This window comes from Talpa occidentalis, unplaced genomic scaffold, assembly GCF_014898055.3.
Source record: "Talpa occidentalis isolate TD23 unplaced genomic scaffold, MPIMG_talOcc4v2.1 talOcc4.3, whole genome shotgun sequence".
Classification (NCBI taxonomy): Eukaryota; Metazoa; Chordata; class Mammalia; order Eulipotyphla; family Talpidae; genus Talpa; species Talpa occidentalis.
The window spans coordinates 125744975-125817063 of NW_023603184.1; the positions used below are offsets into that span (position 1 = coordinate 125744975).

General features: G+C 38.5%; 1 protein-coding gene and 1 pseudogene across 1 annotated transcript; both read left to right on the top strand.

Annotated features, from left to right (window-relative positions):
* The first annotated feature begins 4560 nt into the window (after positions 1–4560).
* CD28 (CD28 molecule) lies at positions 4561–31060 on the top strand. Its single transcript, XM_037523899.2, has 4 exons — positions 4561–4749; positions 24007–24363; positions 24610–24734; positions 30931–31060. The coding sequence occupies exons 1-4, from the start codon at positions 4596–4598 to the stop codon at positions 31057–31059; spliced, it is 765 nt and encodes a 254-aa protein (XP_037379796.1). The 5' UTR covers positions 4561–4595; the 3' UTR covers position 31060.
* A 3193-nt stretch (positions 31061–34253) lies between these two features.
* LOC119256130 (60S ribosomal protein L29-like) lies at positions 34254–34812 on the top strand (annotated as a pseudogene).
* The last annotated feature ends 37277 nt before the right edge of the window (positions 34813–72089 follow it).

The window sequence follows — 72089 nt, forward strand, 5'->3', positions numbered from 1 at the left end:
GGGGGAGCCCACAGGAGGAATACAGGGCTAAAGTTCCAACCAGCGGTAAGGTGCATTTTAAACTGGAATAGTCTTAGGAAACAAGGTACAGGAAGATTATCCTGGTCAGGGTCCCAGGGAGAGGAACCTGCAATTGCAGCCATATTGATTAGGGATCAGGAGGGCAATGGTGGAGTATTTCATTCTTACAGTATTCTACAGAGCATTCCCTTTATGCTAGACACGGGATACAGCAGTGAACTAGAGAGAAGTGGACTCTACCTTCGAAATATTTATAATCTAGTGGAGGACATAGCCTGCAAACAAAAAATGGTACAAACAAAGGTGCGGTCACTTTTCCTTCATGTCTTGTACCTCACTTTTTATTTTTTTTATTTTTTTAATTTTTTTTATTTTATTTATTTTTTTTTATAGAGGCATGTTTTATTTATTTATTTATTTGTTTGTTTGTTTGTTTATACATGCACTGGGTACAGTCAGAAGCGCAGGAGGGTGAGAGAATTCACCAGAGCCAGAGCAGGGAGCAGAGCAGGCAGAAGGACCGAAGTACACTGCTGAGGGGAGCAGCGGGTGGCAGGAGAGGTCTGCGCGCCATGCGGGACCCTCCTCCGGTGGCTGGGGAGCAGCCGGGGATTGAACCGGCGCCGCAGAGGCCGCAGGCAGCTTCGCAACCCAGCGCTCAACCACTGCGCCACCGGGGAGGCCCTGTACCTCACTTTTTAAAAAGCAGGATGGAGGTTATAGGGGGAGATTTGGTCTCATTGGGTTGAGCTAGGGAGTGTACATGTGTGGACGAGAGTGGCTGGAAAAGCACCTCTGAGGAGGTTCTATTCATTCTGAACCCGGGAGGATGGGCGCGATTTACTCAGATTGGAGAGAAACATCCTTGCCAGAGGGGAGTACATGGTGAACCTTTGAAAGGAAAAACTGCTTCTCCTCACTCACACAATACTTCCATGCACTAAATGTCTGGGTCCCTTCCTGAAACCTCTCCCCCACTGAACAATTCTTAGACACCAGCTGGGAGTCCTACAACTTGACTTAGTTCTGGTATTTTTTTACTTGGAGTATTAGGTCCCAAAAGTTAAGGGCTCCGTCCCACAGGACACCCCCCTTTCAGATGCCAATTACCAGGTTGTTACTTGTACTTCCATAAATTGGGGTTCTCATGAGCCTCTCTTCAGGTTTAATAATTTGCTAAAATGGCTCACAGAGCTCAGGAAAACACTTAAGCTTACCGGCTTATTTATAATAAAGGATACAAACGAACAGCCAGATGTAGAGAGACATAGGATGAGGTCTGGAAGGGTCCCAAGTACGGAGCTCCTGTGTAATTGGGGTGCATCACTCTCCTAGCTTGTAATATGCTTACAACTCAGTTCTCTGACTTCTGTTGTTCAGGAATTTTTGTGACACCTTTATCATATAGACATAATTGCTAACTAACTCAAACTCCAGCCCTCTCCTCTCCCCTCAAAAGAGATTTCAAGTTCTAGTAATGGCTTGATCTTTCTGGTGACCAGCCCCATCCTGAAGCTATCCAGGAATCCACCCTGAGTCATCTCATTGGAACAAAAGGTGCTCCTATCTCCCAGGAAATTCCAAGGGTTGAAGAAGTTCTGAGTCAGGAACCAGGGCCAAAGATCAAATATTGGAACAAAAGATGCTTCTAACACCTTTATCACTTAGGAAATGGCAGAGGTTTTAGGAGCTCTTGCCAGGAGCCAAAAATGAAGACTGAAACAGATGTTTCTTATTCTACTTTCAAATGTGTTGCCGCCCTACTCCCTGGGTTCTTATCCCCAGGCTTACTCTCATTGTGTTTCAAACAGCCTGTAGAATGTGGTCACTTGTATTTTATTTTTCTCTGACAAGTCATGTAATCAGGATTTGTGTACTTGATGACTGATTAAGATAGTTTTATTCACTCATGATACATATGTCCTGAATTTCAAGAATATGTGTTGATTTAAGGAATTTGGAATTTTTTTCCAGAAAAATACAGGTGCATTTTTCTGAAACACAGTTTGATATGTCTCCCCAGAGCCATCTTTGGCTCCTACCCTTTTCCTCACCTCACTCTTGTCACACAGGCTCTATTAAGACATCCTTCCAGATGCCTTGCCACGGAGAGGTAAGCACACTCCTTATCCTATGTCCTGAGGGAATTCGCAATACCAGAAAGAATTGACAGTGAAGAATCAGTATAATACTATAATTAGGGCATAGCCAGCTAAAGTTAGAAAGATCTAGGTTCTAATTCTGGCTCCACTTCTTCCTGACACTTTTTGACCTTCTCTTGGGGTCAGTCTTTTCATCTGTAAAATGGGGTTAATAATCACCTTCCTTATAGGCTGTGTGCACATTAAATGAGCTGAACCATGAAAAGTGCTTGGTTCATAAACATTAATTATTATTATTATTGGAAATGTAACAACAGTAGAGTCTCACTGATGGATTTAAGGTCCTTTATTTCTTCTCTATCACTTCTGTTTCTTGGTATATTTAAATAACATTGCATTTCAAGAGCAAATGTGAAAGGAAGGCAAATGTCAAAGTTTGTGTTTATTTTTATTCTACTCAATGAAAACTAAATAGAGTTGGTCAAGCAATAGAAGGAAATGCACTTAATTATTAGTTTGTGAGTCTTGTAAGTCAACTATCTTTTCTGGGCTTTAACTTCTTCCTCTGCAAAGTAAAGGCATTAGACCAGGTAATTGCACTGTTTCTTTCCAGTTAAATTTGATTCCATTAAGCACTCACTACTACATCATATTAATCAGATGCTGTAGAGTTACACTTAACAATCTTGAGGATAGTTATTAACTTGCTTCTGTTGTTGTTAATTATAGGAAAGTTTCGTTCTCACAGTACATATTCTTAAATCTTGTGATGAGGTTCCGAACCTCTTGTTCTAGATTCAGATAGTCGCTTGGTTATAGAAAAGGGAGAATTTTTTAGAGAAGAGCACATTTCTTTCTTCAAATTGCCCCTGGGAAACATAAGTTCCCCCCAATAGATGGAGGATCAGAGCCAGAATGGTGGGTCAAGCTCTTTTCAAGGACTCACTACTTCACCATGAAGGGTAACTTTACCACTTAGCTTCAGTGTAGAAATGCAAGTGAATCATTTCCAAGGATAAATTGCTCCAAAGGCAGAAAGATGTATCCTTATGGGAGGCTTACCAAGACTGTGTGAAAAATTGAAAAGTGGACAATAAGGGTCTATCAGGAGAGAAAATACATTTGATTTGTCATTTTTCAGATCAGGAGGGAGGGACATGAAGTCTTCTGCTTATAACTATGTCATTAAAGATGTTCATTGTAGCATATTAAAATAGCAAAAAATCAGTAATACAACTAGGGGATTGTTAAGCAATTTTATATATAAGGATGAACATTATGTATCAATTTCAAATGTTTATAAAGAATACTTAAATGTCATGGGAAAATGTTCATGATAAAAAGGTAACAGTATAAATCAGCTGAAAATAATAAAACGATAAATAAAAAATAAAATGATAAATAAAACATGTTAACAGTGCCTGTCATTGAAAAAGAGAGTTTCACTGTAATGATTATTTTAAACAAATGTACCTTTTTAAAAATGAAATATATTTATTTTTATAATTAGAAGAAAAGACAATACAAGCTATTTTGAAAAAACCCCACATGCACAAAACCCAAAATTAGAATAATCATATAAAGTTTAGATGATCAGGAAAGAAGAAAAAATTATTGGAAAAATGTTGAGAAAACCTACAACAATTCTGACCTAGGTGCCAGAAGAGGAAAGGAGAATTGTCCCTGGCCATGAACTTCCCCTAAAACCCCTCCATGCAGAAGGCCAGCCATTGGTAGAGACCTGCAAGGGTGGCTAGCAGCCTTGGGGGCCCCACAGGGGACTCTCCTTTTATACTTCTTACTTAACTTTGAATAAATCCTTGAAGGACAGAAAGAACATAAGGTACCAAGGGGTTTCTGGTTTCCTTACGTACCCCTGAGGACCTGTGATGTCTTCTGACATCTCCTCTGTGTAGGGAACCTCCTCCAGATACTTAGTAGGTTGAATTTGTGCAAGTGGGATGTGTTTTACAAAGTTCCTAGAAATGAGTGTGGGACATGGGGAGGAGCTTGGCATAAACTAAGCAGTATTGTTAAATGCTCCATGGGGCAACCATGTACAACACCAAAGTTCAATTCCTAATATTTATAACAGTGACATGAAATTTTCTACATCCTCAGTATAATTCTGCTTTCTTCTCGACACATTTTATCCCCATTCGACAAAAATCTCCCCTCTTTAAGAGGTTTTCTTTCTCCCCTAGAACACCTGTCTGTCTACCCTTATACTCTTACTGGATCTCAAGCACCCATTTTCCATGGCTCTGATACTCCTCCATACAGCATAGTCTCAGGAGTTTATCACAGAGGGACCAACATTCTTTTTCAATGACAAGAAAAGGCTGGTCTTTAAGAGAAAAAGTCTGAAGTCATCAAAATAATGTAATATCCTGTGTGAAATGTTGCAGTCACGATGCTTTTGGTTTCAGGTCTTTGATCGTGTGCCCTAAGAAAGTCAGTTGGTGGCTGTGGATGACTGAGACACTCAGGCCTGGGCAGGTGTGTCTCCAGCTCACCTCACAGTTTTGGCTCCTCAGGGAGGAGCAGGAGCCCTGGCCCACTGCTAGCACCATGATCCTCAGGCTGCTCCTGGTTCTCAACTTCTTCCCCTCCATTCAAGTAACAGGTAAACAGTTTTGGTTTCTTTCCTCTTCCAAGCTTTTGAGCTCTTGGATTGACTTCCTTCACATTAAATTTCAAACACCTTGTGAAATTTAGACATCTGAAGAGTAGTTTTGCTCTAACATGGTGATCTATTGTTTGGAAAGTTGCCGATTTGTAGACTGCTGCATAATATTTTAATGAACATCCTTTGGAATCCAGTAAGATTTATTTAGCTATTAGTTGATAGTGTCCCAAGAATTTGTAGCTCATGTGTAGTTTATTTATTTATTTTTTTACTTTAAGAAAACTGCTATTAGCAGATGGGTTCTGAAACTCTAGATTTAGGCTTCCTGGGTTAATATCACAGATTCATTTCTTATTAGTGAGCTTAGGTGAGTATTTAAACTCTCTAAGCCTGAGTTTCCTTATCTGTAAAATGGTGATGACAATACTGTCATCTCAAGGTCATTGTGAAGATGCAAAGAATCCATGTGAAATACTTTGTGTAGTCAGTGCTTAGATAGCAAGATAAGTATTAGTTATAATTATATGTACCTAAATTGAATGAGTGCTAGAAAATGAATTCTGGAGTTGTCACAGAAGCAGGTACAATACAAAGATAAATTAGTTTTCTTTTATATTTGAAATTGGTTTTCTTAGATTACAATCTTTTGTTTCCAGTGATGATGAGGATAAGAATGATACAACTAACATAACTATAGTTAATGCCATTTAGATGAAGAGTCCGAGGGTAGTAATGCCAATTTACACAGGGATGTGTGCACAGTGGTTGTTGCAACCTAGTACTGAAGCACCCTATTCTGACCTTAAGCCTTGCTCTGACTCTAGAGCCTAAACTCTTGACCATTATGCTAATCTACTAACACAATGTGGCTTGTAACTTTGAAGTTACAAATGTATTCAGGGTGAAATCATCAGAAAATCATGATTGCAAACAAAAAGAGCTACTTTGGTGGGCACAAGGTGTTTGTTCAACTTGTTCTTGGAGTTAGAATAGGATCCCTCTTGTCTCCAATATTAGTCTAATGGGGTCAACCTGTAGGTTTAAATAAGGAGAGTATTTCCGCCCTTAAAGAAACATTGAAAAGCCAGTATCTTTCAATTTTCTTTCTCATTTATTTTGGGGGACTGCATTATTTGTTGTTCTCCTATAGCATATGCTCCCCCGGGTAAAATTTCTCAATTTCCACACATATAGTCATATATATATATATATATATATATATATATATACCCATCAATTTCATTGTATGAGTGCTAGTGAGCACACTTACAATTGTGCATATGTATAAAAGGTGTTGATATATAAAAAGACACATATTGGTGATGATATAGGTTAAATTCTAGTGTTTAATGCCAAAACATTTAGAGTATGAAATATATTCTAAAAAAAAAAATCTTTAAATTTTATTTTAAAAGGATCTTTAAAAAAAGAATATTTGAAATGTCATAATCTATTAGACAGTGTAAATAGGCAGAAAGGAAAGAGAAGCCTTACTTTGATTAACTATTTAAAATTGTAATTGTACACAAAATAATTTTCTGATGTGCATGGTAGACAACCATCTACTAACAATTCATTAATTATCTTTTGAAGGTTTATTTATAAGATCCAAAGCTTTATATTTTTCTTTTAGAACATTTATTAAATGGATTTATTAAATGGACTAGCTAAAACAGTGATTCAAACCCTTGTTATCCATTTTAAGTACATCTAATTTTCAAATGCCAACTCATCCTTGCAATAACTTTCAAGATCTGCTGCTGAGTGGTCATTTAATGAAGTCGGAAGGAATTAGCGTAGAGAGGGAACTTTTGAAATGACTTTTCCAGTAAGAAAAACTATGAGAAAAAAAATAATTACAGCAAACAAAAAAGTATCATCCATTCTAATCAGTGGTGCAAAACTGTCCATGTACTTTTAGTTTCTGTGTATTTATCTTCCATGAAGAAATTACAGATAAGGAACTTCTCTGATCAAAGTGTAATAGTCCTTCCTAGAATTGTCAGAGACTTATTCTGTGTTGAGATGTGTGTGTAAAGAACAATTTTTTTTTCTATTAATTAAACAATGATAACTTATTGGTTTATAGTATAGTTTAAAATGAAGGTTAAACTTAACCTGATTTTTCATGATTTTGATGATTCTGTAGATGGATTTTTATGGCTATATCAATATGTATGACTTAGGAAGGGCGAGGAAACCTTAATAGATAGTTCCTTTGCTAAAGCTATGTTTTCTACCGGGTTTGGATAGCTGTGCAGTTGCGATCCACAACAGAGCATTTTACTGGACTTTGGCATAAGTCAAGCCTAGCACTGCAAGCCCTTGAAAGGGAAATGACTTATGATTGAGAAGAGTGCGCATATAGTAGCACATGGCATTGTTCACAGATTTTTTTTCAGCCAGTATTGGCTATTTTTTTTATCAAATTAAGCATCCAGTATGAAGACTAGAATCAAGAACATATCACTTATTTTTCCAGGGCACATTTCTTTTTATTTCCCCCTAAACCTTAGCAAATAAACTGTCAAAATGGTCAGTTCAGACTACTATTGATTTCTCCAATGCTGCTGCATTTTTCTCACCACTTCTTTATCTGAAAGGCATTGAAAACAGGAAAATGATTGGAATTTGATAAAAAATCATCAGCAAAGCATAATATTTAAAAACTTCAATTTTAGTTCATCAAATTATCCTTCTGAGATAGTTGTACACAAAAAGTAGTGATGTATGCCTCACAGTTAATTGTTGCTTGAGACAGGGCTTAGAAAAATGAAGTAAAAAGATGGACACTGAAATATGCAATATACTAGAATACCATATCAACATGACATCTAATGCATTCTAGTTTTTTTTCTGAATGTTAAAAAATTGAGTGTTTTGTCATTTCAAGTAAATTTGATGGACATTTCAAGAGTATAGACATTGCTTAATAATTCTTTACTCAACTACCATACTCTAAAGATAGTACTTTTTAAAAAGGCAACCATCCAGAAAGGGCTTTTCTAGCAAGGGCTGTAAAATTAATATCAATTTATCAGTACCAGGAAATAGATTAGAAATAGAAATGAGTCTGTGACCATAAACCTGAAGCACTCACATTCGAACATTTGTTTTGGATGGAGAGGGGATCTCAATGCCTCTCCTTCCTTAGACTTAGGCTGCTTTCCCTTGTAATATCTTTATCCTTTTTTCATGAGTGGAAAATGCTATTGGGCTACTCTTCAACTTTTATCATGTGTGGATATCTGCCTCCAAGTATTTCCTGCATGCAGTGTGCTGACATTTACAAAATGAACATTTTTATGCCACCGACATTCCCTTCCAAAATTCATTTTATACTTTATCATCTCTAAAACAATAGCTCTTTAATAGTTATGATAGGCATTGACATGGCTACACAATTCATTGCAGACTCCTGCCTAAAAATTAGGGGACAGGGCACTCTTGAAAGCACAGTTATTTCACAGCAGCTCATTGAGAAGGATAAAATCTTTATTCCTTTTCATCTTGGTTAAATTTTGTTTTCCTTTCATTTCAAGTAATTTATTATTTATGAACTTCACAGTGGCTGGAATTTTGCTTTTCAGTAAATAATTTAGCTGAACATCAGTTAAAAAAAAAAAAAACAAAAACAACCCCAGTATCTTGGTGGCTTTGTAACTGACTAAAAAAAAATCTCTGGTTTTCTGAGCTATGTTAAAGAATCTCTTTCTTATGGTGATTTCTTTGACCCCTTTTGGTCAATGACCTGGTGGTATCCAAAAAATGCAACTAGAGCATTCACAATTTGAGAATCGTTGCATGAGAACTGGTTCCTGAAGCTGGAGTGAAGGAAACTCAGGTCCCACAAAAACCTGTTTGGAAAGTAGGTGTCTCTTGGAAGAGAGGTGTGCTGGACAGAATTAAGTGTGACTCAGTCTCTTGATAGAGGAGCTGAAAAAGAGCTTAGACTCCTCAGGCCTAATCATTTCAATGCTAATTTCATAGGCATCCGAATTTAGTCTGCGTATCACCATGCAGGTTGTGTGTGTTTATATCACTCTTGCTGCAAGGAAACTGCACCAGGGTGGAGAATTTCTTACTTAACTCTGAGCAGCTTTTTTTTTTTTATCTCAACATCATTGTTAGCATCATCTTTTCATTTGTCACCATCTCCGTCATGTTGGGGACTGCGGCTGCCAAGGTAACCAACTTAATGGTTCCTGCTGGTGTCATCAGTCACCCACTCATAGTTCACTTTGACCTCTGATCTATTTGTGAGGCTCTTTCAGCAGTATCTAAGTCACCCTGTTGGCTCACAATCCACCAGGTGAAACCATGTATTGACTATAGCAGCAACTCTTATTCATCACCCACTAATTCAAAAGGGATCGGGATTATTGACATGTCTTGCATTTTAACAGTGCTTTAACATAACGGGGGTGGGGGGAGTGTTTCATTTTTCTACTTTTTAATTGTTTTTCCTGACAAAGTAGAGAGTTGTGTTCCTCATTGATTAGGGATACTTGATACATGGTAAAGTGTCAGAACATCTCTGTGACTGTATTGGCAGCTTCTGTGTGACCTGATGGCTTTGATACTGAACACTAATAATAATTAAAAAGGGTACATAATTTAAGAATAGCTTTAGGAATGCTTTGTTCAGAGGGTTTCCTCTTTGATCCAAAGACTCTATCCTGCAGAATTGGGTGAGAATGGGTATATATGAGGAGACTATTTCCTTCCACCCTAGGTCTCTTGGGTGGGGTTAACAGTGCTAGTAGGTTACTGTTCTCTGAAGTACTGAGTTTCTGCGCTAGTAAAGTGCCTGCTTTTTCTTATGCTTTGGTAAGACAGGTCTTCATTCGTCTTCATGTGCTCATTCAACAGATATTCATAAATATCTACGTGTTATTTAGGTTTTGTGACAGATACAAAAGCCCATTTTGAGCTTCAAGAAAGTGAAAATAGGGGCCTCCCTGGTGGCGCAGTGGATGAGCACTGGATTGCGAAGCTGCCCACAGCCTCTGCAGCGCCAGTTCTATCCCCGGCTGCTCCCTGGCCACAGGAGGAGGGTCCCACATGGCACGCAGACCTCTCCTGCCGCCCGCTGCTCCCCTCAGCAGTGTACCTCGATCCTTCTGCCTGCTCTGCTCCCCGCTCTGGCTCTGGTGAATTCTCTCACCTTCCTGCGCTTCTGACTGTACCCAGTGCTTGTATAAATAAATAAATAAATAAATAAATAAATAAATAAATAAATAAATAAATAAATCTTTAAAAAAAAAAAAAAAGTGAAAATAAGAATTGTAAAATCTTCCTAGTTTTTTTTTTTTTTTTTCAATTTAGGACACCGGGAATGATACTCTATTCACATTTCTTTTATGGAAAAAGATTATAAATAGAAACACCCATAGAATTGTTGAATTTAACAACATAAATTTAGAGGTGGGAGGGAATGTAGACAACTCTCAATTTTAAGAAAAAAAGTTGTACTGATGTTTCTTAGAAGATGCTACTAGAAAGATAACATTGCAGGGACTCCTTGGTGGTGCAAGGGGTTAAGTTTCAGTACTAAAACTATCTGCAGCCACTGCAGCACAAGTTCGATCCCCAGCCAGGGAGCTAACCCACATGGTGCAGCAGACCTCGTCTGTCTTTCCTGCTGCTCCCCTCAGCAGTGTATTTCAGTCAGTCCACCCATTCTGCTCCCCACTCTGTCTCTGATGAATCCTCTCACCAGCTCCACGTTTCTGGCCGACACTCCAGCTCTTGCATGCATCAATAAACAAAAATATTAAAAAAGAGAAAGACAACATTGCAATGTTTCCTGGTATTCTAGGTATTTTGGGGCTGAACCCATTTTACTTATCTAATCTATTTGCTTTTATACCCTATTCTAAGATCCTTAACTTCAATCTTGCTGCATTCTTCACTATCCCATATACCTGTATTCTGTTTTATGAACTTTCTGATACTATTTCCATCTTGGCATTCCCTTTATCCCCCTCTCCACTCAACATATCCTACACATCTTTTGCTTGATGTCCTCACTGCTGGTCCAAATCTTTGAGGAAGCTTCCCCTGGATATTCAGCCATTTATCTTGTACTTATATAAAGAGTTTCTTTCTTTTTTTTCTTTTTTTTTTTTGTGTGCTGTCTTTGTTTGGTTTTGGTATTAGTATAATGTTGACTTCATAGAAAGTATTTGGTAGAATTATTTCTTTTTCAATTTTTTGAAAGAGTTTGTGTAAGATAGGCATTAATTCACTGCTGAATGTTTGGTAGAATTCATTTGTGAAGCCATCTGAACCTGGGCTGAAGAGTTTCAATGGGACTATAACTCAATCCAACAAATATTTACTAAACCTCTGTTATATTTTAATCTCTATTGGAGTCTGAGGCAATATAAAAAGAGGATTGACAAGTTCTTTCTTTTTTGTGGACTTTATGACCTAGTTGAGAAGACTATATATAATGGAATATAACAGCTGGAAATAAATAATACGTGGCAGCCCACTACCTCACCATGATGCCCAAATGACTGCATATGTTGTTGTTGTCATCTGGAATGTCTCCTCCATCTCTCACCCAAAACCCTAACAAAGTGAGAGGCTTCTTTCCTCCTCAGGGTTCCCAAAACTGTCATTATATTTTGGCACATCTAATTTTCTTACTTGATTGTGAACTCCTTGTGGGCAGGATCATGTCTTATTTATCTTGATATAATCTCAGTATCATGCACAGTACTGAAAGTATTGTGGGTGTTGAAAGAGTAAATGAATGAATTAGAACTAAAATGAGGAAGATTAAAATAAATACTCGACTAAGATTAATAAAGAATGGCAAGTCTTTATGGAGTGTTGGGAATTGAACTGAACTTTAAAGCTAGATATTACCTATAATGCCTACCATGACATTTTGCACATAGTAGGCATATAAATGTTTTTATTTTATTTATTTATTTTTTTTAAATTGAGGTAACATTAGGATCTACCCCCTTGTCCAAATAAGGTATCATCACCATTATAATAAATGTTTGAAAACTGACTTAATTTTGTTGACATGTGGAAGGAGCCAGGTGCTGGTTGTGTGTGTGTGTGTGTGTGTGTATGTGTGTGTAGTGTTGTAGAGGTGGAGGGGAGAGAGGGATATTAGGTGAGAAAGGAAGAAGAGGGAGCAGAATGAAAGGAAGATGGAGGTAGTTTTTGTGAGGAGATGGTGAGGGAGATGGGGCATAAGAGATGGGACTATTAGAGAGAGGACACATCTCTAAAGACGACTATGGAGGAAGAGAGGAGATTCATGGGGACAGATACATTAGGATGCACTTACAGTAGAGGAGTGATTCCCTGCTAACAAACCTGATAAATAATTCTCTCAGAAGAGGTCATAGTGTTAAACCTATATCAGCAAGGGCTACTACAACAATGTGGACCTTGACTTTGAAGACTTAGCCCATGTGCTTTAAATTTGCTTGAGCCTTCAAAAATGTGCTTGGGTTTGGCCTCAACTCATGACTGAGATAACAGGGTCACAAGGTTAAGACCCGTTTCCAGTTAGACAAGTTAATCTCAATATCTTCCACACCTCTCACCCTGCCTCCTGGCCCTGACGCAAAGATGTGACTGTTTGCCCTTGGTTTGGGGAAGGTAATGTTGATTGATTCTTTTAACATTTCTTTTTTCACACTTAAAATTTAAAGCTGTTGGGGGCCTCCCTGGTGGTATAAGGGGTTAAGTCTCAGCACTATGACGCTATCAACAGCCACTGCAGCACAAGTTCGATCCCTGAACAGGAAGCTAACCCACATGGTGCAGCAGATCTCTCCTGTCTCACCCGCTGCTCCCCACAGCAGTGTATTTCAGTCAATATGCCTGTTCTGCTCCCCACTCTGTCTCTGGTGAATCCCCGCACCGCTGGCCTACACCCCAGTTCTTGTATGCATAAATAAATAAAATAATCCTTTAAAAAAAGTTAAAGCCATTGATTTCTCCAGGTATGAGCATGCCATTAGAAGTTTTAGCCTGTCACAGTGTGATGTAACTTTTCTAGGCCTTCATTTCCTCATTTGATATATGAGGTAGCTGGATTTAAAGACATCTTAGGTCTGTTTCTGACTTAAAATGCTTCTTAAGTGGAATAAAAAAAACTCAGGCCCCAACAAAGCAGGTCAACCACTCTACCTCTTTGCGGATTTGTCTCTTTTACAATTGGAGAGATATTTATAATAAAATATTGTAAATCAGTCTCTTGGGGAGGCTAGGAATCAGGATCTTAGATACTAAAATGCTTAGAAGTAACTGCAGGACTTTGGGGGATAATAGTGCCTTTACTCCTTCTTATCTTCCTATGTGGTAGTAAAGTTCAGTACAATAATTATCTGCAAACTTCCAGATAATGACACTTACCTAGAAGATTCTGCATTGCTAAGGTGGACCTGAGCAGACTCTTTGGAAGTATAAGATTTAGGGAAAATGATAGACAGGAGAAATGGATGTTGTCTTCTTTACAGAGTTGTTTTGAATGATGGATTGAATGATGGTGATTCGGGAGGAAAATAAAAATTCCAAATTTGGTTACTAGATTAAAATATATAGTCAGAAAATAATATATTAATATAGGAAGTCCCTTGATGCCTATGGGATTTCTTCCCTTTTTTTCAAAGATTTATTTTTTATTTATACAAGAGCCGGGGTACAGGCCAGATGCACGGAAGGGTGAGAGGATTCACCAGAGATACAGCGGGGAACAGAACAGGCAGACTGACGAAATACACTGCTGAGGGGAGCAGTGGGCAAGACAGGAGAGGTCTGCTCTGCCATGCGGGTTGCTCCGAGGCTGGCAGGGATTGAACCAGCACTGCAGACAGCTTCACAGCGCTGCACTCAACCGTGCCACCAGGGAGGCCCCGGATTTCTTCCTTTTAACTGAATTACTGTCATAACATTTACAAAGAAAGTTGTAAGTCCCTGGTTATCCACTATTTGGACTACAGGCAACTTATAAGGTTAATGATATTTGAGTTTTGGGGGTTACCTTTGGTATAGATAAGAAGTTCTGCTGTGTTGTCTTCTTTGATTATCCTTCTAGCATCAGGAGCTGAGATGCCTCCTTTGGTAGGGATGGCTCACACCGTGCCCATGTTCACATTGCTTTGTGTTAGGAAAGTTTTAGTCCTAGAGTGCCCACACCTGCATTGTTGGGCATTGTCTCTGTGTGGTAGGGATGGATTATTGTGCAGACAATGGCTTTTAGTAGTTTTAATATTAGCTGTTATCCTAAAATGGATGACTTCCCAATGTTCATATCTGTCTCTGACTTTTTGGAGCTCTAATACATTTAGCTCCCAGACTTTTCTTCCAGGATGCTGTACCTGCCCATCAAGTCCAACATAGCTACAACTGAACCCAACAGCTTTTTTCCAAATAATTTTCCTCTCTTTACTTGCCTAATTTTGTCAACAGGCTCTTCCCTTTAACCTTCACCAGTCCATGAACTTCTTGCCATTTTTGACAACTATTCACTATAACTGAGCAAACCTGAACACACCCAAAACTGTCATTGTATTTTGGCACATCTAATTTTCTTACTTACCTTGCTCAACATCCCATCCCAGCTATTTCCTTCGTGCCTCAGGACTTAGGAGCTTGCATTGATGTTATAACAATAATGATCCTGGTTGGTCTCTACCTCAGCTTTTCCCTTGCTCCAAGCCAACTCACTTGGCATTGTTGTGCTAACCTTCCTGAAGTGTCACTTACCACCCCATTCTCAACTGACATGACTTTAGCATCTCCTGTAACCTTCGTAGTAAAATCCATGTGCCTTTCATGAGCTTTTGAGGCTCTCCATGTTTGGAAACAGCCAACTTACTTGCCAACTTGTAGGTGGATAGCTCTGCTAGTCCCCAGTAAACCCTTACACTAAAGCCATTTTCTCCATCTTAGCCTATCTGAATTTGCCCCAGGCTTCATGGTTCAGCTAAAGACATGTATGCACAAAAACTTCCAGAATCATCTCCTCTGGAAACAAGTCTCTTTCATGTGACTGTCAATGACCCTCTCTAGGACCCATGTGTCATATATGACTTCAGAGTGTAAACAATTGTACCTGCCTTCAAATTTCTAAGAGGCCACATATTTTATATCTTCCCATCTTCTAAGAACCTCGTTCTTTAGGTAACATTATTTGTAGAATGAATGCATGAGTTTGTCATGGCAGAAATAAGAATACCAACGAATAATTTTCTGAAACATCAAAATTTCTTTTTAAAAAGTACTCATTGATAATTTTGAAAATTTTTCTCCCTCGAGAATCAGCGTCTTAGGTCTAGGTGCTCATATGGGACTTTTTGTTACTGAACTATTTGAACTCTGATTTCCTTTCTGATGGTTGCATTAACATAATCAATTTTAGAAGGAGAAGAACATGTGTCCATTACACTATAGAGTCTGCCTATTTAGGAATGCAATTCAGGATTAAAGATGTAAAGGTGTACATTAAAGGAAATGTATGGGCTTGATACAACTTATAGTTGCACATACACAAATTTGTGCATGGCAGGTTACTTAGCTTGACTATTTCTCTCAAAAGAAGGCATTTCTTTGGTCATTTGGCCTCCTCTACATAATTGTCTTTCTTCTAGTTCTGGCAACCTCATCCTCTAATTCACCCCTTTAGTTCTGAGGGTGGCCATGAATCTGCTGATATGAGCACTGGGTTCTAGCACTCTTTTCGGGGGTTCACACCTTTGCCAACAGTCCTTTTATATATCAACTTTCCTTCTACGGTGCCATCTGTTTTCTGTTAATGAGACAACATTTTATCTACCTATACCAATAGAGCTATACCTAAATATCCATATCTAGTTCATGCTTATTTAAAGCCTTTTTAAGAGAGGCTTCCCTTAACTCTCTATTCCATAAGAAAATAGGGAAGGTTTCATGATGGTAATCAACAGAAATGTAGATGTAATCTGCATTAGTTTTATTTATTTTAACACAAACTACGAAGTCTGGAATCACTCAAAATCTGACAGTTGCTTTGTTCTTATCTTCAAAGAGGATGCGCAAGATGCTGTGCCCCATGAGGATGGGTACTCTTACCCATGTCTGTAGGAAGCCAAACCATCAGCAACAGTTTCCAGAGCCACAGGTGTTTGAGTCTCCCCTTCCTCCCAGAAAGCAAGGTGTCTTAAAGGTTTTTGAGCAAACACTGGGTTGCCTGCCTCTGGGGGAGCCTGAAAAGTTAGTGGTCAGAAGGCCACGTGTTGAAGGGCATCTTGGGCCTGAACAGGAAATGTATTCAGAGGAAAGTTATGGTAACTTAACCAACTCTGTGGTCAGGAGGAGGTGTCGTGTGCCAGGGAAAGCAGCATCACCTTCACAATATGTTCCCAAACATCACAGGGCAAAATGGCTGAGAATAGAAAGCTTTCATTTTCTTTGGTTTTTGCCTAACATGTTAGATTTCGTTCTGTCAAAATTTTAAAAAGGAAGCAACACGATTAGAATCTGACAAACTGATTTTTAAAGTGTAAAAGAAACTCCAACGTGCATAGATGGAACCCAATAACGTTCATAAAAAGTTCTGAAAGAGGGCCTCCCTGGTGGTGCAGGGGGTTAAGCACCGCACTATGAAGCGATCCACAGCCTCTGCAGCATGAGTTTGATCTGTGGCTGGCCAGGGAGAAATCCACATGGCACAGCAGACCTCTCCTGACTTGCCTGCTGCTCCCCTCAGCAGTGTACTTAGTCTATCTGTCTGTTCTGTTCCCCGGTCTGTCTCTGGTGAATCCTCTCACCGCCCCCCTGCATCTCTGGCCTGTGCCCCAGCTCTTGTATGCATAAATAAATCTTAAAAAAAAAAGTTCTGAGAGAATACCACATTGCTAATTAAATGTGTATTATATCTTTTTTACTGCTTCCTTAATGTCACAGTACAGATTTCTGTCTTGAGGGTGGCTTACTTCACTCTGTGCCATTTTCTCTATGGTGCTATGATAAAGGAAAGGAAAGGTGACATTCCATAAGTTAGACATGACAAGTATAATTCAGCAAGGTCCTGAAGTTAAGGTCTTTCTCAATCAGGTTAAACTGAAAGACACTTTATGTATTGACTAATGTTCACCTTCAAGTCCTCTTGTACGCTTGGGCAAATTGATACAGAAAAGTGCACTGACAAAATTAATGCTTGTGGATCTGAGCTAATGTGCATTGCATGTGACCAAGTTAGTGGTAGGCCTTATCTATGACCTACCAATGACTGTCAGGAAATCTCTGAAGTTGTAAACAGAATGCTTCCTGTACGTGCATTAGAGAGTTTGGAAGCATGATATCAAGTCAATCTTGCTGAATGTACAAAGTTGGTTTTTCATTCATTCATGACTTAAAACATTACTTTTAGAATCCTAAATAAACAATATCTTAGCTCTTGCACTACTTAGGGGACCTTGTTAAAAAAGTCATTTCTTTTGTTTAAGATTGCCTCTTCTGTTAAATGCAGGATTGGCTCAGATCATCTCTAAATTTCCACTGAGATGAATGAATTTTGCAGAATGGGACTCTAGCAAATAGTGAAGAAAATGAAGTTTACTTGGTCCAGTCTTTTTCCCACACTATTTACTCCCTTACTCAATAGTATTCTCCTCCTTAACACTTAAGATACCTAGTACCACCCAAATAGCTAGTTCAACTTTGAGAGAACCTAGGATCAATCACTGAAATTGTGTTGAAATTTTGATGCAACCTGGCAAAAGAAGATTAGAAGTCATGAATATGAGTTCTAGTCTTAAGGGTCACTAACTTGGGAGAGTTACTTGACCACTTGGATCTCAGTTTCCCATCTAAAGTGGATATAAAGATGATTGCCCTGCTTATTTACTCTACAGGTTAATATGGAGCTCATTCTGGTGTTAAATCAGAGATGGTGGTTTGCAGTTCTAGGAATGTAGGCCACAGTTTTAATTTGTCAACCTGTTTGCATTTTAAGCTTAACCCTCTCTGAAATCCAAGCATTAACTAAGCTGGGGAGGGTCCTTTTAGTGCCAGGGCTCTTTCTCAGGTGTTGGAATAACACCTTAGAGATGATGACCCACTCCACCTGTGCATATAATATAATAATTATTGGCCTATGTAATAAATATAATAATTGGCCTATTTGCAGTAGGAAAAGAGGGAAAGATATCTTCTTTTGTAACCAAGCTGCCCTATACTCCATTCTCATGGAAGTGCAAGCACATTTCAATTTTCCAGAAGTCAACTATATCACAGATTATCTGTGGGAAATCTTTTAGCTTTCATAGCCTTGCTCATAAGCAGCAGATAAGTACCTTCTCATCTCCAATCTCTACTCTTCATGTTTCCTGTTGTCAAGGAGGAGTTGTGAGAGAAAGAAGTTTGAGGTTACTGCTTCCTGTCTCCACACCTTTAGCTGGTTTAGCTGCTAGGAAAGGTTTTGAAAAGCAAAGCAGTAAACTCATCATCAAAACAACTTGTCAATTCAGTTAGAACATGTCAATCAAGCCACAGTTTTGTTACCAAAAGCAAATCAAATTGGTGGATTGTCCATATTTCTCTTATAGCCTAGTAGGTTTTACCTAGAAAAACCATGCCTAACTATTCATAAGAGTGAAAACAAAATATTTACTGGGAAAAGGTTAGGTCAACTAAGACCAAACTGGCTAGGAAGGATGCTTTTATTCTTAGTATGAATCTAAAAGCAAAGAGGAATCAAACAGAAGTTATGGAGGAGGTGGCTGCTGACCTGACTCTTGAGGGTTATGCATATGTTGGTTCAACAAGATTTTACTAAGTAAAAGTGAGTTTACCTAAGAAGAGTCTTTGTGTTAGGGAAGGGTGAAGTGGGAGAGTGGGGGTGAGGTAGGGGATTTGGGGGAAGAAAAGACAAAGAGAGAAAAGGATAATTTTGAAGGAGGGTGATGGGTACAGAGAGGTTTATGTACATAATTATATTCACTTTTGTATGTTTGAAATGTTATATAATAAAAGATTAGGAAACTGAAAAAAAAAGAAAAGAAAAGGAATAGTTTAGGCAGAGGAGACAGAGAGGTGAGAAAGAGAATGGCAGATGTAGGGAGTTAAAGAAACCTCGATTTTTCTGGACAATGTGTTATGGAACACACAATTGGCCATAAAACAGGAGACTACTTGAATATGTTAACACAAGCTAGATACTGGGATCTTGGATTACTCTTCCCTAAGAAATTTCTCAGTTTGTACTGCTAAAGTAGAATGAGCTTAGGAGGAAGCTGATCTGTTTTAACAAAGCTGAGATTTGAATTTGGAGGTCCCAAGAAGGAAGGAAAAATTTTTCATTTATCTCAATTTATTATGCTTTGCGAAACAAAAATAGTTTCAGGAGAAAAGACCACTGCTTCTCCCTTCTGAAAAACGGCAAACACTGAACGGAGCCCCAGGAAGTCAGTGGTATTTCCAGACACCTTTGAGGTAATATGTATTTTCTTTGCAACGGCCCCTTAGATAGGAAGAATGTTTTCTTTCTATCCCAGATGTCCAAACCTCATCTCAGTTTCTGAGTTGTCTATTCTTTTCATGTAATGAATGAAGAAGTGACATAGGCAAAAATTAAATACCACTACTAGTTGGTATGTGTGGTCTGAGACAGTTATTTTTAAAAAAGATTTATTTATTTATACATACAAAATTGGGATACAGGCTAGAGGTGTGGGGGGTGAAAGGATTCACCAGAGACAGAGTGGGGAACAGAACAGGCAGACTGACTGAAATACACTGCTGAGGGAGCAGCGGGTGAGACAGGAGAGGTCTGTTGTGCCGTATGGGTAGCTCCCTGGCCAGGGATCGAACATGTGCTGCAGTGGCAGTGGGTAGCTTCACAGGTTGCATCTTAATTCCTTGCGCCATCAGGGAGGCCCCTGAGACAGTTATTTTTAACTCACCATATCTAAGTCAATGCCAAGTTATGCCAATTTTAGCTTGAAAACATATCATGTGTTTATCCATGTCTTTCTAACCATAGTTCAGGTCCTCATCACCTCTTACATAGACCATTACAACTATATCCTAACTGCTCTCCATGTTTTCATTCTTGTATTCTTCAATTTATCTTCTACATTTCAGCTAAAGTGACCCATATAAAACGAAAAGTTGCACATATCACTTTTCTGTTTAAAATCCCTCACTGGGTCCTCATCTCCCGCAGGATAGAGCCCACGCTATGTACTTTGCTTCCTCTACCAATCCTGGCTTTCACAATATATGGTTCAGAAAATTGAGGTTTCCTTAATTCTCTACATCTGTCACACTCTTTCTCACCTCTTTATCTCCTCTGCCTAGACTATTCTTTTTCTCTCTTTGTCTCATCTTTCCCACAACCCCCTATCTTACACCTATTCTTCCACTCACCCCTCCCTAACACCAAGACTACTCTTAGGTAGGCTCACCTTCATTTAGTAAAAACTTGCTGAATGTGTGTATAATCCTTCAGGAGTTGTCACCTCCTCCTGAAATCTTTAGCTGTTCCCCACTTGCCTCCAGGAACCCTCTGTTCAGATCACTGTGCAGCTGTTTTTAAAATAGCTGTTTGTGTCTTTCTTTGCCCCTCTAGACTGAGCTGCCCAAGGCCAGAGACTGAGCCCTTTTCATCTTTAGGAAATCGATTTGTTCCTTTCACCTGCATCTTGGAGGGTTGCCATACCCTGAGTTAGACAAACCATATTAAGCAAACTACTGGGATACAGGTGCTAGAACTTCTCTTTCTTCTCTTCTCCCTCCCTCTCTGCTTCACCGTGGATGCTGGGAGAAGGAGGCTAACTCCAGGGTTTCTCTCTAGCTGTTGTCAGTTTACCCAGCCATGTTCCCTTTTTCACCCTCACAAAGAAGTGCTACTCCCATCTTTTTTCTTACATCAGCTCTCAAACACAGATCAGGAGCAATCTGAATGCCTATTAAGACAGAATCTGAGTAATTGTTACCAGAAATGTGATTCGTGGAAGGCTCAGTAAGCAGAAGTACAAAGGCCTAACTTGCACTCTCTGAAAATGAGGGGAGATGCTGGCATTTCTTGCTGGATTGGTTCCTTTCATCAGAAACAGCCCAGCGATTCTTTCTAAAGGATTCTTTCTAAAGTAACTAACAAAAAGTCCAGACAAAATAAAACAAAAACAAAAAATGAGTTAGATTTTCCTATCAAGACTTTTTGACTCTTTACATGTTTATTCTTCAGTGCTTTTTGGGAGTATTTGTGAATTAAGTGAAGCTAAAAGTTGTTTTGAGGCACAAGTTTTGAACAAGGATTTAATGAGATGGTAGTCAGATTTAGCTGTTGTTAAGAATGAGACAGTTCAGATAACCATCTTTTTCTTATCATTTAGTGAGATACTATTTTTTTTCACCATATTACATAGAGAAGTGTAATGGACAATACTTGTCAGGAGATTTGGAAACTGGGTCTAGAGGAAATACACATGAATAAAGAGCTGTCAAGCTGAAGCACATGAAACAAGATTTGAATCTGACCAAATGGCGAATGGTGCACAGACAGCAGATGTTTTGAGACCTGAGGAGGAAGAGGTACCCCAGACCATGCGCTAGTGATGAGAGCACCAAGAGAAGAGAAATACTCACACTGTGACTCTGGGATGTTACTTAAATAGTCCAATTAATTGGAGGGTTTTGCCTTGAGGAAATGACTTTGGAAAAGTCTATGGAGGCCGATGAGTTGAGGATAGGAAAAAGTTTTCATCTACGAATTCACTCAAACATGACTGCAAATAACTCCCGAGAAACTTAAAAAATACGAATGCTTGGTTTACACAACCAGATATTCTGATTTAATTGGCTTGGTAATCAATGGTTTCTTTCAAGTTCCCTGGATAAATCTGGTATGCTGTGAACTTGAGAAATCTGTCAGCCTATAATGGCTTCAACTTGGACTGAATATTAGAACTACCAGGGACACTTTTAAAGACAATACCAAAGATGACTCCCAGAATGGAAGAAAATATTTATAAATTACTTTTATGATAAGGAATGTGTTTGAAAAATATGTAAAGAACTCAGACAACTCAACACTAAAAAGACAACCCAGTTAAGTGGGCAGATTATCTAAATAGACATGTCTTTAAAATGGTATACAAATGCCTAATAAGCACATTAAAAAATGCCCAATCATTGGATAAATGCAAATCAAACCACAGCTGCCACTGCATATCCACTAGGATGGCTATAATGAAATAGATGAACAATAACATGTGTTGGTGAGGCTATGGAGAAATTGGAACCCTCATACACTGCTGGTGAGAATGTGAAATGGTGCAGTTGCTTTTGAAAAAAAGTAGGTCAGGTCATCAAAAAGTTAAAGTGTCCAGAATAGACAAATATATATAGAGAGAAAATAAATTATTTGCCAGGGGTCAAGGGAGGAATAACGAATGCCTGATAAAAGATATGGGATTTCTTTTTGGGGTAATGAAAATATTCTGAAATCAGATAGTGGTGATACACGTACAACTTTCTGAATATACTAAAAAGTCCACTGAAATATAGATTTTATTTTTTTAGTTTTTTAAAACTTTTTAAAAGATCACCTTTATTTATGAAATACAGATTTTAAAATGGTGAAGTTATAGAAAAAGTGTGAACTTATTAAAAAAAAAGGTAAGCCTTAGGGTACATGAATTATGTCTCAACAAAGTTGTTATAAAAAATGAAGAAAAGACACAATGCCTACCCTCTTCCCCCAAAGACCAATTAAGTCAGAATTTCTGAGAATGGGATCTGAGCATTTTTTTTTTTTATAAGTTCAGTGACATTTGAGAAAATTAAATAGGAGATTAAAAGCTAGTAGTGATTTATTTCTCAAAAGCAAATAACTGAGTACATGAATTTATACTTAGGTTAAATTGTATTCATTTTAATATAGAGTCTGATTTTATTTGGTTCTTTAGCACAGATATATAAGCATATTGCTTCAAATAACTTTAAAATAATTCAAGTAGATAGATAATTATTAGCATACTCCAAAACAATAGGAAAAAATTTTTTGTATTGAAATTTGAATTAAAGGCACAAAGCAATTCATTGCTTTAGAGAAATTTTGGAGAATCTTGGTTGCAAGGTTGATTCTCAGTGCTTAAGTTGTCTTTTTCTCAGGTTGGTGTAGTTGATTTGAGTTTTAATTCTAGCTTTGCTCACCATCTGCTCAGTGATTTTTAGAGAAATTATTTAATATTCCTAGCCTCATACAGTATTATGGGGGGGGGAATGATATATATTGTCATGTGCCACCCAATGGGGATATAGTGGAAAACAAGACAGAAAAGTTGTGTTCTCTATAGAGGGGAGGAAGCACAATGGACTATGGCAGTGGACTCCAGGTAATTTGGTGGTGGGTGCATTACCTGGTGGGGGTATCCACATATTACCTCAATTAAAAATAAATGAATTAAAAAATGTGTTCTCTTCTCTCATGTGGTTTATGACCTAGCTTTAGGTTCTTTGCTTAAAAAATCGAGGGATTGAACCAGATGGTTTCCAGATTCTTTGATCTTTGACTGGGATAGCCTAAAGATAGAAAATGGATTAGAGGGAGACTTCTGATTGGCCTCTTGGATGTTCTGTAATATAAGGGAAAAATATGTACATTTTTGAGACAGTTGTTCTCAGAATTTGCTGTGAAAGATAAGTTCCTGGGCTTTTATTTTCTCTTACCTCTTTATCCTACTCTTGAGATGGTTAACAAAATCAGAATGTTTCAAAACATTTTAATTTCTTCACAAAAGTCTGTATTACAACTTAAAAATCTATTTTGTATCTATGTGACGTAATAAAAGCTATTTCCAAATGTACCAGTCAATCAGGATATTAAGCAATTAAGCAAACACCCTAGAAATCTCAGTACAGATTCAAATATACAGCTGTGGTGCTCAACACCAGCAGAAGGCCACATTCTACCTTCCACATGAAAACACATTCCACTGTCCCATTCAAAGGAGGATGATAATATTATGAAAATGTAAAGTTCTAAACTTTCAGTAGAATTATCTCCTCCCAGTGCCTATGTGGTTTATTTTCTATTTAACATCTGATGATTATTATTTTTGTCCCTACTAGATTTTTTCCCTGCTAGATCCCGTATCTTCATCTGCCAAGAGAAAACCTTTCCTGGAGATCTGTTTATTTTGTTCATGAATCTATCCTGATTTCAGATTAAAAACAAAACAAAACTCCTCTATCCTTATTCTAAGCAAATTATTTTTTTTTCCCCGCCAGAAAACCAAATTTTGGTGAAGCAGTTACCTTTGCTGGTGGTGAACAACAATGCGGTCAACCTTACCTGCAAGTATACCCACAACATCTTCTCAAAGGAGTTCCGAGCATCCCTTTATAAGGGAGTGGATAGTGCTGTGGAAGTCTGTGTTGTAAATGGAAATAATTCCCATCAGCTTCAGTTTCACTCAAATACTGGATTCAACTGTGATGGGAAACTGGACAATGAAACAGTGACATTCTACCTCTGGAATTTGTATGTTAACCAAACAGATATTTACTTCTGCAAAATTGAGGTCATGTATCCCCCTCCTTACATAGGCAATCAGAAGAGCAATGGAACCATTATCCATGTGAAAGGTAACATATAACTCTTTAGTTGAACACCCTACAGTAATAGTTTTCAACAGTAGTCTTGAAAACTAAGTCAGTGGTGGGGCTGGATAAATCCCAAAGAAGACAGAATGAAGAGTAAGTCTACACATTCTAAATTAGTGATATTTTGCATATTTGATTCTTCTCATGTTCTTCTATAATGTTTAGAAGGAAGAAATATATTCTCGTACTATTCCCATATCATTTAATCTTCTCTATTCTGTTTTCCAGAAAATCATTTTTGTCCAGATCCTCCACCTTCTGAGTCTTCTAAGCCATTTTGGACACTGGTGGTGGTTGGTGGAGTCCTGACCTTTTATAGCTTGCTAGTAACCGTGGCTTTTTGTGTCTGCTGGGTAAGAGAAGCAGTACTTCTTTTATGTAACTTTTCCAGAGCACATGTGATCTGAACATATTCAAAAATTTTGCTGATGTGATTTATTTTCTCTTTAACTTCTGATTATTATTGTTATTTTCTTTTAGCCCTGCTAGATTTGAGTAGGTTTTCTTTTAGCTTGTCCAGCTTTATCTGAGATAAAAATCTGAACTGAATTCTATTTTCCAGAAGGCACTGACCAGGTGGGCAGGCAGAATAAGAATCCAAATGGGTATACTGGGGTGAGAGTATTAGGGACAGTTGCCCTTATTCTCTCAACAGCATTACACTATGACACATAAAACTGTTTGATACATACGTATAAAAATCTAGGCAATTTTTTGGAACCTAGGTAACTGAAGTCAATAAACAATTTTGGTTCAGGGTCAAAAATCATGAGAAATTTGGCTACTGAAATTATCATTCAAACCTCACAAAGAAACTAGGTCTATTTATCTGAGTCATATTTTTATCTCCTCCAAAGCAGGTGAATTTTGAGGCCAAGTATGGTGCTGTCATTATGAAACTATAATGGGAGTTTGACTTTTCTGAGCTCTCAGCACTGAATTGAAATTGTTCATGCAATAAACTTAGTCTATTTTCCTCACTTTTTCAATGTTGAAGTTTTGATTTAAGTTCAAACACATTTTGATGAACATAACTACTGTTAAAAAGGAGGCTCTTTACTAAGCTCCTTTCCCTTATCCAGACACTTTCTATTCTTAAGTATACAGTGTGGTACAGAATACCTCATGCACTGATTCCATGTTGTCTTAGAAATTTTTCCTAGAAATTAGTTGCATGTCTGAGTCATTTCTTCAATAAGAAATGTATACTCCTCAAGGATAAAGGTCTATTTCTTTTTATATTCACTATCCATCTGGGATTAAGAACACGTAGTGCTTAATGAATGCTTATTGCATTGATGAGTGGAAACTCCCATCGAGGCCAAACTAATTGGACTTAAATGAACATACTTAAGTATATTACTCATCTTTAAGGCATACTCCATACATTTAATCCAGACAATGATTTCTGGAAACCATGCCATGTGAAATCATCCTATTTACTATAGCCTTAGTGCTGGGGGGCAGAGGGAGGAACAGTCCTGCATTCACAGTCATGGGATCCTTTTAAATGCTTGTGGGCCTATTGCCAAAATTTTCCTCTCAATGGTTCTCCAAATACTTCTCCCATTTCAGAAGACTCTAGGGGGTAGATGGACATTTGTCAGGCTGCCTGTTGCTTAATCTGTACCTTTTTCAGGGTAGGGAACAAAGTGTCTGATTGTTCCTGGAAATCCTATGCATTAGATAGCATCTTGAGAATTTGTCTTCCTTGCCTTCTGCAAGTTGCCTAACACTGATTGGAGCTTTTTATTTAGTAAAATATTGCCCACACTCTTCCTCTGATATTAGTTGAGTTGCTTCATCTTTCTGGATCTTGTTGTTTTCAGTCAAAGTGCCTTCCAGCTTTAACCTCTGTAGGTGTTTGCCAATGATTTCAGAATTTAGAATCTTAGATTCCCATCCGGAATCTCAAATTCTCAATATAAAAGCCAGGTGCAGTGGCTCTTTGTGTACCCTTCTAGACAGGTGCTCCTCCGTAATTTGATGACCTCGGTCAAAGTCATTTACTAGTAAGCTTCACAGGAAGTAGTTTTGGGAATTGCTTTAACTTTCAGAGGCCAGAGGGTATTGCTTATCATTTAAAACTTACTGTACATAGGCAATAGAATATCAGTTGCTATAATTAGGTACTAATTTTCTAAGTGACTTGAATTACCCAAAGGGATAAAAGTAGCTTCTCATTTTCAATGAGTAAACAGTTTGCTTTCAATTCAGAACCATCACAGACATAATGTGCTTTTCTCTGGCAGCACTACTAGTTGCTAGTGAGGTTCACCTCGCTTTGTCTTGAGAAAATTTATTCTGTCTCACAGGCTCTCTGAACATTGGGAAGTCCCCGTACTTGGCCTAATTTAGAAATCTGTGACCTCTTAGAGTCAATTAGGCTACCTAACAAGAACTTCCCTTTATTTGCTTGTCAAACGTAGGTCTTTGTACTCTCTAAGGGGTGTAAAAGATATGTATATGTATACTTTTTAAAACTCTAGGTTTATCTTTTCCTGATAATGTTACTATTCAAGCAACCAGCATGTTTCAGTGTTAGGCAGCCGGACCACTAGGAATCCCTAGAGTTTAGTCATTTCCTGGGCAGTTTTTTGGGATCCTATTTTCAGCTGGTCTGCACAGTGCCTTGGTATAAATTTCTATTTTCCGGAACTTCCTGAGGGCTTGTTATGTGCTACTGTAGGCAGTTCTAGGCTGAGTGGGTTTTTGGGAGCAGCTGCGGATTCTGTCTTACTTCTTGACCTGTTGCTGACATTTGAGTAAATAAAGAGTTCTCTGCCAGGTTGACATAGACCAACACCTGTTACTCTCATTCAATCATCCATTCACTCAACTGAGATGGTAAATCTGTTCCCTTTCTTAGTCTAAAAGAGCCTTCAAAAACCATGGTCTTTTCCACTGTAAATCACATTGTGGAAAATATAGATAGAGTACAGGTAGTATTTGCCTTTAGATCCAGTGGTTTGTTGAAGCCATGTCTTTCAGTGAATTGTTTTGTGTATGCCTTGTGTCTTCTGCTGAGCCCTAGAAACAAGTGGGTAAAGGCTAAAGTGGAGGAAAGGGAAAGGGAAGAAAGGTCCTGAAATCACACATCTTTAGCAGACATTGAAATTCTGAATGAAGGGACAGAATACATGAGGCAGTCACACAGACACATCAGGTGAGCACTCTGCCTACATATGTGCACATGCTAGATGTACATGGAGTGTTTACATATAGTGTTAATGGTCATGCAGGTGTCATTTCCACCTCACTGTTTTATTTATTTATTGATTGATTGATTTATAAGATTTATTTATTTATGCACACAAGAACTGAAGTGGAAGCCAGAGGTGCTGGGATTGAGAGGATTCACCAGAGACAGAGCGGGGAACAGAACAGGTGGACTGACTGAAATATACTGCTGAAGGGAGCAGTGGGCAAGGCAGAAGAGGTCTGCTGCACCATGTGGGTCACCACCCTGGCTGGGGATTGAACTCATGCTGCAGTGGCTGTAGATAGCTTCATAGTGCTGAGACTTAACCCCTTGCACCACCAGGAGGACCCCTCACAGTTTTATTTAGAATTAGGGCAACAGTGACTAAATCTCATTATGATAACAGTTCAAGGATACACATGGGAGTCTTTGTGTGCAACCCTGAGAAACCGAGTCAAGACATCTTCGTTGTTGGGGCCTATTTACCAGCTATCATTTTATTTGGATGACCAGAAGCAAAGACTATCACTTGGGAGTCTGGAGAATGGAGTCCTCATATTTGGAATAAGTACTAAAATGCCTCCGGGTATCATCAGCAATCTTCAACATTTAATCAGGGCAGACATTTCCTTGCTCTTACTCTTGCACTGCTGTAACCGCTCAAGAGAACTCTAGTCTTTCATTTACAGAAAGCATGTAGAGGCCTCCCCGGTGGCGCAGCGGTTGAGCGCTGGGTTGCGAAGCTGCCCACGGCCTCTGCGGCGCCGGTTCGATCCCCGGCTGCTCCCCGGCCACCGGAGGAGGGTCCCACATGGCGCGCAGACCTCTCCTGCCGCCCGCTGCTCCCCTCAGCAGTGCACTTCGGTCCTTCTGCCTGCTCTGCTCCCCGCTCTGGCTCTGGTGAATTCTCTCACCCTCCCGCGCCTCTGACTGTACCCAGTGCATGTATAACCAAACAAACAAACCAGCAAACAAATAAATAAAGCATGCCTCTATAAAAAAAAAAAAAAAAAGAACACTTCTATAATTATAAAAAAAAAAAAAAATACAGAAAGCATGTAGAACCAAAATATTTGAAGAACAACTTCCCTCATCAATTTGTTTCCATGACTACCTCTCTCTGAATGAATCCCCCAATTATGTGTGCTAATGCTAATGCTATTCTTTTCTTAGTTCCAGCTATCCATCACCTCAAATCCCAAATGACCAAAGCTAAATTTATAACCTCTTTCAAATGTATGTTTCCTATTGTCTTTATATCTACGGATGTAACACTATCCTTCTGTTAATCCAGGCTCAAATCATCAGTCATTTTGGGTATGAGCAAAATGGAAGAATCAAGCAGTCTAACAATATACATTATAATTTGGTCATATATTTTGTGTCTATAGCTTCCTTTGTGTTCTATTCTTTTTTCATGATCTAATTCTTTGGATCAGCGTTTCTCAGTCTTGATGCTATTGACATTTGGAAATAGATAAGTCTTTGTTGTTGGGGGCTGCCATGTGAATTGAGGGATGTTTAGCACCATCTCTGGCCTCTACCCACTAAATGGTCAGTAGCTTTCCTTCCAATTGAACAAACCAAAATGCCAGCAGATGTTGTCAGAGTCCTTTGGAACAGGGATTAAGAAAGCCTAGAGGGGTTGTAAGAAGCCTAAAGTCTTAGGAGGTCTTGCCTAGGTAATTGTACATATGGTAGAGATGAGAAATACTGGGAGAGAACCAGATTTTAGGGGAAGATATTTGGCTTTGGACATGTTGAGCTTCAAGGGCTTTATTTTTTTTTTTAATTTTTTTTATAGATTTATTTTTTATTTATACAATAGCTGGGGTAAAGGCCAGAGGCACGGGAGGGTGAGAGGATTCACCAGAGACAGAGTGGGGAGCAGAACAGGTAGACTGACTGAAGTACATTGTTGAGGGGAGCAGCGGGCGTGACAAGAGAGGTCTGCTGCACTATGTGGGTTGCTCCCTGGCTGGCTAGGAATTGAACCTGTGCTGCAGAGGCTGTGGACAGCTTCACAGTGCTGCGCTCAACCCACTGCACCACCAGGGAGGCCTGAGCTTCAAGGGCTTTTGAGGTCAATTTCAGAGATATAAATTTGGGCAAACAGATGGTAACTGAATCTGTGAATGTGGATGAGATTGCCTAAGAAGGGATGATGAAGTGAGTAGAGGAGAGGATCTAGGCTCAAAGACTCAAAGTCTGAGGAACTTTAATATTGAGTGGCAAGAGAAGCACGAGCTTTCAGAGAAGACAGGGAAGGAATGATTGGAGAGTTAGGATGAGGTGCCACCTTCCAGGAAGTGAACATTGAATGCTGCTCAGTGTTCAAGAAGATGAGGACTGAAACCATGTTAGTTGTATTTAGTAATACGGAGGCATGTGTTTTCCCAACCATTCCTTAACATTTACTTGTATCCCTTTGATAAAGAGGTGTGAAGGTTTCAGATAGGAGTACATGGAAATGAGGCCAAACCTGAAGTTAGTTGCTTACTAATTGATACAGGTGTTCATGTCATTCATGTCTAACATAGCTACTTGTGCATCAGGTTTACATGCCAGGAAACAAGTTTTATAATAGAAGTATGAGTCTTAAAATCAGGATAGCTGTTTTACAATTTTTATGGATCTTTTATCAAACATACAAATTCTATCATTACACTGAATCAGAAAACATGCTCTTAATCCCTAGCTGCTAAGATTCATGGTGACTATAATTCTTGCTCTACTTTAGTATTGGCCTTAATTCCCTGGCCTTAATTTCTACCCTGGTAGAAATTCATACGTAGGAGCTGAACCTGAGGAACAGAGATGGAAGACTCTACTTTCAGAAATATGCATACATACAAGGCAAGAGGAATGTGACTTATTGCCCAGAGCCTTCACTCCCCTTAATCTAACCTCCATTGCTAAGAATTTACTCCAGACTTTGAAAGGCTAAAGATCCTCTGATTGATTATGGAAAAATGTCTTACTAAGCAATGACTAATACAAGAAGATTGCAATGGGATGCTTAATCTTTTCAAAGGCTGTAGGACCTTCAAGAGTATTTACACATCAACAGTAGATATGTTAATTAGACATCTAGAATTCAGGTCAAATGACTGCATTGCAATAACATGAGTGCATTTGTCTGAAATTCTTTATTTCAGAATTTTCAATGGAATTTAGAAGGGTTCAAAGTAGTTAGATTTGATTAGTCCAAGTCCAATGAATTCTGGTGTCCTCAGCTTTATTTGACAATCCATGTTTTAGTTTCCTCCAAAGTCTTAGAACTCCACCCATGACATCTCTCTACTTGTTCCCAGTCCTCTTCTCATTGACACTTCTCTTTTCTGCAGATGGAGAGTAAGAAGACCAGGATGCTTCAGAGTGACTATATGAACATGACTCCTCGGAGGCCAGGACCCACCCGCAAGCACTACCAGCCTTATGCCCCCACACGTGACTTTGCAGCTTACCGCTCCTGACATGGACCCCTATCCAGATGCCAGCCGGCTGGCACCTCTTCACCTGCTCAACAACACTGCTCTGGATAGGAAAGCACTGCCTCATCTTCAGCCGGCCACTTTGGGCCCCCGTCAGGCCAACCGATGCCCATTTCTCTTAAATGATTAGACCGAATAATGCCATTTTGAGACTCTGAAATGAAGTTAAAAAATATCATAGTGACAGAATATATCCCATGGCCCAAATTCAAGATTAACATGTATTTATTGACTTGACTAAGAAGTTAAGATAGAAAACAAAAAGTGAGTGGATTCTATTAGCCTGAAATCTGCTTCCAGCTTCACTCCTTTCTCATTCACCTGCACATTGAGGTCAAGCAGAGTGCAATATTGAAAGACTTTTTAGATGGAGAAGTAAGATTAGGGAATTATTCCCTTTGGTTCAGTGGGGGTTTAGGGTGGGAACAGGTTAGAGTATGGAGGGGTAGGAAGACAAATTAAAAAAAATTATTAAAACACTTGTCTTTCACTCATGAAATGAGCCACTTAGTTCCTATTAATGTTTACCTTTTAGTTCAGAAAGATGTAGACATTGCCTTTGATGAATTCTGGTTGCATTTAGTCATTTTGACCAACAGAATGCCTTCAAAGTAATACTAGGCAAACTGACTTGTTTTCCTTACACCCTGTGATGGGAATTCATGTAATCTTCACAATATGGTTTCAAAAGAATAAAGTAGTCCTCCCACACTAAGGAAGAATGTGTCAGGAAAAAACAAATGATATCAAATTTATTTAAATTTTATGTCAAAATTATTTAAATACTATGAAGGTTATTTGTTTACCAGTAACACCCAATCAAATCAAATAGGGGCTTTTCTGTTCCATATACTTCAGGTTTTCACAGTTCATCTCTTTGTTGTCTGCATGAAGATCTGAATGGGATGTTGAAAGTGCATCTATAGGAGAAGTGATAATATTGTGAAAAAGGAATGTTAACATTTATTAGGCTATGGGGTGGGGGGATGAGTCCCAAGAAACTTCTGAAGGAGGGAGAAGCAAAGGGAATAATTTTATTCTTGCCATGTACCAAGAGGTTGGCTGACATTGGGTGGAAGTTTTCTAAGATGGCAGGCAGAAGAAGCCCTCACGAGAGCAGCTTTATAGGAACCTTGTGTATGTCAGGGCATAGAGCTCCAGAAGTCTTGTGGGTTGAGCTGTCTCTCTACCCTGGAAGTCTACCAACATGGGAAAGTATTTTGGAGCATGTCTTTTATGACAGCATCACAGTTCTCAAGATACCCTACAAGGTCTAAGCCTGGAATGACTGGATATTTTTCTGCCTCCAGTTTGAGTCAACTGGAATATGCCTGGAGACCCCAAAGAAAGAATCTAGTTTTGCCTTTATAATCTATTCATTGCTTCATTTATTCAAATGAAGAAGGAGCCTAGGTTTTAGAGGTAGCTAGACCTGGTTCATATCCCATTACTAGCTGGCATCAGGAGAGTCACTGCCTTTCTAAGACTGTGGTTCTTCAAGTATAAAATGGAGATAATGATCACAATGTCTGTCTATGTACTGTAATCTCCATGAGGGCACAGCCCAAGTCTTTTTTCTGCTTGTTCCTGGCACTTAATACCATGTCTGACATATGTTAGCTATTATTATTATTGCCAGGTAGATAAATTATGTATAAAATTAAATTGGCAAAGACCTGAGAAAGGAGAGACTATTGCAAAATAATTTTAAACCCACTAACCAAGGATGAGGTGCTAAAGGATTTGAGAACCTCCTAATTGCCACCATTTTTGTGTTTCTTGGAATATCTCAGTTTGCAATAAAAAGCATAGCATTCTGCCCTACCCCTTATATGTATAGATAGAAGTCTTCTTCTTCTTCCTTCTTAATGGTGGAGGCAAAAGAATCATGATTTCAGATATAAATCATTGCACTTTGGTTGATTTTTTTCAATGGGCTTCCATTCCCTGAATTTAATTAATCCAAAGGAGGTCAAACTCAGTAGCACTTGGGTGGTGAACAACTGTTGAATTTATACTGGCACATGTGCTACACTTCCATTCTCTTGTCACATGGAGTTCTTAAATCCATGTTATTCCACTGGATTTGAAAATGATAGAACTGGAGGATTTTTATAAAGGGCAATGGAAAAAATAAATAAAATATAAAAATGGAAAGATCTGATCTTTGGTAATAAATGATTTTGTTTTCTGACGGGAAAAATAGATTTACTAAAGATGAATCACACTTCAGACATTTCTTACTCACTCTGAACAAAACCAAAGTAGAAATGTTAACAGGGAAGTCAATTTTCACTATTACTATGAACCAAGAAATGGTTTAAAAACAGTGGTTGGAGCATTGCTTTCACAGTTTCAGACATGGTAATTATGAAGAAAACAATGTCATTTGCTGCTATCACTCTAGAGTCTTATAGTTAATAGTATTTGTATAATTTTTGATTGTGAGCTCACTTATTTTGGGCTGAATGTACCAATTTATAAAGACCAAGTATACATTATGTTCTCTGTATTTAGTGATAAAATTGTATTTAGTGAGCTACCATGTACCTGTTTAAAATTTGTACTTTGATATTATCTGAATGTTCTTCCCCAGGTAACTATGTTCCCTCATCTCCTTCAGGTCTATGCATAAGTGCCATCTTCTACCCTAGCTAAATCCTGCCACACTGTATCTTCTTTCTTTGCTTCCCTCTACCCCATAACATTTTGGCATCTCTTACATTAGACTTATTTATTTTTCTTGCTCTCCAAACTAGAATGTAAGCTTCATGAGGAAAGGAACTTTGTTTGCCTTGTATATTGCCATATGCCAATGTCTAGAATAGTGCCTGGTTTGCCAGACAAATATTTATTGAGTGGCTGACTGAATTTCACATGCCCTTGTGAATCACCAGTCAGTCTAACTGAATTAATCACACTTGAGAAGGAGAGAACCAGTTCTGGTTTTAACTTTCCCATTAATAAGTTCAAATATCCATTTTATTAGGGAATCTGGAGGTAAAACATATACACAGAATCAAATCCAAAAAAAAGAAAACCTGATGGATATAAGTTCATTTGCATTTTGTGTGGTGAGAAAAGCCAATACCTCTAGAAAGGTTTATCTTTAAAAGTCATGTTAAATAAGTAACAGTCAAAAGTAAGTTGAGCTTTCTCTTCCGGCTCAAGGCACCTGGGGAGCCGCGGGCCTTGGTGCAGACATGGCCAAGTCCAAGAACCATACCACACACAACCAATCCCGAAATTGGCACAGAAATGGCATCAAGAAACCCCGATCCCAAAGATACGAATCTCTTAAGGGGGTAGATCCCAAGTTCCTAAGGAACATGCGCTTTGCCAAGAAGCATAACAAGAAGGGCCTGAAGAAGATGCAGGCCAACAATGCCAAGGCCATGAGTGCATGTGCTGAGGCTATCAAGGCCCTTGTAAAGACCAAGACGGTCAGGGCTAACATCCCAAAGGGCAGCAGCCACAAGCTCAGCTGACTTGCCTACATCGCTCACCCCAAGCTTGGGAAACATGCACGTGCCCGCATCGCCAAGGGTCTCAGGCTTTCGCGGCCAAAGGGCAAGGCTCAAACCCAGGCCAAGGATGCGGCTGCAGCACAGGTCCCCAAAGGAACACAGGCTGCCAAAGGTACCCAGACCACCAAAGGTACCCAGGCCGCCAAAGGTGCCCAGGCCCCCGCAAAGCCTTAAGAATAGAGAACGCTGTCTGCCCGTGTAAGGACAGAAGGACTGGTGTCACCCCTAGGCTGCTGTCTACAGGGCACTGGTGTCTTCCTGTGCTATTTGTACAAATAAATCTGAAGCAGAAAAAAAAAAAGTAAGTTGATTTCCCACTGAAGTTCCTACATTTCCTCTTAAAGTTGTATTGACTATGTTTAAAAACTATGTTTTAAAGCCTAAGACTTCCAGAAATGTTGCCTTTGTAGTAAAAATCCCATCCTTCTACTGAACTGCTGCTCTTTTTTATGAAGTGATTTTTCTCCAGCAACTTTTCTATAAATGCCTTCTATAAATGATTGTGATTCAAAATGAGCACAGAGATGGGACTGCTGGGGTCAGACAACTTCAATTTCTTCACCTGTTATACTATGCTATACCTGAATATTCGAATGGCTTGCAATAGTTTAGAAATAAAATAACCACAAAACCAAAACTGTATCATTTAGAACAAGCTGAAAATTCAAATAAGACTTATTAATCAACACAAACACGCACACACACACGAGAACTGCCACCATCTGTGGGTAGGGGAAGGTCCTTGAACAAGGACACAAGGGCTGGTCTGGTAATTTGTGTAGTAAATTGTATTTATGTCAGTGCAATTTGTACTTTGAGAGTGGCCTGAGGCCAAATAGGTGTGCAATGAGTTCATCTTGAGACTGTTTTGTTTGTTGTTGAAATGGAGCTCATTAAACTTAATAAAGGTAATGAACACTAGAAAAATATGAGCCTACATGTCTCCTCCAACTCCAAGAAAGACTGAACTCAACTCATTTCATGAGGTCATTGGGACAAATCAAATGAATTATAAAAGACAAAATTGGTTAAAATCAGCTCTTAAATGAATTTTCTCATAAGCCCTTCTTAGTGCAAACTTCATGTAATAGACCTCTCACCACATCCTAGTTACATAACGATGTGAACAGTATAATTGCCACAGCCAAAAGTCACTTTTTTCTTCAGTCTGATAACACAGATCAGTCTGATTCCTTTCAAAGCTGTATTCTTTCACCTCTCTCAGCTTGTCTGGATCACAGATAATAGATCAGTGAGAAAAATCAAAGAAACTTCTGGAGCTCTCATAATGGAGTCCTGACCACCATACTAGTTAGCAGCCAATGAGATGGTCTGGGAACCTTACAACCTTGTTTGATAAATTGGCTTTTCCTAATTCTATTTGTGTTTTCTAGACTGAGGCACTAACTCTTGACTTTTCAACAGTGGTGCTCAGAACTTTGGTTCTTCTGCAAGGAATCTGAGGAGGTGGGCGTTTCATCTTTCGCTGAGTTGGTGCCCCAAAGTAACGTGTGCTTTCCTGTTGAAGCACAGGAAAGGACAGGCTATTGTTCTGGGCAGAACATAGCACATTTTCTCACTGTATTCAATGTTCAGGGTGTGGACCCTGGACTCCACACTTGAAAAATGCTTGGCGGCCTCCCTGGTGGTGGAAGGGGTTAAGACGCAGCACTATGAAGCTATCCACAGCCACTGCAATACAAGTTCAATCCCTGGCCAGGGAGCTACCCACATGGCGCAGCAGACCTCTCCTGTCTCGCCCGCTGCTTCCCTCAGCAGTGTCTGTTAGTAGATCTGCCTGTTCTGCTCCCCACTCTGTCTCTGGTCAATCCTTTTACTGCCGCCCCACCCCCCACATCTCTGGCCTGCACCCTAGCTCTTGCATGCATAAATAAATACACCTTTAGAAAAAAAAAAGGAAAATACTTGGGACGAAATATGGGTGAGCCAAGAGTATTTTGTCATTTCAAAGCTAATTTCATTAACGAGGGTGCTCTAAGAGTTGGAATGAGTGTTTCCAAGCCCACTTCCCTATCCTATTCGCCTGGTGAATAACAGGGGAAAGGTTTTAGAGTACTGGGAATTCACAGGGACAAACAGTTACAGAAAGGTGAGTTTTTCTTAGAGTAGATAATCTTCTACTTATATTGCATCTGATGGAGTAGCTATCTAGTTGACAGATATAAATGCTTCTCTGGCTCCAAAGAACACATTGTGAGATCTGGGTGGAAATGTCAGTTGAGACAGAAGAACAGCAAACAGCTTTGTTTTCCTATAGTTGTGGTTTTACATGGTGATGATGACACGCAGAGATGAAAATGTGCAGCATGAGCTCCAGTTGTTATCTGAGTGAGCATCTCTGCCAACACTGAAGGATATGTGTGGGTGTCACCTGCAAGGAGAAAGGGGGGGAGAGGGGGAGAGAGAGAGAGAGAGAGAAAGAGAGAGAGAGACAGAGAGAGAGACAGAGAGAGAGAGAGAGAGCGCTCCTGTTTGAGAAAGAAGAGCCAGTTAATCAAAGATCAACAGTGACAATTATGCTGTTTTTTTCATGAGCTTTTATGTTCAGCTTCCTTCCTTTCTATTCTCCAAGTCTGAGTTTAGTATCTGCACTATACACATGTATCTGGTGACTGAAGAAGAGGGTGGAAAATGTGGGTTAGCATGGGCAACATGGTAGTTACCATAGATAGTCATTTGTTTTCTGGGCACACACTTAGCATTTGATGCATGTTTTCAAAGTGTGCATATTTGCTAATTTGGGGGAACATGTGACATATGACACAAAGGTGGACCCGCCTGAGGTTGAGGACCTCTCTCACACCCAACCCTGATTTATGTTTCTGCTTCCTGCTTTCCTCTGTATTCATTTAATAACTACTAGGTGGGCGCCTACCCAGCTCTGCAGCTGGTAGTAAGCAACACAGACATTATCATCTCCACAAATGCAGAGTGTAGACTTTTGTATCCTTACTTTTTTTCTCACTATATTCTACTTACCCAGTCTTTGTGGCTATTTGGTATCTTTGTCTTATTGATTTGCCTGCAATTTATTTGTTTGAGTTGTTTAATATCTCTAACACATTAATTTCTTAGGTCAGGGGTTGGCGCAATTTTTTTTCTGGATAGGACCAGAGAGTAAATATTTTAGACTCTGTAGTCATGCATTCTTTTATAGCTACTCAACTCCGCCAATTCTATGACTCTACGAAAAACAACATGTATGCAAGTGAGCACGTCTACATTTCAATAAACCTTTGTTTGTGTACATGGATTTGAGTTTCATATAATTTTACATGTCACACAATATTAGCATTCTTTTGATTTTCCCCTGTGTTACACATGCAAAATCAATTCTAAGCTCATGGCTTGTTCAGAGGAGGGCAGTGGGCTAGATCTGGCCTGCAGGTTGCAGCTTGCTGATTCCCGACTTAGACCCAAGCTACAAGTGAGTTACAGGCTTGTCTTTTCAGCTTTAGCCACCATCTACATTTTCAGGGCTGGAAAGAATCTGTTTGAATGTGTGTAAGTCTTCTTGGAAGTGGTGAATGTTATATATCTGTGTGGACATGGACATGAATCAATGAAGAAACAACAAGAAACTTTATCTGAAAGTCATTTTAGGAAGAAGAAACAGGAAATTATAAGAGAAGGAGAAACTTTCAAGATGATGGATTACCCTGTACATTATCGCTAAAAGTGTAAAAGTATTGGGAATTATGATTACTCTTTACTTAAGTCTTCTTTGCCCTCTGTCCTTTTTTCTAGGCATTGAATTCTTTTAATCTATCGGGAAACAAAGTTAATTTTGAGCCACAGAAAGCAGGGGGACAAAAATGGCTTGTGTCTTATGTAAGAATAGGACCTGAAACTTTCCCTGAAACTTATTCTGCACAAAAAACCCTCAAATCCAACTTGGGATGGGTGGAGCAGAGATCAGACACAGCCTTCTCAAATTGACTTCCTATTTGGCAGCCACAACACTCTTTCAGTCTTCACTTGTCTGCCATTTTACACTTTACCTAGGGTAAAGCCTCTAGAATCTGAACTTAGGCTCAGCATTTCACAGGCAACTGGTGAAATCAGCCTTACTTAGACAAGAAAGGTGCTGACTGGACTCTTACCATCCCTTCACCTCCATTCTCCACTCTTGTCTACAGTTGCTGGTTACACCCAAGGCACAAATAGTCCTTGGAAGCAGCCCAGTATATGTGGGCAAACCATCTGGGCAATTTAAAAATAGGGTTAGATCTGTCTAGCCTGATCTGTCAAGCCAAGTTCAGGAAATTGCCTCTAAAAGGTCAGATGATTAAGATTATTGTGCCAGTGGTTTAGGATGCCAGTAATGAAAAAATATTCTGCTGGAATGGATTTATCCTGACTTTGCACATGGCATTCAAGTCTTGGTCTGGGTGAAGAGCCTCAGAAATTACAAGATTTTTCTTTTCCAGCGTGTGAGGACACTGTGTACATTGATGTATGCATTATGTGCCCAGCACAGCCCCTGGCCAAGGGAATAGCTGGGATTAAAATCCACGGTCTCCTCAAACCACACACCTTCGAGAGTGATGCCAAACTGGAGAGGGTGCTTTTCTCTAAAGCCCACAAGTAGAGGCTATTAAGGCCTTGACAGAACACCTACCTTACTACCATTTGATTACTGAGCTCTTTACAGAATAAATTAGATCCCTATTCTCAAAATAGGAATGGTCTAGGTTGAAGAACATTAAAAAAAAACACACACACACCAATATATGGAAGGTTTTTAATACTATGAAAATGCATGTCTTCCCTGGGGGCCGCCTTCAGTCTTTCCTTCCCCTTATTTCTGCATACTTTAATTCATTTGGTTGTTTTTTCCTGACATACATTTAGTGAGGTTGTTTTTTTAGGAGTAATATGAGAAGGAACTTCCAGGGTTGGAACCCCAATGAAAACAAATGTTTTCATGCCCAGAGAATTCTGAATTTCAGGTTAGTTCTTGGGCTGTCCTGGAACTTTAAAATGAATGTCAGAGGCTACTCTTCCTTCCTAGTCATGACTATATGAAGGGGCTAGATTAAATAATCTCTAATCTGATTGCTATCATAGTTTCCATGCTCCTCATCCCAAGTCTTCTAAATAACCTTAATATAAATGCTATTGTTTTATATGCTTCCTCCCATCATCACACTCCAAGTTTTATAGATATAAATATTTTATGCTTGATACTTACCAATCAGGATTAGTTGAATAAATCTATTTTCTATAAATATTAAATCCAGCAAGTTTCCAATATAGTTTCCATCACTCTTAAGAAAACAGTGAATTTTACTACTAAGTTTAGGCTGGAAATCTTGAAAATGTCATGGGATTTATGGATTTTTTTATGTAGATTTAACTTGAAAGGCATTTTTACATTATAGAATGAGAAAAATATAATTTTTTTCAGTGTTTAATTGCAAACTGATTGTGTACTACATTCAGATAAGATTATTACTCAGTCTCCTAAAATTAATTGAAAGGTTTTATCCTTCTGATGGGTACATCAGTTAAAAAGTTGGCATTTTTCAAATAATAAATTTCATGATGATATGAACTTTACATTATTGAATCTTCTGAAGTGAATTCTATCTTGAGTATGGTCAGTGTTCAAATATCTTAACTGAATGAATAAATAGGTAAATGAGGGTGCTTTCATTTGATAAATATCTGCAAGATATTCTGGTATTTGACAGATTGTGAAAACACTTAGGAAAATTGAGGACTACTCATAAATATTTGCCATTTCTTAAACTGTTAAAATGTATTCTATTAATATACATTTTAAAGACATTGTTCAGACATTCAGAAACAAAAACTGTTTTCCCTTCATTGGTACCAAACATACTACTTACACCCCATGCACTCCCAGGGCATCCCAGGGAATGGTTGAGTCAGAGCAGTGGTCTTAGTTTTTTTTTATCAGTGGTTGTTTTAGGCTTGGACACATCAAAAAGTTCTGGCCAATGATGTGAAGGTGTTCGGAGGGACGTTTGGGAAAGTTTCTCCTGGTTCTTAAAAAGAGATCTTTGGGAATAAACTGTCTCTTTTCTGCTACAGAAAAAGATGTCTGCAAGCAGCATCTGGAATAGGCAGCCATCTATGGAACAAGCCACAGAGGGCTTAGCCTGAGGAAAACACAATGAGGCAGAGAGAACAGAAGAGGGAAGAAACCTGGGTCTTGATGACACTGTTGAGCAGTAGATTGAACCAACCCAACACTGAAATAGTTTTTCTTTCAACTTCTTCTCTTGTAAGACAATAAATGGTTTTATTATGTAAGCTATTTTGACTTGAATTTTCTGTTGTATAACGTGTAAAATATTCAAAATGGCACTCCACATTTATTGATGCATATAAATACTCATAAAATATTTAGATTATTTACTTGGAGGACAAAGAAACCTAACTCAATATTACCTTGTCCTTTTTTTTTTTTTTAAAGATTTATTTATTTATACAAGAACCAGCGTACAGGCCAGATGTGCGGGAGGGTGAGAAGATTCACCAGAGACAGAGTGGGGAACAGAACAGGCAGACTGATGATACACACTGCTGAGAGGAGCAGCGGGCGAGACAGGAGAGGTCTGCCGCAACATGTGGGATTCTCGCTGGCCAGCCGGGATTGAACCCGCACTGCAGAGGCTGTGGACAGCAACACAGTGCAGTGCTCAAATGCCTGCGCCAACGGGGAGGCCCAATAGTATCTTGTCCTACTGACATCCTCAATTATTGATCTTGGGTAACTGAATAACTAAATTATTACCGTGCTCAGGAAAGGATCCATATGTGCTGACACATGAAATCTGGGCAATTGTTTGAACACATTACCTCTTTGGGGATATTTTGGATCAAATAATAATAGAGTAGACAAGGCCCCACTAAAGAGACTTAAGACTTTCTTCTTTTCCCTCTATGAATTGATGTGAAGGAACATCTCTGAGAAAGAGCCTGAGGAATTTGTAGTCATATATAGACTTAAAATATTTATGTGAAAAATGAGAACATGGGATTACTTCCTTGTAGAATAGGACATCACTCACCCATAAAGTTTTTCAAGATTTTTCTAGTTGAGTGGTTTCTTTCTATTCCTATGTTCCTTAAAAACACTCCAAAATTCAGGAGATAATAGCAGAGGCAATTCTTTGTAGGTGTAAAACAATAAATGTTAAATTAAAAAATTCCAAAAATGTTTACATTTAAAAATATAAATTAAAAAATATATTGCTAATTTATATCAGTCAATGTTTTAAGTGTCAGAACCCTTCCCTACTATTCTGCTAATGAAATTTAGTCAAAATGGGTTTATTAGATCTGGAGGATCCTCCTTTCAGTCTCTCTTACCGTCTGGCAGTGGCTCCTCAGACAACACTGACCTTCTTTGGGATGATGCATTGACTTCTGGAGTGGCTTTAGGATTTCCCACAGGAAGTCTTGTATCCCTGCGAAGAAGGACATAAATAGGACAAAGGTGTTTACTATAGTGATGGACACTGAGGACAGAAAAGAAGTTCAAGACATATATTTAATCTCAGAAATTTACTACCTGATTGGGTAAATGACTCTTCATAAAGGTAGTACCCAGTAAACTCCAATTAAATGATATATTATTCAAGTTCACAGACAAAGATGACTGACAACTGGGATACAGATCTGGTTCTGGACTGTATAGACATCTTTTCAAACTTGTGTGAAATGGAATTGCTTTGAGGAGGAATATTTGTACTTTTGTGTATTGTTGATTTACCTAGCATAGATGTCATACTGACATACATGCCCTCAGTCTCGTACAACAGTCTGCTACTCTATTTATTCTCAATAACATAGTATTATCAAACTTTTGATCTTTGTCAACTTGATAAAGTGGAATCTTATCTTCAAGTTAATTTGCGTTTCATTTTTTATGAATCAAATTCATTTTCTTTTCATAAGATTAAGAGTCATTTGTATGCCATTTTCAGTAACTCTTCATTCATATTCTTTACCTACTTTTTTTTTAGTTTTGTTGTTGACTTTTTAATGTATGATTTCTTTACGGAAACTCCTTGAAACTCCTTCATTTTAAAGATGACTAGATGTAAACTGTTATTACATTTTTCATTCATCTACATTTATTAAATACTCATTCCATGTGAGGCACTGAATTTGGCATGAGTTAGATATATCTCCCAAACAATGGAAGATAGAGTACTTCCTGCCCCACCCCATCCCTATTTTTTGTCTATTATAAAGCTAAGGTTAGGGAGTTACTGGAGCTCAAAGTTGGGGCATCATCTAGCCCAAATGAGGAGTTGGAAAGGATTCATGGAATAGGTGACACCAGCTGAATCTTCAAGGACAAGGGAGACTTAGCATGCTGATGAGGGAGAATTACATTTCATGGAGACAAACTTGTGCAAAAACCACAAGCATTGTGACTTTGAGGAGTTCAGCATGTGAATTCAGAGTTGGTGGAGAACAGGTTAAATGTGGGAGTGTGTAGGAGATGAGACTAGCAGTGTAGACTCACATCATGTTAAGACAAACTCTATGCCAGTGATACTAGAAACTAATATATTTTAAAATTATTATAATTTATAGTTAATACTCTTGCTTTATGGAAAACTGAAAAATGAGAAATAAATGTCTTCCTCTTCCTTGTTCCCTCCCTGATAATTTTAGTCTTTGTTTTTTTTTCTATTTACCTTTGCAACTTTAAATGTTTATATTCCTATTTCACGATTTATAAAACTTAACATTATTTATGGATTCCCTAGTATGAAAGGTGAATAATTTAGCTCATTTCTACTAATTCCTACCATCCAGATTTTGGGGAAAGGTTTTAAGCACAAGAGTGTATCACTGGACTTATATTTTGGAAAGAAAATTTTCCTAAAATGTAAAGGATGGCTTGGTGGCTGTTGTAAGTCAAGCAAGAAGGTGGAGTGGGGGAAGGCATAGGAGAAGGTCCTTGGAGGGGAGAAAGATGAGGATGGTGATTAGAAGTTAGAAGAAAGGATAAGAGCTCCCTGGGCACTGTTTGGTGCCAAAGCAGATGATACTTAACGCTCTCTGAAACAGAGAGTCAGGAGGAGACAGTGATTTTAGGGGAAGGGAAAGATAAAGAATTCCACTTTGGATATGTTGAGTTTGACATGCTTGTGGGAATCCACTTAGAGATGCCATATGAGGTATCTGGACACAGTTGTGATACACAGGAATAAGATCTAAGGTGGGAGAGAAATTTGTGTCAGCCATAAGTCTATATTCTTTTTTTCCCTCAAATTTTACTGACCTCTTAACATAAGCATATCATTTTTAAAAAAGATTTATTTATTTATTTTTATACAAGAACCGGGGTACAGGCCAGATGTGTGGGAGGGTGAGAGGATTCACCAGAGACAGAGCAGAGAACAGAACAGGCAGACTGACAAAATACACTGCTGAGGGGAGCAGCGGGCGTGACAGGAGAGGTCTGCCATACCACGTGGGACCCTCACCGGCCGACCGGGATCGAACCGGCGCTGCAGAGGCTGTGGACAGCTTCATAGCACGGTGCTCAACTGCCTGTGCCACCAGGGGAGGCCCAGTATAACCATATCATTTTGGGAGTGGAACTTCACCAGTATATGTACTTTCATTGCCCTGCACCAAAGTCCCAGGGCCACAACCTATAACTTCTCTCTCCTACCCCCTTCCCTCCCGCAGCCTCCACCAAGTTTATTCATTTTCTCACTCACCCCTTTGAAAAATATTTATATGTATTGAATGCTTTCTATGAGCTACATGCTGGGTATGAAATGGTGAAAGCAGACAAGCTTTCTTCCCTCCCAGCTTTCAAGCAGGTGGGCGAATAGACATTAGCACATGAAACTTATGAAAATATGTATAATTACAGGTTGTGTAGGTGCATGAAGAAAGAATGAGATTTATGAGCTAGAATAACAACATCAATCAGAGTTAGACTAGGGGGATAAGTGGGAAACATGTAAACAAACAGGCTTCTCTGTGCCTAGGTTGCAGGGCATAGAGGCATCAAGGAGGTCTTGAGCAGAAGTGAAGAGCAAGTCAAGTCCTGAACGTTTGAACGTTGTGGGCTCAGGATAAACTACAATCAATGAAGTCAGACTAAATATCCAAATATCACACATACACCTGTAAGATGACAAAACAGAAGACTCTAAAAAGTAAGATGGCAAGTTGGTAAACTGTCAATGACAACTGAATTTAGTTATTGTCACACAAGTCTGGGTCTTCAGATAATGGTCTGAGATGACTGGATGAGTAATAAAATTAGCCAGATAAAATGTTCTACTTTGTGAACTGGGTGCTGGTTACTATTCACTCTAAAAATTCACTGAATGCATGCAGGACCTGTGCAATTCTCCATTTTGTTGCACTTTAGCAAGAGTTTTAAAAGTTCAGCATACAGTGATGCCATAACACTTATTTTTTTGCCTTTACTTTGGCACAGATCAAAAATGTTGTAATCAAGATTTTAAATGCAATTTGTGTATTGTGGACTATAATGTTCAGTGAGACAATATATCTATAATTATTGTAGTTCTCAGTCTCAGCTGAGGTCACTGGATCTTAAATTGTCAGAATATGGTCTCCAGAGAAATTAGTTCAGGATTGTTTATCCTGAACATGTGAGTCTTCTTTTTTATACCTATGCACTGATTTTCATTTCATTATTTCATCTTGGTTATAGTCCCCATACAATTCCCACCCCCCCTGTTTTGATCCTACTCTCTCCTACCCCCGCCTTCTGTAGTGTGTCTCTGGTTTATAGTTGCTTGTTGATTTTGATTTTTACTTTATTATAATTAGGTTTTTTTCCCGGACCCTTATTTAGGTTTCAAAATTCCTGGTATTAGTGAGACCATCCAGTATTTTTCTTTTTCTTTCTGGCTTATTTGGCTGAGCATGATCCCTTCCAGCTCTATCCATTTTGCTGCAAATTGTACATGTCTCTTTTTATAATAAATAAGAAATATAGTTCATATCATATAACTGTAGGCAGAAAAATACAGAAATAATTTCATTTTCTAACAAAGTCCATATTTTGCTCTTAATTGAGTATCTTGTTTCACCTTTGTTCTCTCTTTTGGAAGATCTATAGAATATTGTGTATAATCTTTGAATTTTCTAAAGAATGCTATTACTGCCAGCATATTTGAAATCATATCTCCTACTGCTGACTAAAGACTGAGTGATACGTGACTTCTTTATTTCAGACCAAAATTCTGACTTGTACACACTTTTTTTCCCCCCAGTCATGTTATTGCCATTCTTAAAGGATTTACTTTGACAAATGAAAAATAAGTGACTAAAATAAAGCTAATAGTTTAATTTTTTTGAAGTTCTAAATAAATGATATTAGTATTTTAATAAATATTATAGAATTTACAATTCTACCATGTAATGTCCAAAAAAATACTTAGTTACCCATGTCAATGTGGTGGACTCTAAATCTGTGCAGTCCAAATTCCTTGTCGGACCAAGGCCTCATATATGCAGCTGCTGGAGTGTTTGCTTCTGATGGTTCACAACTGAAGCCCCCTCCAGGAGATGGAGAATTGCTCTCTGCTGCAAGGAGCTACCTCCCTTATGTTATGCCTTCTCCCTGGGAAGAACCTTTGTTCATGTCAAGGGTGGTAGGTCTATCTGGAGGTCCATCACTGGGGCAAACATCCTGCTCCAGAGCTTCCAGCAGTATTGTCTCAGTCTTTTAATTGCAAATGTATCAAAGTTCAATTTTTCCCAAGGCCTAACCTTACTTCCCTCACTATACCTCCACACTGAGTGTTTATTTTTTTTTCTGTAAAAACTCTAATATATTTCAGAGTTTATAAGTATGGTCCCAGGGAACATAACCTATGATAGTAATGAATCAATATTAAGCTTCCTGCATGTTTTCTAGGTATATAGGTATACAAATTTTGGAGTCTTTCAAATGATTTAATATTGCACAATGCTCTGAAATACCATGTGGAATGGTGCTAATTTGTGAGCACCTCTGGAACCACAAATTTGAAACTCAAAGGGAAGCAAGAGTAAGGATGTTTAGTAGTAGTGGAAAGCGTTATCTTGTTGTTCAAGAATTTATTGCACTCATGGTATCTGAGAAGAAGAATTTAGGAGGCCAAATTTTCTTTTCCTTTGATGAAAATTTTCTGGCACTCAATTTTCACTAAACATGGAAGCACTGTCTGCATCTGAGGTTGGCAGAAATGCCTCCTACCACCTTTATAGTATTTGGAGGCAGTCATCCAGTAATTTGCAGTTTATATGCAGCATCCTCCTTTTTCCTGTGGAGAGTGTTCAGAGTGAGAAGAAAACACAGAACTCTGAAGAACACCAGCAGTTGAGTGGACTAAAGGAGCTAAGTCTGAGGTGACCTAGAAGGAGCTGCCAGAGAGGACAAAAGTAGAACTGTTTGGTTGAACCATGTTAAATTACTGACATGAATTAAAAATATTAATAGGCAGGGCCTCCCCGGTGGTGCAGTGGGTTGAGTGCAGCGCTGTGAAGCTGTCCGCAGCCTCTGCAGAACGAGTTCGAACCCCAGCCAGGGTGGTGATACACATGGTGTGGCAGACCTCTCCTGTCTCGCTTGCTGCTCCCCTTAGCAGTGTTTTCGGTCGTCTGCCTGTTCTGCTCCCCGCTCTGTCTCTGGTGAATTCTCTTACCCTCCTGTGCCTCTGGCCTGTTCCCCAATTCTTGTATAAATAAATAAATCATTAAAAAATATTAATAGGCAGTTTTTAAAAGATCAATTGTAGGGTTTCTGCAAAATTGAATGAAAGTACACAGATTCCTGTGTATTCCCTCCTTCCCCTGGAGCCCCTTCAATATCTCCCTCATCATCAACATCTCCCACCAGAGTGGTATTTTATTATAATCCATGAACCATCAATGATACATCATCATCAACCAAATCCATACTTCATATTAGCATTCACCCTTGGTGTTTTACATTCCATGGGTTTGACATATAGTGATGTTTATTCATCATTATAATATCATACAGAATAATTTCATCGACCCCCAAAATTCCCTGTGCTCCACTACACTAAACCTTTCCTGCTGGTTATTTGACAATTTTTGATTCACAAAAACAATTACTTCATATAGTTCAATGTTAGAAGAGAAAGGATCACATTTAGTCTAAAAGAGAAGAAAATCCTAAGTCTGTGAATATACTCAATGATACTCATTATGCACGTAAGATGAGGGTTGCAGCAAACTCTTTGATTTAGCAACTAAAACCTTCACAAGAAGAGATGCAGTGGTGTGGTAGCTATGGAAGTGAGGTACTAGCAGGGAAAATTGTGACCAGACAGTGAAGAACACAGATTCAGAGATCAGTATTTACTGCAAGAAGTTTCCAAGTGAAGAGTAGCTATCTGGCACCTGAGCGTCTTGATTGGAATTAGGAGACTTGACTTGGATTAATTTGCTGTAGCATATCATTTTAACTCTCTCTATTGTAATAAGCTAGATGCAGAGATGCCAAAAGACTTTTAATCATTGCTGAATCTCCCTTCACTTGCACTCAACATCCCTGAAGCCTGTATTACCTTTAAATTCTTGTTGAATGTTATTATATATATATGTATTGTTTTCATATATTGGCAATCAAGGAGTTAATAGTTAAAGCTTCAATTATAATTATGGTCAAAGTTTAGAGAATGCTAACCAGTATAAAACACTGTGCCAAGTGCTTTGTATACTTGGTTTTCTCCAGTCTTCATAAATTTTCAATATGATTGGCTTTCTTGTTATTTCATTCATTTTTTTAATTTAAATTTTATTTTTATATTCCCCATACAATTGCAACCCCCTTATTTCATTCAGTTTAAAGGCAATGAAACTGAGGATTAGAGAACTTAAGTGATTTTTGTCAAAGTGTGTATCAAAGACTCAAACCTAGGGAATTAATTTCCAGACCTATTTTCTTAATTATTTTGCTTTATGTAGTCTTTCTTTCAACTTACTGAGAGCAATCAATACCCATGACTTGTGGTAACTTGGAATATTATTAGATATGAATATGAAAAAAAATTTTTTCCTATGAGGTTTATCTGTGGAGGCAAATAACTAAAGAATGAGTTATGCTAAGAGCATCCCAGGGCAGAGACATTCTTCTTGAGAGGACATCTTTGTTCCTAATTGAAAAGTGACCAGACAAAATAAATAATTACTAGAGTTGATACTAAAAATAAGAGGTCAAGGACTCTTTGGTTGCAAGTAGCAAAAACATGCCTTGAAGTATCTTAAGTAGAAAAAGAAGATTTAGCAGCTCCTGTGGCTGGGACAGGGAGTAGACAATACACCCAGGACTCCAGTGTATCTAGGGAGTTCTCTCTTACTTCAGCTCCTGTCTGAATATAAGCTCTAGTATTATATTTTTTTTCTCCACAAGATTTTAGTGTGAAAAATGTCAGGGGATTGTTCTGACTTGCTGGAGTGAGCACAGGCATGGTTTCCGGAGGTATCAATGTCAGGTGAGCTGCTACCCTATTTGTTTCTAGAAAGGTTAAAGAACTGTTCAGTTATTTATAAGAAAATAGAAGTTTTAGAATTCTACATTGGCTCATTTATTGGCAAAGTCTCATGAATGCTCCTTCACCCTTATTTCCCATGTAGGATATATTGTGGATTTGTTCATATTGCATATTGAAGCTATCACCAATTTCAAGTGTTAACTTTTTTGATGGTTCATGGACCCTTGTGGGAATCATGACAGTTTTTTCCCAGAAAAAAATATACAAAATGTACAATGTTTCAGGGTAATTATTGTAGTTCTTGAACCTATAGAGAAGAACTTCTGAAAAAGATAGTACAAAAACTACATTTTAAGAAAGTAAACTTTATGCCATGATGGTGTTTTTGTCTATTTTCACAAATGCCAAAAGATCTATTCTTGGTTCCCATTATTTGTGTATTTTTTAATCCATCTTCATGCTGAATCAACTTGTAGGCAACTCATTTATTATTATTATAGCCCTTGCTGTCATCTACCACAAGTCACTTCCTCTGTGGCAGTCTCAACAATAAGAACACACTTTGTAATTTCTGGAGGACTTTCCAAAGATGGAATGGATGGATTAGGCCTATGATAAATTTCTCATCACTGAAAGGGACTTAGGATAGCTGGGTGATCTTTTGTCAAGAAGGTGGGAATTGTAGTAATAATAATAAAGAGAATGTAGGAATTAAACAAGTGAATAAATAAGATCATTGCTACCATTTGTTTGGTGCTATGACAATGTTTAGCATCTTAACACATAACCTAATACCCACAATAAATCAACATATTATTTCCTCCATTTTTCAGTTGTAGGAATCTAGACTCAGGGAGGTTAGTAATTTGTCTAAGGTCATGTGATTAGGAAGTACCAAAACCAAACCCATTTTATTTAGCTTCAAAACCTACTCTCTTCACCAGTGCACATATCAGTTTCATTATGGTTTAGGTGCTTAAGCCATCTTGACCTTGAAATTCCTTATAATTCAGAAATTCTAATTTTACAAGTCTATAAAGTTTTGTATGAAAGCAAGGTAGCAAAAGATGAGGAAGTGATACGGTATGAGGTTTCCTTCCCACTTGTTTTTCCTTTCTTCATATTTTTTTGAGAAGGGTGGTCCAAAAATTGCAATGATTAATACATCTTCATAACTTTTTAAACAAACAAGTTAGTACAGTGGTTTTCACACTCAAATCAAACCCAAGGTTGTTTTCTGAATCCAGTTGGGTCTTTGTAGAATGTAGTCATTTATAAATTGGGTGGAGCTTATTTTTTATTGCTCTAACTGGAGTGGAGAGAATGAGCCATGGAGGTCTGTGGGAGTGTAAGGTCATGCTGGGGGAGGCAAAAGTGATGTTTAGAAAACTCACTACCACAGTCAGAGATATCCTATACATAGGTGGCCTTTGGGTCTTTGGGAAGGATTGAAAGTACCAAATAAGATACCAAATGTGATTCGAGAGTATGCAAGAGCTCTTTCATGCCCCAAATAAGGAAGTGAGTGCCACCTAGGCTATGCTAATGCCTAAAATGTGCTAAGTAAAAAAAACTTACCATGCTCTCCGTTTTAACAGCAGCATGTAAACCAATGCCTTTTGAACTGCGTATCAGAGTGAAGGCACCAAAATTACCATGTAAATTGAAAACAATGGAACTGAGATGTTATGTCTTGAAAATCTCTCAACATATAGAGGGTATGTTAAGAATTAGGTAACAGAAAATAGTAATGTAAAAATGGAAGAGTAGACAAAAGACAAAAAGTTGTACTTGCTGTAGATAATCTTTTGCAAAAAGAAAACAGGGAGTCAAAGATTTGGGGAAACATTACAAATGAAATAGCACACAGACAGTCATATATATATTAGCATATTAAAGATCTTGAGAAGTCCACTAATTAAAAAAAAAACTGAGTTAACATCATTAAACAAATAATTTCCAATTTTGATGCCTATTTTTTAGTTATACCTATTGATAACTCATGGAACTGTTACACACCATATTTTTGGGTGTTGATTTAAGACATTTCTTGGTTCTACCTTTGGCATGAATAAAAGTGGATAATGTTTGCTTTATCCACTTTGAAAATAAATAAGAAAAAAGTAATAATAACTTGAAATTGTATTGAATATTTCAATTACAGACATCTTCTCTGAGAATCTTCATGGAAACATGCTGAGATAGATAGACATTCTGCTCTAACTTTATAGATGAAGAAGTTCAGGCATAAAGAGTTTACACTGTTATGATAACACATAGCAGAGAACATAGTCTTTTGTATCTAAATGATGAGCCCATTTTGATTTTGTTATTAAAAAAGTTTTTGTATGAATCTATGTGTTACTGAATGCACATAACTGGCTGGGAGGGGAGTTCTGATGGAAAAGAAGGGAGAAAAGAGAGAAATGTATACCTGTATGAATAATAAAGAACTTCCTAATCTTTCTCTGGGCAACCAGCATTCCCTGCTGGAGTAGATGGCTATGTGGAGAGTTTTCCTGTTCTCCTTACAATGGTATCCAGCTCCAGGGAATTGCCCTAAAGAAGACCAAAGTCAGTCAAGGAGAGAAGGGTAGCAGGACTACCCTGGAAAACCAGACAAAGGGTTCAGAGTCTCTCCATCTTCAGTTTCTGCTTTGGGCATTGGAAAAGAGTTTGCTTACTAAGATGGATTCCATAATGATTCTATGTGTATCATGATCTGAATTACTGTTTTTTAAAAATCTAAATAATCATTGGGGAAAAAAGAACACAAAAAGCATCACTACTGAAGTGCAGAATATTTTATATCTGAAGTTGGTAACTGACCATGGATCATACAAGGGCAATAAAATTATGTATTACTTCCCAAAAGGACTTCTAAATAGTCACAGCCAAAGTTTTTAACAAGAATTCTTTTTTTTTTTTTTTTTTTTTAAGATTTATTTATTTATTTATACAAGCACTGGGTACAGTCAGAAGCGCGAGAGGGTGAGAGAATTCACCAGAGCCGGAGTGGAGAGTAGAATAGGCAGACTGATGAAGTACACTGCTGAGGGGAGCAGCAGGCGGCAGGAGAGGTCTGCGCGCCATGTGGGACTCTAGCCTGGTGGCTGGGGATCTAACCAGCGCTGCAGAGGCCGCGGGCAGCCTCACAACCCTGCGCTCAACTGCTGTGCCACCAGGGAGGCCCTTAACAAGAATTCTTAATGTATGTAAGATTTTAAATGTCACAATGTTATTCTCCAGACTCAAAGGTTTAATTTCTAATATATGCACGTGCTTCTTTGTGTGTGTGTTTATATGTATGAATGTTTGTAAAAGCCACATGAGTTGAAGCACAAAATAGTAAGACTACAAGATCTTGATGAGTCAAGAAACATAATTTTTAGGTCAAGCTATTGAATGTAAGGGTGGAAAAATTTTTTCAGTCAAACTTTAAAGCAAAAAACAAAAAAAAAAAAAAAAAAAAAAAAGAAAAGACTTGGAATAATGGTTGAGAGAAATTCAGATCAACTATGCCCAGAAGTCACACCTTTCTCTTGTCACAAATAAAGAGAGCTCTAAAATTTATTCTACAGAGAAATTTTCTATAGAGATCTTTGTAGGAGATCATTGGTGATACAATTTCATAACTTATTTCCCCATAAGAGCTTTGCTGAATTTTCAGTATTTGCATGGATGTATGTAATTACAGCACCATAATGAACTACATCAATAGAGACATAGCTAATAAAGTAAATGACTGAATTAGAAAATATAGGTTAAAATGGAAATTCTAGCAGGCAAAGAAATTATGAATGTATTATATTTCATCTGTTACTATTAGATTTCAACTTCTCTAGATAATGGCAAATTATATAATTTTTTTCCCCACCAGGAATGTTGAGAGTTCTGTTTCTCTATGGAACCACCAAAACCAATGTCATTTAGTTTTTGCTAATGTGATAGGGGTATCTCAATGAGCTTTACTTTATATTTTTCAGATTACAAATAAGGTGGAGTATATTTTCTTATATTTTTTGGTTGTTTTTCATCTATGAAATGCCTATGTAAGTCTTTTATCCATGTTTCTGGATTTTTGGGCTGACTTCCAATTTACTTTTAAGAGTTATTTGTATTTCCTAAAGTTCAGTTCTTTGCAATTTACATGTATAACAAATATATTCTCCCACCTTGTGGCTTGCTTTTACTTGATCTTATGGTACCATCCAATAAACTTGACTAAAACAAAATTTGTAAGTCTTTTCCTTTTGGGTCTGTGTTTTGTTTATCATTTCAAAAAATCCAACTTTCACATGAGAGAAAATAAACATATTTTCTTCTAAGGGGTTTTAGAATTTTTCTTTTTACATTTGAGACCACAATTTAGTGTATGTGTGTAGTCATTTATATAATATGTGGTTGGAATACAGTTAAAATTTTTTCTATATAGATTCTCATTTGTCTCACTAACTCATTGGTATTCCATTCCACCTTTTTATAACACATTCATATGGATATGAATCTATTTCTTGGCTGTCTTTTCCCCTCAATTATCGTATTATTTTTTTGTTAAGCTAAAACTATCCTTCCTTAATTATAGTGACCTCATGGTCTTCCTTTCTGACCATTTTTATCAGCAGTGCTTCTTTAACTGTTTGGTCTTTATGTATTTTAGAGCAAAGTTACCATAAGCAGAAGTTAATCTGTGTACTTTAAGAAAGATGTTATTAACAATAGACCTGTGCATCCCAAACAGATATTTTGTGAATACTAATACAGAATAACTTATTCAGTGCTTACTATATGCTAAATTCTTTTTTGAGCTATAGCTGAGATCTAGCTTTGTGCAAGTTAAGGTATAAATGTGTTTATTTGATACACTTACATACCACAAAAATGATTATAACTATATTTATCCAACACCTCCATCACAACATATAATTACCATGTCTTTTTTTGTGGTAAAAGCTAACAATTTTGGAGTATATAATGCAGTATTATTATCTATAATCACTATACTTTACACTAGATCTCCAGAATTTATTAATCTTCTTTTTTAAAAAAGATTTATTTATTTATGCATACAAGAACTGGGGTACAGTCCAGAGATGCGGGGGTGGGGTTGACAGGATTCACCAGAGACAGAGTGGGGAACAGAACAGGCGGATCTACTGAAATACACTGCTGAGGGGAGCAGTGGGTGAGGCAGCAGAGGTCTGCTGCACCATGTGGGCAGCTCCCGGACAGAGATCGAACTCGTGCTGCAGTGGCTGCCGATAACTTCATAGGTTGCATCTTAACCCTTCGCGCCACCAGGGAGGCCCCAGAATTTATTAATCTTCTAACTGGAAGTTTTTACCCTTTGACTAACATCTCCCTACATGCTAAATTCTTAGAACATTTAATTCTAACAACCTGTCTTGAGGTCATTTTATTAATACTCCTACTTTGAAGATAAGGAAAACAAGTCTCAGAGTTTTAGTAATGTGCACAATGATGCTCATATGGTAAGGGGCAGAGTTTGGATTTGCGTTCTGGAGTCCTGGTCTTTCTCAACCCAAAACCTGTACACTTAAATTCCATGGCAAACACCCTTACGAAATTTTGTATCAGGTAGTGTGAATAGCAGTTCAGTAGGGATATTCAAAAGAGAATTTCTTCACTGTGTCTGAAGTTGACAAAGATGGGAGCTGCTTCATGACAGGAATGTGTACAAAATACTTCTGGAACAAGAGGCTGTCAAGTAACTAGTACTTTTGTGTTAGAGGCCAAGGAATCATGCAGAAAAATAAAATTAATCAAAGCCATTTCTGTTTCAATCCAAAGTTTGCCATAAGCCTGTCGTTGTCATAGTGATGGATAGCATTAGGAGGTTTTGGGGATGAAAATGACTCATAGTGCTATTTTCTATCTGGGAGAGTTTGGCTACTACCTAAGCAAATCTGGATACCAGCAGTACTACCGGGCTTTCATTGGATGCTCAACATCTCCCTCTACAGGGCTCAGTGGTGCAAATCTCTCTTGTGACTGAAGTAATTTATTTAGTTCACACCCAGCCACATAGAAGCAGGCTCTGACAGCCTTAGGAATTTTATCAGGTAGCCACAGAGACTCTGCGTTGCATCAGAAACTCATAGCCAACAAAGGGTGAATGCATTCTGAAAGCATTGTAAATGCATCATAATGGTCTGCTTTGGGCTTGTATTCATAAAGGTAGACATGTAAAACAAATATAACTGTACCCAAGTACCCAAATCAATTAAGAGACTCAACAGGACAAAGTACAGTAGCTCTAGCCCTGTACCATATAAAAAGCTAGTTTTGAATTTGATTCAATTGACTGTACAGTAATTGCTGCATGTCAAGAATTGAACACTGAAAGAAAATGAACACTATTTTGTAAAGATTTATACCCTGTCTAACGTAGCTCAGAAGTCACTTCAGATCACAACAGTGCAACATGTCATTTGAATGTAAACAAAACAGAGTTCACTTACAATGAAGGGACAGAGTAAATATATTTAGACTATAGAATTGGACAAATTGCCATACTTGTGTGAGAGAATGGCTATATAATGGCTATATGAATTGCTAAGCGATAGGGGAATTACAGAGTTATATATTTTTCATTTTCTGACAATAGGAAGAAAATAAATCTATCAACAGATAGCCTTTGCCCCCTGCAAATAAAAGAAATCATGAAAAAATGGCATGGGGTCCTTGTATAAAAAACCCAAAGATTTATGGAGTAAACAGAATCTTAACTTCAGTGCTATAAAAGATACTGAAACAGAAGACTCTTAAATCAGCCATCCATAAAGACAGAGGACATAACTTAAAGAAGTGTGAAATTACTGGGCCTCCCCGGTGGTGCAGTGGTTGAGCGCTGCCCGCAGCCTCTGCAGCGCTGGTTCGTTCCCCTGCCTACGGCGAGGGTCCCACAAAAAAAAAAAAAAAAAAAAAAATTCCCCAGGAACCGAGTAATTGGGGAAAGGGAAGAAATGTGAAATTACTTGAACAGGCTTTGATGATACAGAGCAAAAAATTCTTTTTCCAGGGTCTGTTAATAAAGGGATAACTGTGAAATTTTATATCAAGAATCCTCAAGCCTTAGTGAATCACCTGAGAGCTTGATAAAGAGGTAGATTCTTAGGTCCTTTTCCCAGAGCTTTGGATTCAGTAGATTTGAGGCAGGATCCAGAACTCTGCATTTTTAACACCCCACTCCACCAAGGGTTTGAGATGAAGGCTGTCTATGGTTCTGATTTTGAGAAACTTGTTGAGATAGTGTCAATGGATTGGGGGCCGGTGCAGAAACAGGATCTGTTTACAATGAATGGGAAATTAACTGGAGGTATTTCACAGACTATGGAGTTGAAGTTCATATGGAAGAGGAAAGTTTCAGGGTCTAATGTGGGCCAAATTCTGTGCCAAACATTTAGTGTATACTGACACATTTAAAGGACCAGGGAGCCCAGACAATATTTCTCTTCACAACACATTATGCCTCATATCTATTTAGAGTATCATGAATTGCTTAGAGAAAAAAGTCTACACTATCATTTTAGTTACAGAATTTTGTGAGCTTAGTGTTAATGTCCAAAGTCTCAAGAATATTTAGTGTATGGGTTGTTTTGTCAGTTGCTCACAGTTAAGAAACATAGACTTTTATAGGCCGTGTACCCATAAATGGAATAAATTCTTTGAAATCCTATAGTGGAGAGATCTAATCATATCAGTGGTGCTCATGAACTAACGCTGTGAGACTAGAGGGCACATGTGTGATGTGGGTGATGTTGTGAGAGCAGGGATGTTGAGGAGTGAGATCAGAGAGTTCCTTCAACTCTTTCCATTGTTACTACCACAGGGTGTTTCTGAAAACAGAAACAAAATAAACAAAACTCCACCTGACTCTGGGTCAAAGTGTGGTTTACTCTGAGGGCTTGGTGTTGATGCACATCCATATTAACGATGGGATGCAGGTCAGGGAAGAAAAATGCATGAGTGCTTCTGGGAGTCCACACAACCACACAAGGATATGTTCCAATATTGGTGGTATAATAGGAAATCTTTGCAGGTTCACATAAGAGATGTCAAGTTATGAATCTATTTTAAAAAATCCTTCATTATGCCAAAGCACAGTCATCAATCTTGGGGAAAAGTTACTAAAAATAAGAAAACAATCTAGTTGTGAGATTCAGACCAATCAAGGAGTAGACAATGGCAATGCATACAAAATAGTACTCCCATACCAATGTGGAAAGCTATGAAACTTATCAGACATTCCTTTTGTCTTCACACCATGAGTCAGTGATGCACTTTCCACCCCCTCCATTAAACGGCTGTTAAAACAGCTATTTCAGCTCAATTCTGACTTTCATTATTCACTGTTGTAACATTTGGCCTGATAATATTATCAATTCTAAGTGCTAAGGATATGTTTAAATCAACTAAAAATATTTCAGTTATGTTTTGTGTAGGGGATTTTTCTCTGCTTGTCTTTTAACCTCCTAACAGCAGGCAGCCAACTTATTAGCTCATCTATTTTGGCACAATAAAACGACAAATGGTTTTAAAAGCTTGGAAAATGTAAAAGTTCAGAGACATCACAACAAATATCCATCCTATAATGCTGTTTATGTACTTTCTGTGGGATGCATAGCTTCATCCTGTGGAAGGATTTCCTTCATTCTGAATCCCCCAAGGTCTCTGACTGACTTTCCTCTTCCTTTGGCACTGTTTGTGTTTAAAAAATAATGCCCAAGAGAAAGATAACCATCTTGTTGTTACTTTGTGGACACACATAAATTCTCATACAATTTCTATTCTCTCTTCCTCATAAATAATGAGCTAAAGAACCAATTTTAAGCACATAATCAAAATTGCACAGTAAGTGGTTAGAAGTCCTCAAATGGTACTGAAAGAGGCTGAGTTACCAGAGGAGGAAAGCGCAGCTGGAAGTTAGGTATTGCATCATCTGGCCTTCCTCTGTGAAACAAAGAAAATTATTTTGTAAAGTAGTTACAGATGCTCTTATTTCAAGTGACATATTACATTTGTTTCAGTGGAGTTTTTCAATCTGCAACTTTGAAATTTTCTTTAATATGGAGTACCCCATAACAATTCATTGTACCCCGGAGTATATTTGAGGGAAAATAGTTAAATCAAAGCTAAATTGGCAATTTGGTTAACCTTGGGGAATTTTCTGGGATGTTTCTACCTTTATGTCAAAAATGGAAGACCTAGAAAAGATGTTTTGTAGCCTTGAAACTAGTTGTGCTGTGGGATTTTAAATTCATATTGAAAATACTATATAAGTATTCAAACTTCAAATTCTTAAGAATTGTGATTTTTTTTTCAGCAAGAATCAAAGCATTGTCATTTGTAAGATTTGAGCTTATTGGGTTGAAGCTTCCTTCAAAAACTCTACTTATGCAGACCAATAGAGACGGAGACATAAATCTAAATATTTTCCCATTTAAGATTTTTTTTAAATAATAAATTTTATTTTTATATTACCCATACAATTGCAACCCCCCCTTTCTGATCCCAATCCCTCCCCTCCCGCCCCCCACCCCCCAAAGTGTCTCTGTTTCATAGTTTTTTGTTGATTCTGATTTTCACTTTCTTATAGTTATTCATTTTCCTGGTCCCTTATTTAACTTTTCTAGATTCCTGCTATGAGTGAGACCATCCGGTATTTTTCTTTTTCTTTTTGGCTTATTTCGCTGAGCATGATCCCTTCCAGCGCCATCCATGTTGCTGCAAATTGCATGTGCTTATCTTTTTTGAATGCTGAGTAATATTCCATGGTGTATATGTACCACATCTTCTTGATCCAGTCATCTATTTTTGGGCATTTGGGTTGTTTCCAAAGCTTAGCTATTGTAAACAGTGCTGCTATAAACATAGGGGTGCAGGTGTTCTTTGCAATTGATGTTTCTGTGTCCTTTGGGTAAATACCTAGGAGTGGAATTGCTGGATCATATGGAAGCTCTATGTTTAGTAGGTCCAGAAATCTCCACACAGCTCTCCATAGTGGTTGGACCAGTTTGCACTCCCACCAACAGTGCAGAAGAGTTCCTTTTTCTCCACACCCTAGCCAACATTTGTTGTTGCTAGTTTTTTTAATATGTGCCATTCTCACTGGTGTAAGATGGTATCTCATGGTAGTTTTGATTTGCATTTCCCTGATTACAAGTGATGTTGAACATTTTTTCATATGCCTGTTGGCCATTTGCATTTCCTCTTCAGAGAAGTTTCTTTTTAGCTCTTCTGCCCATGTTTTGACTGGATTATTTTCTTTGTTGTTGCTGAGTCTCATCAGCTCTTTGTAGATTTTTGTGATCAGTCCTTTATCATTAGTGTTGGGTGCAAAAATGTTCTCCCAGTTGGTGGGGTTTCTCTTTGTTTTTGTTATTGTCTCTTTTGCTGTGCAGAAGCTCTTTAATTTGATGTAGTCCCAGCTGTTGATCTTTGCCTTCACTATCACTGCTTTGGGTGATGTGTCTGTAAAGATGTCTTTGATGTGCAAATCACGCAGTGTTTCGCCTATATTTCCTTCTATATATTTTATGGTTTCAGGTCTTATGTCTAGTTCTTTAATCCATTTTGAGTTGATTTTCATGTATGGTGTGAGGTAGTGGTCAAGCTTCATTCTTTTGCATGTAGCGACCCAGTTTTCCCAGCACCATTTATTGAACAAACTTTCTTTGCTCCAATGCATAGTTTTTGCTCCTTTGTCAAAGATTAGTTTACCATAAATCTGTGGGTTTATTTCTGGATTTTCTATTCAATTCCATTGGTCTGTATCTGTTCTTGTTCCAATACCATGCAGTTTTGATGATTATGGCTTTGTAGTATAGTTTGAAGTCTGGGAGTGTGATGCCTCCATTCCCTTCTTTTTTTTTTTCAGGAGAGCTTTGGCTATTCGGGGTTTTTGGTGATTCCATATGAATTTCATCAATAATTGTTCTATTTCTTTGAAGAATGACATTGAAATTTTGATTGGAATAGCATTGAATCTGTATATTGCTTTTGGTAGGATGGCCATTTTAATAATGTTTATTCTTCCAATCCATGAGCAGGGGATGTCTTTCCATTTCTTTGTGTCTTCTTCTATTTTTTTTTAACAGTGTTTTATAGTTTTCTTTGTATAGGTCCTTTACCTCTTTTGTTAGATTTATTCCCAAATATTTGATTTTTTTTGTTTCAATAATAAAAGGGATTTTTTTTATTTCTTCTTCTTCAGATTTATTGTTTTTGTATAGGAAGGCTACTGACTTTTGCATGTTGATTTTGTATCCTGCCACTTTACTGAACTGATTGATTAGTTGAATTAGTTTTTCTATGGAGTTTTTGGGGTTCTCTACATATATTATCATATCATCTGCAAATAGTGATAGTTTGACTTCTTCTTTTCCTATTTGGATTCCTTGGATGTCTTTCTCTTGTCTTATTGCTCTGGCTAGGACTTCCAGTATTATATTGAAAAGCAGTGGTGAGAGTGGACATCCTTGTCTTGTTCCAGATTTTAATGGAATTGCTTTCAGCTTTTCACCATTGAGAATGATACTGGCTGTTGGCTTGTCATAGATGGCCTTTATGATGTTGAGGTATGTTCCTTGTATCCCAAGAATTTCAAGGGCTTTTATCATGAATGGGTGTTGCACTTTGTCGAAAGCTTTCTCAGCATCTATTGATATTATCATATGGTTTTTATATTTCTTTTTGTTGATGTGTTGGATAACGTTGATTGATTTTCGGATGTTAAACCATCCTTGTGTCCCTGGAATGAATCCTACTCGGTCGTGGTGAATTATCTTATGGATACATTGTTGGATTCTGATAACTAAAATTTTATTGAGGATTTTTGCATCAGTGTTCATTAGGGAGATTGGCCTGTAGTTTTCCTTTTTTTGTGTTGTCCTTGTTCGGTTTCGGTATTAGTGTAATGTTGGCTTCATAGAACGTGTTTGGTATTGTCCCTTCCTTCTCAATTTTTTGGAAGAGTTTGTGAAGGATAGGCACTAATTCATCTCTGAATCTTTGGTAGAATTCATTTGTAAATCCATCAGGTCCTGGGCTTTTGTTTTTGGGGAGGTTTTTGATTACCATTTCAATTTTGCTGCTTGTAATTGGTCTGTTTAGGTGTTCTATTTCTTCTTTATCTAGCTTTGGGTGATTGTAGAGTTGTAGGAATTTGTCCATCTCCTCTAGATTGTTGAACTTGTTTCCATATAACTGTTTATAGTAGTTACTTTTGATTTCTGCTGTGTCCGTTGTGATTTCTCCTCTTTCATTTGTGATCCTGTTTATTTGTGCTTTCTCCCTTTTTTCCTTTGTGAGCCTGGCTAGGGGTTTGTCTATTTTATTGATTTTTTCAAAGAACCAGCTCTTGGTTTCATTGATCTTTTGGATTGTTTTTTTAGTTTCAATTTCATTTATTTCTGCTTTTGTTTTTATTATTTCTTTTCTTCTACTGGTTTTGGGGTTTTTTTGTTGTTCTTTTTCTAGATCTTTGAGCTTCGAGATTAGGTTGTTTCTTTGAGTTCTTTCTTGTTTCTTGATGTGAGCTTCTATTGCTATATATTTTCCTCTTATTACTGCTTTTGCTGCATCCCATATATTTAGGATATTGGTGTCCTCCTTGTCGTTCAATTCAAAGAATTTTTTAATTTCTTCTTTGATCTCCTCATTAGTCCAGTGGTCTTCCAGTAGTGTGGTTTTTAACCTCCATGAGGTAGGAAAGTTCCTTGCCTTCCTTTTATGGTTTATTTCTAGTTTGATGCCTTCATGGTCAGAAAAGATGGTTGGTATGATTTCAATCTTGATGTATCTGTTGATGTTTGTCTTATGCCCCAGTATCGATCCTGGAGAATGATCCGTGTGCACTTGAGAAAAATGTGTACTCCGTTTTTTTGGGGTTTAGTGTTCTATAGATGTCTGTTAAGCCCAAATGCTCTAGGTCCTTATTTAGAGCTTTAGTTTCTTTACTTATTTTTTGTCTTGTTGATCTATCCATTGTTGATAGTGGTGTGTTGAAGTCTCCCACTACGTATGTGTTTTCTCTGATGTCTGTTTTCAGAGAGGACAACAGTTGTCTGATATATTTTGGTGCTCCTTCGTTTGGTGAGTATATGTTAATGAGTGTTATTTCTTCTTGAAGTATTGTCCCCTTGATCATAATGTAATGACCATTGGGGTCTCTTTTTATTTTTTTGAGTTTGAAGTCTGTTTTATCTGATATAAGTATAGCTGTTCCTGCTTTCTTTTTTGGTCCATTTGCTTGTAGGATTGTTTTCCATCCTTTAACTTTGAGCCTATTTTTATCTTTTGTAGCTAAATGTGTTTCCTGGAGACAGCAAAAGGTTGGGTTTTGTTTCTTAATCCAGCCTGCGACTCTGTGTCTTTTTATTGAAGAGTTTAGTCCATTTACATTTAGAGTTAATATTGATATGTTAGCATCTGTATTTTCCATTGTGTTTGTCTTTCCTTTGATTTTATTTATTTATTCTTTTAATAACTTTTTTTTTTTTTGGCCTTCTTTCCTTGTTATTCGTCCCTCTGAGGTTCTGGCTTTAGGATTCCTTGTAGTATTTTTTGCAGTGGGGGTTTAGTCATAATGAAATTCCAGAGTTTCTGTTTGTCTGGGAAGGTCCTTATTCTTTCTTCATAGAGGAAGGAGAGCTTTGCGGGATAGAGTATTCTTGGTTGGCATCTGTTTTCTTGGAGTCTGTTGACTATGTCCCTCCACTCTCTCCTTGCCTGTAGTGTTTCTTCAGAGAAGTCCGATGTCAGCCTGATTGGTTTTCCTTTGAATGTTATCTGTTTCTTCCCTCTTGCCAGCTTCATTATTTTTTCCTTGTCCTGGATTCTTGGGAGCTTTACTATTATGTGTCTTGTTGTATTTTTCCTTTCGTTGTGGAAGTTTGGTGTTCTTCTTGCTTCTTGTATATGAATTTTCAGCTCCTTCTTCACATTTGGGAAGTTCTCTTCAATTATCTCCTGGAATATTTTCTCTGTTCCTACATCTCTCTCTTCTCCTTCTGGAATTCCTATAACTCTTATATTTCCTTTCCTCATGGAGTCAGATAGTTCCCGAAGTCTTTCTTCGTTCTTTTTCCTTCATACTTCCCTTTCCTTTTCTGTTTTGGTTCTTTTTATTTCTGTGTCTTCAAGAGTACTTATTCGTTCTTCCATTTCATCTATTCTGCTTTCATTGCTTTTCCCAGAGTTCTTTAGTTCCTCCATTAATTCTTTGATCTCCTGCGTTTCTTTTGCTTCCCTCTTTACGGACTCAATTTCATTCTTCTGATCGTTGATTATTTTTCTCATATCATTGTTTTCCTTTATGACTTCTGTCAGTTTTTTAATCACAGCAATTTTAAATTCTCTTTCTGGAAGTCTCAGAAGTTCTTCCAAGTTACTGTCGTTGTAATCTGGAGGGTGGTTTTCTTTTTGTTGTGTGCTTTTTTCCTGACGAGTTGTTAGGTTGTGTGTGGTTCTTCTACTCCCTACTGTCTATTTTCTAATTTTTCATATGCATTGGGACACTGTGTTGCTCGGACTGGCCGGCATCTTGGGTGAACTTCTCCGCTCCCCTCTGGCTCCTCCAGGAGCCATCTCTGGCTTCTGAGGGAGCTTTCTGCTGGTTTCAGGCAGTCTTTACTGAAGAAATGTCCCTGTTCTAAAATGGTGACGCGGGACTCAGTCCCTGTGCTTCCGGTCTCAGGCACACTCTTCTGCGCGCCCGGTCTGCCCCGGCCGTGGGTGCCTGTTCCCTCTGTGGGCTCAGACTGCTGGTTGGAAGGGGCCTGGCGTGGGCTAACTTCCCAGCTGGCCACTGTCTCCTCCGGGAGCCTTCTGCCCTTTTCAAGCAGTCTTAAGAAATTTCCCTGTTCTATGGGGTGTTAGTGACTTTTTTTTTCCTGGTCGCTAGGTGGCGCCAGAGAGCTCTCCTATTGTCCTTGGGGGGGCTGTTTTTCGCCTCCCCCCACCCCGTGGGACAGGGAACAGAGCGGGAATGGTAGGGTAAACTTCAACGGCTTTGGGGTGCTGTGTCTGCCTTGTGCCCCACCGTCGTGGAGAACCCACGCCCCGAATTTCGTGCCCCGGGTCTCAGTTCCAAAGCCCTCAGGTCCAGGACGCGGGCTGTAGCCCAGTTCAGTGGCGCAGGAATGGCGCCTTTTGCACCCCGCTCCCGTGCCTGGGCGCCTGGTTCCTGCTTACTCAGTGAGGGACTTTCACCTCAGTGAGGGCCTCCACGCGGCTCCCCGCAAGCCTAGGTCACAGGCGCGGGGACCTGGGCAGCCGCGATCCCGATCTGCATTTGCTTTTCAAGCGCGCCAAGCGCGCCGCTTTTCCTCGCAAGCTTACCGGCCGGCCTGGGGCTGTGTGTGCGTCTCCAGAGTCTCTTTGTTCTTCTCTAATGGCGCCCAGAGCTGTTCGCTCACCGCCGCGGCGAATCCTGCAGGGTTCTCCACAGCTCCCGTTCACGGGGTGTGGTGACTGCAATAGTTCCTTTCCACTCACAGTCCCGCTTGCTGCGTAGTTTGTTCTTGTTGGTCGTTCTGGTTTGTTGTTTTCCTCCTCTCTGTGGGTCGGGGAGGGGAGCAGGGTTCTGCGCTTTCCTCCCTTCTGGTCCTCTTTTATGGCCACTTTCTTCTTCAGGTAGTTTGCTGGAGTCGTCCGTTTATCTTCCCTGTCCCAGTTCTCACTGGGACCTGCCGCTTAACTTAACTGGGACCTCCCTATTAACTTTTTTTAATGGGAGATCTTACTCGCAGCGTCTCCTCGCCGCCATGTTGCTCCGCCCCCCCCCATTTAAGATTGCTATAAATATGTTGTTGATTATTTTATGACCGTGGAGCAGTTGCTCAAGAGATAATTCCCAGATTTAATAAAGGACAAGAGGTTCTCCATGAGACATTTAAAATAATTGATGTCACTAATTCGGAGAAATGTCTGCACTCCCATCTTCATGACAGCATTATTTACAATATTCAAGAGCTGGAAACAGCACAAGTTCCCATTGGCAGATGACTAGATAAATAAACCCTGGTATACTCCTCAGCTATAGGAAATACCACAAAAAACAAACAAACAAACAAAATAAACAAAGAGAGATGAAATCCAGCAACAACATTCATGGTGGAGTAAGTCACACAGAAGGACAAAGTAAAATTCACTCATATGAAGTGCATAAAGAAACAAAATAAATGAATGGGCTAAATAAAACAAAATAACCTGGACTATAAGAACAATCCAGAAGGGAAGAGGAAGGAAAGGGAAGAGGAAGAGGAAGGGAAGAGGAATAGGGGTAGTGGGTAGATAAACTCTAAATTGGTAAAATTGGTCAAGGGTATGGTTAAGGATGGAATTAACTTTTAGTGGTGAAGTCAGTGTAGCATTAAAGGTACTCATTTGCAGTGAGGCACTCCTGAAATTTAGATAATATTATAATCCAATATCGTGTCCATAAAAAAATCAGTATTGTTTTAGTTGTTTATTGTATAGGAAAGGAACTTGGGGAGAGGTGAGATGAGCAAACTGTTTAAGTGAATCAAAGAACTAAAAGGGTAGAAAAGAAATTTATCTTAACTGAAGTCAGTTGGATCTCACTGGTTCAGAATCTTGGGGGAATTTTCTGAGTATCTCCTAGCATTTACTTGACATACCAATAAATAGTTGACATACAAAAAATTAAATAGGAATACCAGGAAGAGTTTGTTCATATATTTTAGTTTAGTTTTGATTCTCCAGCTTCTCAGAATTGATGGGCCAGCAATATTTTCCCACAGGATGATTCACCTCTCCAAACCCTTCATGTCTCTTTACCTTCATTTCTTATTTAGAGTAAGTGCTGAATAAAGTACGTGTTACGTCAGAGCCTGGTTGGGTCAATCAGTTACCAAGAAATTATTTATTACCTACTCAGAAATGTCCTGTGCTAGACCTGTGTCAGGGTCAGATGGAAGTGCAAGCAATGATCCTTTTCAGCGAGGAACCGGGGCACTTACATTCTTTATTAAGCTTCTGCTCTAACCAAGTCAGTTCACTTGCGAGCCCCACACAGGACTTAAACTCCCTCCTCTAGGAAGCTGTCTGTGCTTATACCTGGAATGCCCCGTCCACACTACTCTAGCAGTTCACATCCTTCAAGAACAAACAGAACAAAATTCAGTTTGCCACTTTGATTTTTCTGGCTAACCCTTATAATTATGTATGATAGTTCCTATTTTGTTTGTTCTTTATGAAGTCTTTGAACATGAAGGCCATAATCTATTTTTGTGTTTCTAGGATTAAAAAAAAAAGGCCCATAAGAAGAAATGAGCTTAAGAAAATGACTTAAGAAAAATCCATAAAAACGATAGCAACATACCTTTATTTTCAGTGAAAGGATTGATTTAAAAACCTAGGCTCCCATTATTAGAAATTGTAAAAATGTTATTTTATAAGCTGAACAAGACACTAATTATAGAAACACAATTTACAGTATCAGTTTTCTGAGAAAACTGTCAAGACCCCAAAGATATATATGCCTTAGATCCAGAGCTGTCAAGAGAACTTTTGGCAATGATGAAAATAGTTCATTTCTGTGCTGTCAGATATTGGAGCATCTAGACACATATTAAGCATTTGAAATATGGCTGGTATAAGTGAGAAGTTGAATTTTATATATTATTTTAATTAATTCAAATTTAGTCATGACTTTAGATCATGTTCATAATAATTTTAGCTTTCAAAAACTTTATAGCTCAGTAATATATCCACAGAATATCTTTCTTTGAGAATTTCAACTTTATGGAGAAACTCCCAACATAAATAGATCACAAAGTATATGCTTAGATATCTTAACTGCCTTTTGGTTTCTAGTGAGGAGGTGATGTTGGGGAGAAATTTTACATAAGAAATTAACAAACTGACTTTCCAACACTTTTGGTGCTGAAATACTTGCTGGACATTAGCTATTTTTCTTGGGTTGGTGTTTAGAGTACATAAATTATGATCTTAATAAAAGTGGGCTAATCTAAAGAAAATCATGTGGATCAAATAAACCCTAAAACTTCTAATAACCTCTGTCTGATTGCTTTACCTAGTTACAACCTACATTTTATTGGCTTAGTATTTTTTTGTATTCTTGGACTAAATCCAATGGTATCCCAAATTATATGACTCTTATTTTAAAATAAAAATAGGAGCCAAAAAAAGTAATCTGAAATACTGGATTATCTTATTTATGATTTAATATGGCTGAATTTCAAGAGAGGAATTGTAGGGTGAGGTAAAAAGTATCAGTCTTTTCTGCCCTCCCGCCATTAGGATAGATGACGGAACCCTGCGGTCCTGAATGCATGCCTGATGGCGGGCACCTGGAGTAGGGTGTGGACATGCATAGATGGGATTCACCTGGGCTGAAACTGGGCTTTTAGGGGCGGCGGCGCGGGGATGCAAGCAGAAGCCAAGAGAAGCAGAGAAGCTGAGAGCCGAGAAGCAGAGAGAACGCTGGAGAGCCCAGATAGAGTGAAGACTTGCTGGGGGCTGGAAGGCCTGCCAGCCTCCCGGCCCCCCAGAGCCCCTGCCTGCCATGTACCTGGTAATCCCAATAAAAGCCTGCAAAAGCCACTGAGGGCTCCAGAACTCCTCCTTTCCTCGGTCTGCTGGATCAGAAAACCTGCCCTCTGTCCATTCCTGCCTTTACAGGAATGTTGGTTATTTCATGGATTGTAGTGTCTGGAAGATAGGACCATATGTGGTTTAGGGTAGAACGTAAAGGGATGGTGATAAAAAAAAATCTTAGAACTGGCAAAAGCCATGGCTACTAGTGTAGCATGCCATCCTGGATTTGGCATATGAAGGTGATTTAGTTTGAGGTACATCCATCCAACCAGTTCCTAGGCATACAGAGTTTTCTGACATTCTGCAGTCATCAGAATGTTTGGTTGTCAGTATCAAAAAATCAAAACTAGTTAACTTAAAAAAAAATGCCAGGCCACACACAAAAACAATGTGTAATCTAAATTTAGTATTTAAATTCTAAACTAGAATTCTAAACTAGTTTCTCCCCAACAGCACCTCCTCACTAGAAACCAAAAGGTAGTTAAAACATCTAAGCATATACTTTGTGATCTATTTATGTTGGAAGTTTCTCCAGAAAATAGAAATTCTCAAAGAGCTATTCTGTGGCTATGTTACTGAGCCTTAAAGTTTGGAAAAGAGACTGGAACCAATGAGGTTGGACTACAGGTTCCACCAGGTCTCAATGCCACCCTCACTGGGCTCGCAGTGCTGGCACTGTCCCCATGCACGTCTCAGTCATCTCTAGATCTTTGTGTCACCACCACAAGAGGGGAAGTCCTTGACGCAAATATCTGAGCGATCAACCTACATCCTTTACCATAATTTTCAAGGCTGAGGTTAATTACAGATCCTTTCAGCTTCCATTTCAAGATAAAGACAGTGGGGAATTATTTCCCAGAGAAAAGGTATACAGATTTTAAAAGAAATGTCCACAATGCTTTCTGGATGAGGTACCCTGGAGTTTGATCTACTGGTTCTTTGACCAAACAGGACTGATCTTCAAAGAGGTAAAGTCAGGCCAGGTGCATAATGGGGCTGGGTAATGTGAGGGAGTCTTCTGGAGGAGAGGCATGTATCTTATATCTGTGAACAACAACTTTAAATCTTTGCAGAATTTACAACATCAAGGTGTATATATTAAACATGGCACAGGGTGTGCTGGAAAGATGATGGATCAGCAATTCCTACTCACTCTTAACTAATTAAAACCTCTCCTAGGTGAAATGGGAGCTAGGGCGGGGAGGCAGGTGGATGATGAGGGATGAGCTTCCCTTTTCACTATCATCCCAAAGCCAGAGAAAGCTCAGAAAAACTCTGGGGAAAGATTAGAAAACTACAAATTCCTGGAAGGGTGTGGCCTTTGGACAAGACTGAGCATTAACGAGAAAGCTGACATTGGCTAATGTAAGTGTTACTCTCTTCTTGGCTCCAGGAAGTAGAAGGAAAAGGCTGGATCTTCTCAACTTCTGAAGTTAAGAGAACAGGAGAAGCTGAGAGGAGAAAGGCATCATTCCATTTATGTAGCATGGGACTGAACACCTTTTCATCAATGCAATGTGTTACACAGAGACTGCTGTGCTTTCCCCCTCAAGAGTCTACAGGTGGTGACAGAGCAAGTTATAAAAAAAAAACAAACAAACAAAAAGGAAGTCTTTTCTGAAATGGCCCAAAATGTAAAAATACAATTGTTTATATAAAAGAACATATAGGCATGTGTTTTTATGTACAAAATTTTAAGCAAATTAAATCAAACAAATAATCTTAAGCAAATGTCATGTAGCTTCATCTGGAGATAATTCAGTAAGAACCTCCAGCATATATGTTTATGTTTACTTGCACAGTATGAACCAGAAAAAGGAAAAAGGTGGAAAGGTGCACACGAGATTGTTAGTATTTGGCACCTCAGGAGGTGGAAGTGTACAGGTGGGAGCAGGAGGGATATAATGAGCTTTGTTATTATAAGCTTTTGAACTATATTTTTTTACTTGTAATAAACATCAAAAAACAGGCATTTTGTCCTTTGATTGGCCTTAGGATTGAACGAGACTTCAGCAACATCTGCCAACATTTTTTCTCATATTCCAGTCAACATGTTTGAGCAAGTAACTGTGAACATGAAATAGTTAATAGCACAATATTAGTGAAGAACCAAATGAATGGCTTCTTGCTAATACTGTTAAAAATAGTCAATGTTCAAAGTCACCACATAAGAGCATATGAGTTTTGGGATAAAGATTCATATATGTATATAACGAAGAATTGTACATGTATATGCCATATATATAATAAGTGAATCCTATATAATACTTATCTTCATTATATATTAAGAAGAATCCTGTGTGTGTGTGTGTGTGTGAGTGCCAATGCTCCCCATGGCCACGTGGAATTGCAAAGAATCTCCACATGGAAGAATGTTGCAAATATGACTTTATATACTTAAAAGGACATTTGTAAGTATGAGGATACACGTGTACTTTGCGTAAATCCAAATTCAATGTAGGGAACACTATGCCTTCTGGTATCCTTAAAGAAGGCAATGCAAATGCTTGTTCCCATTCAGTGATAACTCTTGTTACTTTGGGTAGTCTAGCTTTGCGCTGTATGGCGAGTGTCTAGCACGGTCGACTGTTCATATCAGAAACTGCTATTTCTGTGGTTGTTAGCATCATAATCATCACATGGCCCTGTGCTGATTATCTGGGGTTTCAGCCAGCAAAGAACTTGCCCATACCGCAGTCTAGTTAGTTGCAGGATGAACTTAGATGAAGAGAGATTACTTTTCTGGCTATAAAATCCCAGTTTAGGGAGCAAAGAGATTGTGACATATGGAGACATCCTGCTCCTACCTCCCCTGAGTACACGTGCTGTCAGCTCTTTTTCTGACTTAGAAATCACTGCTTTTTAGAACAGCCCTTCTTAATACCCACCCCCTTCTATACTGGCATGCACGCCAGGACTACACATGTCATTGAATATATCTGGGTTTTATTAAAACCCAACAAATTGTGGCGGCAAGCTGCACAGTAATTCCTGAGTGTTACAACCACATACAGTCCACCATAATTGTTTTAAGTTTGTTTCCTCTCTGAATTTGAAACTGAGATAAGAACTAGGGTGAGGCTAGTTCATTTGGGAGGGGATCCACCTGAATAGGAGTGAGTAGCAGTAATGAGTCAGGACAGGAGGAAAGCTAACGTAAGGATGTATGTTGAGGTTGTCACAATAAGCTATGGGGGCCTAGATTCTCCCAGAACTTTACAAAAGAATACATAATGCCTCTCAGAAACATCCATCTCAAGGATCAGCTCCATTACCATTGTTGAAGATTCCCTGAGAGCTCAGCTGCTCTGAAATTCAGGGCTTATGTTGTCACATAGTTGGAGTGGGCTCCAGAGAAGACCATAAAGTAAAACAAAAACAAACCAGGGGTGGGGACATGGGATGAATGGTGGAGCAACAACCTACAAAAGTCTGCTTATCCATATAAAGAATGACTGTCAATATCAACTTATTTTCAGAACTCTGGAAACAATTCAAGCAGCATTTGTTCTAGTAAAATGGCTGAATCTCAACAAGAACAGCAAGACTGTGGCATTTGAAGAATGACAACAGAAATTAAAAGGAAAAACTCGTGAGTCAAGGGTCTACAGGGGGCTGTGACATATTCCTACAAATCTAGAAAGACACACATATGAACAAAGTTATGTTTATATTCAAGAAAGACCTGAAAGTGCCAAAGCATTCATCTCAGGCTGACTTGAAGGCTCTGTGCAAGCAGGAAGTAGAAGCACAGGCAAAATTAGAAATGACTTGCTGGAGTGTTGAAGGTGTGTCCCAACACACACACACACACACACACACACACACACACACAATTTCTAGGCACATATTGGGTGGAGGACTCATTGGTTCAAGTCAATTAAGAATATCTCTGTTCAATTATTAATTGATAACTAAGCTACAGAGATTGCACGATGGAATAGAGATTTAGAGTGAGAATCTAAATTCAGATCTTGTCACCTGTCTACTTTCTGTTATACCACAGTCCTCATATACTTGGGTTAGAAAAGTCAGGTGGTCACTGCTCAGGTGTGTGCAGGGAGGCAACACACCACGTATGAAGGGCATTAAAGCCACCACACACTTGTCCATGGCTCAGACAATCAGAGTTTGTTCTGCAATTGCACATTAACAGCAGCTTGTGCAAAGCACAGCAACCACGTTGAGGGCCAGCGAATACAATGATGTATTTGAAAGTACTGGAGACTTCAGAATATGGTAATACAAGGACTTACCAATTACTCATTTCTTCTTCGACTAGAGCTACACAGTACTAAGTATTCACATATTTTCGTACATGTGGATCACTGATTTAAGTGTTCAGTTTCCCGCTGGCATCTGACAC

Coding starts and splice junctions, on each gene's coding strand:
- CD28 (XM_037523899.2), top strand. CDS start 4,596: ATGACTGAGACACTCAGGCCTGGGCAGGTGTGTCTCCAGCTCACCTCA. Junction 24,364..24,609: donor AACCATTATCCATGTGAAAG/GTAACATATAAC, acceptor TCTGTTTTCCAG/AAAATCATTTTTGTCCAGAT. Junction 24,735..30,930: donor TGGCTTTTTGTGTCTGCTGG/GTAAGAGAAGCA, acceptor TCTTTTCTGCAG/ATGGAGAGTAAGAAGACCAG.